Below are 72,089 nucleotides of genomic sequence, written 5' to 3' on the forward strand. Positions count from 1 at the left end.
CAGACTTATTTTTAACTGAAAAACAAATAAAGTCCGCCCAGATTTCTAGTTGTTTTATAGTATATTTCGAAACATAGCCGAACACATGTTAGTCTGTTTGAATTTATTACGCCCCTCAGAGACCTATTGCACTTCGGTTTAGGCCGGACAAGAAAAAAGTTGCCAAACGATGTTCGAAGGGGTTTCACTTTAACACGTTTTGTTCAGGTCGGACAGCGGGGAACCGTTTCGCTGTGTGTATCATTCAAGTTGTCAAAATACTGCAAACCGCGTTTTGTCAATTGTCCAGAATTTCCTGTTTAGTAAATTCTGAGTTAAATGCCAGACTTCCTAGCCACCTTTACTTTGTCACAAAAAGATTAACCACCCAAAAAAAAGGTAATTATGTAAGCTACATGATAGCAAGCAAAATCGTTAAAAATAGAAGTTGCATTCTGCTCATTTCGTGGAGTCGTACGTGCTTTAGATCGGAGTCAACATTATTAGTTTCAGTGCAAGTACTGATTTAGTGTTGTTTCATCAAAATTAATAATTTCTCTCATTGTTGATGATGTTGACTCCGAGAAATTTTAGTCTGCGAGCTCTTAATTTCCCTTAAATTTCCTTAAGGATCGCCACCCTTTACGTTTTACAGCAACAAACAAATGCTTTTAGTTGTCTGCTTTTCTGCATTGAAGTGCAGCTAATGTAGGCCTATACTCGTCACCCCTAAAACACTTTATCGAAGTGACGGGTCAGTGGTTCGCCATCCCTGTAGTAGACCAACCGGGGCAAAATCGTTTTGATCGAATATCTTAAATATAAAGACGCTTCTAACAGTGTCACAACGAAGTGAGTTCAACCAATTTGCGCAAATCTTTTACAAACTGTTTACTTTAAAAAAACGGTAATGTCTAGTAACTAAATTAAGTTTTTAGACGTTTAGCAAAATATCCAATAAAACAACACAGCGCAAGTAATGTCGCGTTTAGAGGTTAGTATAAAATTAACTCCGGGTGCAATATCTAAAATTAAAAAAAAAGATATGACGTACGTTACTGAGTGAAAATATAGTATTGCAATTAAGACCCCTTATCCTAACCAACTAACCATGTGTGGCACAATAGGCTAGGTACCTCCCTCATTATGTAGACTACGCATATTTTTTCGTGCATATATTTGCGCATATTGTGCAAAAAAGCTTGCATCCCATCTCCGCCGTGAGGTTCTAATGTACAACCTATGCCATACCAAACTACAAGCGTTGTACTATGATATAGGTATCGTTGACTAGTAAGACTTCTGAAAGGGCAGATTGTAGTTGAATAATCGTGTGTTCAAATGTGTATCCACGTGTACCTTTGTTGACAGGCAATAAAATAATATAAGCAGTTTTTACATTTAATGGAACTTATATAAGATGTTGTCCATCCTACATATGGCAGTCAAACCGAAACTTCTTCGAACTGAACCAAAAACGTAAAATGAATCGACTACTTGGTGAAGATTTGTGCCCAAAATATATAAAGCTCCATACGATGTATAAATAATTTAGTAAGGAGTAAAGTAACACACTTCAAGTCCTTTAGAGGTGCACTTCTAATAAAAATATCAAGGTTATGTTCAACTATAATTTCAACGATTCCTGCAAAATTAACGTAAGTGCCAACTTTAAAACAGATTGTGATAAGTATTCACATAAATAGAAAGTTGAAAAAAACAACCAGAAAAAAACACGAATAAAATAGAAACAATTCAAAACTTTTTACTATAAAGCGAATTGCACTATGAAAAAAGTCATTTGTATTTATCAAGTTCTTTCCGGAGAACGGTTTTCTTGGCCAAGGCAAGCTTCATCTGTTCCTTTAAAAATAGTTTTATTATTATTTAACAAAGTGGTTTATAGCTTTCTAATTTCTATTTCTATTTCAAACAAGTTATTTCGAATTCCAAATCAGTTGTCCAAAGTGGACAGAACCGTCTCTTGGGGGGATAGCGCGTTCAAACTTACGAGACATCATTATAAGTGGCTTGTGGTGCGATTAAGTGCGATTCGCGGTAAATTGCCACAAATTTGCCGTTTACTGTTTGTCTGAGATAAACATTTTTCATCTTGATAATAGCAAGCGAAAGACCCCTTTTACTGTTCTTTTTAATCTTTTGCGACGCGTGAACAAAACGACGTCGAGCCGGCTTACGAACGGAGCCAAATACAATTATGCATATGTGCACTATGCAGTGTAAATATATTTTACAAACAAGACAATTTGCAGCAAAATCGAAATATCAGTTTTCAAACAAAAGCTATTGAGTTTTGGTTCCGTTTAAATCTTTTTCAAAATTTAGCTCTAGATAAAGACATTACAATGAAATTAACAACAAACATACCGGCAACTAATTTTGAACGCACACGACTTGGTGTTTAAAAATGTTCTGGTTTTTAGTAAATTTAATTTGCTATTCTAGTTTGTTAAGCCCACTTTATGACAGTCTGTTCAGCACAAACCAGCCGTAAATAGTTTACGCACTATAGCTAGATGTTATGTGTTTGGCAGTTATAATTTTAGTGTTTGTAAACTGCACAAGAAAAGTTTACAGAAAGCGGCGATTGTTTCTAATGTAACTGGGTCACTCGTCTTGATCTAATCTAACGCAAAGCCACAAATCAGCCCAAAACTAAGTCAAACCTTCTTTCTTTTATCTCACTAAAAACATCGAGTTAGGCGCAGTGAATGTTCCTCGCAGTTCGCTCTCTGCGCTAATATCCGATGTTGGTGCAACAACGGCATTTTAACTGAAGACAGATTTTTTAAGGGTGACTGTCGAGCGCGTTTCAAAATCGTAATTTTTGAGTTATGATAGTTAACGCAAAACTATTCTATTTAAGCATATTCTAAGACCACGCGTTTAGTGTGCAATTGACACAACTGATTTTCCCTCAACCGCAGCTTGTATTTTATCTGACGTGCCACACAGCTCGGTGCAGATGTTGCGCTGATCTTGGCATAATAACACCGGGAATAATGTCTTCGTTTAGCATTGCAGGTGGCGAAAGGCGTGCTTGCAATTCAGCGCTAGACCCGTACGTGGAACTTCGGAAAGTGCGCTGCTGATAGTCGAAATATGATTCTACCAAAATCAATCGAACATATTTCACGGTCTTCGTTTATTTTTTTGGCCTGAAGTTAACGATTGCATACTAAGCGGTTTCGCAGTTGGCGCCTGGCAGGAATATCGACGATGCAAGTGTTCGCTTTGCGTCTGAAGGTTCGCTTTTGCTGGACGATATTTGGAATATTTCTGTTTAGTTTTTTATGACCAGTATTTTATGACGTCATTATTCATTAACGTCAAACGGAAAATAGGGGAATTCTCTCAGTTGAAAATTCAGGACCTCCATTTATTGATTTTCTGGATACGCTCTGATTACTGTAGATGTTATTCCATAAAATTTAGCAAATCAGTAGGAGGCGCCCACCAGAAGAAGGTATTTTGTCTAAATTTTCCAAATTTTATACTAACATTTCCAGATTACATAATACAAAGTTGCCACTAAATGTAATGAAAAAATTCAAGGCCAGCCAAAAGATTTTTCAAAGAAAATTTGTAGGTTTTTAAAGACCTAAAATTTCGCTCAACGTTTTTTAAATATAATTCTAAAACACAACAGTAGAAATGCTACAGTCAACAAAAGTAAAATTAAATTTTTTTTAATTGTTTTTGTACCACCACTTTCAAACAAATAAACCTGAACAAACTAATTCAAAGACTTTCGAAAAAATAGTACTTTTAAATACTTTACGTAAAAATAATTAACGATCCAATTACGTCAGGTGCACGCGAAAGCAGTCTGTTACCGGGGGTCCAACACAACTGTGTTGCTAAAAACTTGGTAACAAATAAAATCAATTTATAGAGTTTTGACTAACTGTGTTCGGTAAAACCTTTGTAACACCGAACATCATTCTCACCACATTGGGTAACTAGGTTAATGCAGTGCTATGAAAACACATCTGATTTTACATAAAGAAAAGCATTGTGATTTATAATATAAATGTCCCTATATTCCAATAACATATCGACGAGCAGCATTTTGACTATCCCGGATCTATTTTTAGGATTTTCCTGTGTTTGGGTAAGTTTTTACGGCTAAGGCTAGTTTTCTTGACCAAACTAATATGAAAATGATATTTTTTTTTCGAAAAACCTTTACCACACAAAGAATTCCTACAAACACTTAAAATAAAACTCTAAAATTGTAAAATAGTACCATTCATTGCATACAACACAACATCCCCTCCTGGCAAAGTATACAACGAGCGCATTCGTTAATATCGTCGCGTTTGTATGAATAAAATGTATAAAAAGAACTTTGAAGTCGACAAATGACAGTCGAGGGAAGAACTACATACCAACTATTACCTAATTAAAATAAATAGGTTTCAAAACACTGTTCTAAATTGATATATTTCGTTCCAATTAAAAGTATACATTACCAGTAGAATATATAAATTTAGAATACCATTTTTCCTTGTTTCTTGCACATTTGTGCTTCATTTGTAAGGTGTTCATATTGAGATCTCAAGCAGTTTGAATACTCTGAAAATTAAAGTGCTTTTTTGTAGGTTAGATAAAATATTTTAAGAAACGAAACTAACATTTTTGTGGTATTTAAAAACGCTACGATAGGAATGCAACAACAAAATCGATAAAAACATTTAATAACGTGCTTCAGAATGCTGTTAAATAAATGCAGGGTTTTCCACAATATTTTTCATCCCCTTTTGATTTACCATAAACTTACACGATCGACCTGTGTGGACTTACACAACAAAGAGATTCAATTAGTATATTAATAATCTAGGCCTGGGGTTCTTAACCTTTTTTGAATGTTTTACCCTTTTAATAAATATGAATATCAGATTTACCCCCAATATACAAAATGGTGCTCATCATTTAAAAAACGAAAGTAACAAATTACATTAGGTATAAATCAACCAAGTTTGGTCTAGTTTTTGTCTTAAAGACTGGCAATTTTGACCCAAAAAGGGACCAGTTTTTGTTTATCATAATTGAATGATCATTTGCTAGGTGTTGTTTTAAATTAGCAGGTTTCGTGGTACTGTTTGAAAATGTTTCCATACGCAAAACACACTGAGGAACTTGGAAGACCATTCTCAATAAGTTATGTAAATCCATAATTCAAATTTTTTTTCTGGTACTTTCTCTTCTTTTAGGACAAGCTATTTAAAAAAAATATCAACAATAAATTAACTCGGCAGTTAAGCTGTACCCAGTGACAAAAAATAGGCAATCACATGTATAACCAGCACTGAAATTCCAAAAGGTGTACTAAACCTTACCGTTATCGCTACTAATTAATAAAACAATTAAAACCCGATATCGCTAAGCTTTCTTGGCCGAAATTGCACAAAAAATAAACCTAAAACACAGTGTCTGCTCGCAGACATGTACCTAAATCTATGCCGTGACGTCCGAAGAAGCTCATGAATTCTAACAGAAAATGAAGTAACTGAGAGATAAGGATGTTGTCAATAACTAAAAAAATTATCAATTAGCGAAGCATAACGTTACCGACACTAGACGATAAAGAATCAATAGGCTACTAGGCAATGACGTGCGGTGAGGTTCCTAGATGGTGAGGCACTAATTTTTCAAAGTTACGTTTAGAATCATTTTTCTTTAACAATCACAAAGACGGTATCGTACTGATAAAAACTAAAAAGTTTTTTTTTGTCCAGTCGTCTGATGCTTTTAAAAAATCTGGAGCAGGTCTGCCTTAATTTATGACTTCAACTTTAGATTGAAAGTTTATTTTTTTTAAATCTCCCAGCTTTGATACTAAATTTTCCTCCATTTTAGGTAAATTAAAAAAAGCAATCCTTTATACTGCAAGAACGTACGTTTATACTGCAAGAACGTCCGTACTATGCGGGCATTTAAGCTGGATGAAGAAAGGTATTATGGTTGTGACGTCACAACTGGGGCATGCCTCAAATCATTATTTTACGAAACTATTTACAAACCTTTCTTTGCATGTTGTCCGCCTTCCAGAAATGTTTTCGTTTCTTGAAATTTAATCTTTAGTGAGCGGGAAATCTGTTCTAAATTCGTTGTTGCAGCACCACGCTGCTTATTTTTCGCTATTTTCCTTTCGTTCATCTTTAAATCAAACTGCAAAACGTCCAAACTGGATATGCTGTAAAACATATTTCAAGGGAGTTTTAGTTTAAAGGGCTGCGCAATATTTTACCCCATTTGACGTGCTGTGTAATCTTTTACCCCATTTTTTTTCTGTGAGACTCCGACTTTTTATAAAATATAATTTTTGCCTAACGTTTCGGTAATTCTGAGAAAATTTATGTGTTTAAAATATATGACGGTGTATCAAGAGTAACACATAGCAAATTTGGAAAAATAAACAGTCTAAATCCTAAAACTTAACACCATCCTTAACCAACTATAACCCCACTCAAAACCAAAACCCATCCCCAACGCTGACAAACAAAATACAGTATTAAACAGCGGCCGCGCCTTATCTTCTATGCCAAGGTTTTAGAATGTTAGTTAGGCGATTTCGATATTTTTCCGAAGGGTTTCCAAAGTCAATTTATAATCTACATTACGTCACAATAACTTAACTTAGCTATTTTTTGAAACCAAAACAATTTAATATAGGAAACCGTCTGTTCTCGTGCAAACTTGTGCGCAAATGTTTAACTAGATTTTAAGTCTAAGTGTTGTGAGGGACATTTATTCCACCGCTGGTGATACATTGCATTTATGTTAAAGAAGTAATACTTACTGTTAAGATTAACAGTGAGCTTGCTAAACCGCATTTTTATGTAAGTACTTTATGACCTATTTAATTGTGTGATCATTCTATGAATTGCGGTCAAAGGTCACTGAGCACATGGTGCCTTGACATTGTAGTTGTCCTTACGGCAGTTGGTGTTACTACCTTGTCGCGGTAGGAGCTCATGTTGTTAGTTACTTGTAAATGTTTGGCAATGATGTTTAACTTACTGATTCGGTTTCTGTTTTATTAACATTGTTTTGTATTATTCTATTTGAATAAGGAATCCACTTGTTTAGGCCTTCGCGTGTTTTAATAAATTCCTGTACGTGTACACTGATAAAGACTTCAGTATCGGATCGGATCCATTAGTTTTCATGGTAGCAGAGGATGGTTACAGGAAACCAGTTGTAAACACGAAAAATGGCAACAAGTGCAAAGAGATCTTGCCTTATTCTGCATGGAAAAACAAGGTACAAATGTGGCAGCTTGTCACGGGCGTCGTCAAGCAAGAACAAGCAATTATTGTTCTACTGGAGGGCCTAGAGGGCAACTCGAAAGCGGAAAAGGCTGTTTCGCAATTAACGCGCGAGGATCTACACGCAGAGAGTGGAATGTCCACGTTGATTGGAAAACTCGATGCAGCGTTCAAGACGGAATCTGTAGATGATGCGTACTCTGCATACACGAAGTTTACAAGGTTTAATAAAAGTACTGATATGACGATGATTGACTACATTCTAGAGTTTGAACATTTATCGCATAAGATGACGTTTCACGAGATGGAATTGCCAGATACAATTCTTTCTTTTGCAAGTGACCTTAGGTTTGAATCCATGAAGTCTGCTCTAAACCGCATATTTACTGAAAGCCCAATTTCTGATAAACTGTCACAATATATCGACGTCAAAGAAGAATCTTACGTAGCCAGTAATCCAAGACATCGAAAAGGTTTTGATAAAAGAAAGTTCAATCCTATCGATAAGTTTGGAAAAATATTTAGATGCGTCATATGTGATTCTAAAATGCATTGGGCGGCAAAATGTCCTCACAAAAGTTGTAATACGTCTATTTCTTCTAATGATGTTTCAGACGATGAAGTCAACATTGTGCTATTTTCAAGTGTTACCAACAGTTGCGTAGCTGAAACCTACAAGTCGGCAGTTATAGACACTGCTTGTTGGAAAACTGTCTGTGGTGAACGCTGCGAAATTATTTACGTAATTTACATTTTAAGTTTAAGCGTGACGTTAAAATCACTCCTTCGCGTACAGTTTTTAAATTTGGTGACTGAAAGAGAGTAATTTCCAAATCCCAAGCCCTAATTCCTGCTTGTGTTGGTGGAAAATTGTGCAGCATTGACGTTTCTGTCGTCAAGAACGACTTGCCCCTGTTGCTTAGCAGGTCGTCACTTCGGAAAGCAAGTGCTGTACTTGATCTTGCTCGTGGTCGAGCAACAATGTTCAACAAAGACGTTGAACTCTTTATGTCGTCTAGTGGTCACTACTGTGTTGATGTTTTTCCGAGGAGGCACAAACCTGGTGACAACCACTTCCATGGTCGGAAGAAATGGAAAAGCCCTGGCAATTTGGCCAGATCGTCGTGCCTAGTAAGAGTGGCTCCTAAGGTCAGCGAACCTAGTAAAGAGCACACTAAACGAGTTGTGCGTGTAATCAGTAAAATCACAGATGCAGCGCAGTACGAAGACTGTGGTGAATGTCCACATCTCGCCAATGATGAGCGGAATCGATATTACTTCAACGCGTGTAAAGAATGCAAGAAGGTAAAAGGAAATATATCCAATGGTTGGATGCTTCGCCCAGATGATAAGTACGGTGGTCGTCGAGCGGCAGATGAGTTCGTCAACATCAACTTGAATGGTTGCTGTGATGGTATACGAGGGAGCCAAGGTGCATTGCTGTACTGACGGCCCTAGTGTGCGTGTCACATCAACGCAGTAAATGAGTTGGGTGTTGGGACGGACTGTTATGTTTCTATTCTTGCGTTTGCTATACATTGCCGAGTGTTCGTTAATCTTTCTATTCGTTGCAATTCACTTTTTTAAGAAAAAAAATAACAGTGAGTTTGTTAAGATTAACAGTGAGCTTGCTAAACCGCATTTTTATGTAAGTACTTTATGACCTATTTAATTGTGTGATCATTCTATGACTTGCGGTCAAAGGTCACTGAGCACATGGTGCCTTGACATTGTAGTTGTCCTTACGGCAGTTGGTGTTGTTGTAAGTGTTTGGCAATGATGTTTAACTTACTGATTCTGTTTCTGTTTTATTAACATTGTTTTGTATTATTCTATTTGAATAAGGAATCCACTTGTTTAGGACTTCAGTATTTGATCGGATCCATTAGTTTTCACTTACAAGTTTACAACACAGTGAGTATTAGTACAAAAACGTTATAGATTCGTGTAAACGGTTTTTTTAAGTAGTCCTTTGTAAAAACACTTGTATAGGGTATGGGACGTTTGGACGCCGCCGTTTTAATACCTTCTGTTGTGGCATCGCCGCCTGTGCGCCGCTGTTTGAGGATCGGGGTTTATTATTTGGTTAGAGTTCAGGGTAGGTAATCGGTAAGGTTAGTGTTACAGTTCAGAAAAGGATATCAAGGTAAGGGGAAGTTTAATGTTGCGGTTAAGCCAACTTGTTTTTAACCTTATTTTATTATAAATATAATTTTACGACGTGCGGCGTTATTTCAATATTGGTATTATTTTGCTGAACTTAATAGTATTGAACCAGATCAACACGGAAAGATGGCGGATAGAAAAAAAAGTGCAATATTCCTGTTTAGGCCAAGTGGTCGGCAAACTGTGGACCACGGCCATAGTGCTCGGGTCATAAATCAACATGTTTTTTTGGATCTCTTGTAGCGGTGTTTGTAATTTTTTAAGTTTTTAAATCGAACAAAGTTTGCATTTCTTGGCATAGGTCATAGAGGTAATGGGTGTTAATGAAAAAAATATTTCAATAAAAATATATCATACCTAACGGTTTTGCTAACGCCAGCACTGGACTGTGGAGTTGCTAAATTTGAGGCGGGGATGACACTGTTGCTGCTAGATGGTAAAGAACGTGCAGGTTTGCTATGCTTAACATACAGCCATTTCTCTGAAGCAATGATTGATTCAGAACCGTTTAGTGGTGTGCGGAGTCGAACACAAACCTCTATTTTGCCAGTAGTCTGTCGCCCATCTTTAATCTAAAATAATCACACATTATAGGTGTCCTAAGATTTTTTTTCAAGAAGAAATTAGTTACATATTAACAACATGAAAGACAAATACAAAAATTAATATACACTTGAATAAAACTTTCAAATAAAAGAAACTACAAACGGTAAAAGTTCCACAATCGTGGCTTCTGTACCATGTTTTACAGTAGGGTGTCCTTAATTTGAGTTAATTAACTTCCTTTGTATTTTCGATAAATTTTCGATACTAACGATGCTACAAGAGTTAGAACACTTTAAAGCAGCTCGAATTATCCTAGCAAAAGAAAAAATAAACATAAAGAAATACCTCTTCAGCAGAAAGCAGCTCACATTTCTTTTCAAGAAGCATCAATTTTATTGATGCAGTTCCGACACTGGTGGTTCTTCGTAAAATACCACTGGAATATACACAAAATTAAACGTGTATTTATTAGGATAACTTACATAAATCAGTTATTCTGCTTATAATTCCTATATAAACAAGACAACTAAATAAAACGGGACCACACTAAAGATTGAATTTGATTTGCGGAAAACAACAGACCGGATCAATAATGTAAACCATTTATACAGGTGTAGGTTTTCTCTGGCTTCTGAGTTGCCATGATTAACTCCGAAGACTAGCTTCGCCACTATTTATTAGGGGCAGCGTAATGGTGCTTGTACGGCTGCACTAGTAAGTTCGGATCTCACTGCAGGCTATTTTCATGACCTGTGCTGGCGTATAAAAACCCTTGTTTGACTAATTTCTGTACACCTTCTGGCATCCTATGGTGAAAGTCTGCCGTTGTGCAACTGTAAGATTTAGATCTTGGGTTGTTTACTATAAAAGATGCTGATGGTTGGAAAAATGTCAGGTAGCATAAACGCACCCTTGTATGAAACAAACAGGACACGTGTTTTCGTTTTTATCGTGTATTAAAATCCTTTTAATTAAGCTTATTTACGAATCAATAGAACAATTAAAATGCTAAATACCTCACATCGATGGAACAAAGTCATACTACTATCTTATTAACATTCTCGTCCTTTAACACTATATAACTTAATAAATACAAAATTAAATAGCGTTTTACGACTTTAACTTTTGTTTTATAACAAACAACTTAAGTTTGACTAGATTTCTACTTATTGGGAAAAATTAATTATAACAATAAAATTAATAAGAACAATGTATTGTCACAGTTATTAAATTTTCCATAAGCTAAAAAACAAAAAAATGACTTTGGAATAATATAAAAAATGTGATTACTCAATACCATGGCAAAATGAATATGTAAAATTTGAAAATATTTCCTCGCCCTTACACGTAAATGACGACAATGACTTTAAATGGTAGCATACTATGTACTATGTGAGAATACACAGCAATTTTGGGGGCCTTTTAGGTCAAGATTATGTGCATCAAATAAGAGTGACACAAGTTTTTAATCATCAAAATGGGGAATTTTCATTATATGTTTAATAGCATGCTTTTGGTGAATTTGGAATAACTGAAGTTTCTAGAAAAACTTCAAACAAATTGAGGTTAACTTGTGTCAGTGGTCTCCAACTTTTTTAATAAGCGTAAACAAAGTGAAATCAGAATTTACATGGCAACCCAATTTTGTTTTCAGATAGGAATAAAACATATATAGAATAATTGTGTATTGTGTAACTAAGTAACCTGAGTGATAATGCGTAAATACACATTCCAAGATAACTGTGGCTACATACATGCACTAAAATGATTTATTTTAGAAAGTTTTATTCAAATTATGAATTGGAATTTGGCATATGAACGTGAAGTGAAGTATATATACGTCAAAAATGAGTAAGGTACGCAGAAATCACCAAAAAAAATGTGTTTAGGAAAAAAGGACCCAGGCCAAATTAAATTGCTTGGCGGGCTGGATCCTACACGCAGACTGTAGTCACCCAAATGCTAAGGTCTGATTTAGGGTAATTCAAGAATTTTTTTTTTCATGAAGTTAAATCTTTTGCGTTTAGAGGTTGTTTGACAACTACTCACTTTGTCAGCAACTAATTTCAATAAGGATTTTATTAAAAGAATAATGCCCGTATACATGTTTATTCACCAATTTGTTTGACAGGTTTTCAAAAATGGCTTTAAGAAGCCTAATTTTAAAACTGAATTCATGAAGTTTCCCAATGATTAACTTGTCTTCAACTGCTTTATGAACCACCTGAAAACTGCTTGACTTTGGTTGCCTGCTTGAAGGTAAAGTCTCCCAAAATTTTACTGTGGCAGAAATGTGTGTCCAAATTTAAATTGCTACATCTGCAACACTTTGGTTTTAAACACATTGTTTTGTTACTTTAAAAGCACCATGAACAATATGAAAGTTGCAATTACCAACATTAACAAATGTCAACTTGTTCTGACTGTGTTTTGCCAATAGTAGTTGAAAAGGCGCCTTTTTTGAAAAGACGCCCATTCATTGGTAACTGGACAAGCAATGGTTTTATTTGCTTCAAAGCCAATTTAATTTTTTTTTCAAAATTGCCAGCTGAACCAAAAAACCTGAGTCTAGATACTGTACAGTAACTAAATTATTTTGTCTGAAATCCTTTTTAGCATAATGGCTTTGGTTTACAACCCTAAAAACTAAGTTTACCACATGACTAAATTTAAAAGAGCACCTTTACTCTGTGTACTCGATGAAAGTGTAATTTCTACAAAATGGACAAGCTGTTTAGCCTGTATATTACTATCTAAATAATTTTTAGTAGGGCGATAATTGTTAACTTGGCAAAATGTACATCAAAAATGGCTAACAAAATGTACACAATTCGATTACAAAATTAACAATAAAATAGTCATTGAGTTTAAAGTTTCACAAAAAAATCCTCTTTGAATTTAATGGAAAGTTTTTTCATCAATACCCCCAAAGTCTTGTGTTGATTTGGCCTTTATATAGTTATTTGTATTTTTAATATGCCAAAAATATCAACAAAGCATTTAAAACCCAAAAATATAACTAATTTAATTTGCACTGTTTGCTTGTTAAGCATAAAAAACAAGTGACTGACGATGCCAAGACACAAATGCAATACTTCCAGTGACAAGTCTATGGAACCAGTTTTTTTCACACATAAAATTCCCAGGTAGTGGGACATTCAAACAAACCATTTCCCATTTTGAAACCCCTTAAGAGACTTAAATGAACCTCTTTAAAACTAAAAATAACAAAAATTTAATAAAACAAATAGAACTATTTGTAGGATTGATTTAACAAATAGATTACATTTTTTCTAAACAAAGCAAGATTTTATTGTAAGGTTGAAACCTTTTATAGAATACTTCCAATTTAAGCGATTTACTCTTCACTGCTCGGTGACTGGATTTTAACTTTCTATTGAATGGTACTCGAAACCGCTCATCAAATCGAATGACATGTAATCCAGAGATCTCCTCAGTTTTTCCTTTTAAAGGATTATCCTAGATAAAAAAAGTTTACATTATACATGTCAGCATGTGTTATCCAAAATAAAAAAACAATGAATTTCGTTTAGAGAGCTCATTTAAAAAAAGGAAACTAAAATATATTTAGAAACCTTTAATATTTAGAACATTTCTTGATAGGTATGTTTTTTAGTTTTAATTGGAACGAAATAACATTTGTACAAACTTGGTAAAATATATTTTTGGTTTGGTGACAATAAAATGCTGAATTACTATTTTGTAACAATTGCAAAACAAAGTTCAACACTTAATACCATACATGTGGAAATGGAAACTCCCATTCAACAAACAACTTTACATCTTTTCCTCCCAAGTTCAAGTCCATGCATTGAAGAATAACAAGCTCCATTTCATTGTTTTCGATATCAGGGATAAGTTTAGTGGTGTTAAATGTTCTGAAAAACATAACTCTGGATTTAAGTCAATTTCAATTTTCATGATCCCAACATAACTTTATTGAGTGGAAGGTTTATAGTCTTAACATACATCTGGAGCTTCGAGCTTAAAGATTTAAGAATTTATTGTTTTCTTACTTTTCTTCATAGTGAAAATGGGGAGGAGCATCTCCGTGTCGGCGACAACTTCGAACATAATCATAATCTGTTTGTGACATAACAGCAAGTCTATCACAACTGTCAGCTCCACTCAGATCACCACCTAGAGTCATCTGTTGAGCAAAACTTCGGGCGATCTGCATTGCAAAAAACAATTTATTGATTGATTTTATGAATAAAATTAGTTGATTAAAAAATACATGCTTAAATAACAGTGATGAAATGTATTAGAAAGGCAAGCAAGAGGGGTAAATCTTTACATTGACTTGAGAATGGAGAGACTTCAGCAAACGTGTATACAAAGCTTTATCTTCTTCGATGGTTGAACTTTTTGTTTCTTTTAACAAAATGTTTTGTTCTTCATCACCACCTAAATTTCCAGCTATTGGTGTTGTTTCCAAAGGGGGTTGAGGTACTTTACTAATATCAACCTAAAGCACAACGTAGAACAAAATTAGGGATTAAACAAACAGTATTATTTGTTAGCTTATGGCAACCAGATTTTTGATTAATATTTTTTAGACTATTGTAGTTGTGTTTCCTAATTTTAGGAAGAGGCAGTAATCGAGCAAAGTAGAATAATTTGTAAAATAACTTATATCAGATTAAACAAATTGCAAGTTGAGCTCTATTTACCGAGTCATCTCAAGTCAAGCTATTTGCATTTAAACACAATTTTACATTGTTCAATATGCTAAACTTATTTTATTGTAATCTGTTTTTGCAAAGCAAATTCCCTCAAAACTCTTCATGTTCACAAAGTTAGAAAATATGAAACATTTTCTTCAAAAAATAAATAAAACCATTCAAGTTATTTGCCTAATTGTGAACAAAAAACACCATGTTAAGCATTCAGCAGATTCATTTTGCATATGACACTGACCTTAAGCCCGTTTTTTGCTGCCTCAATAAGTGAATCAAAGCCTTTCATTTTGCGAAGAAAATTAACTGCTGCAGTTTTATCACCTTTGCGTTTAGCACTTAGTGCAGCACGTTTAAAAGCAGCTTGTCTGTTCTCTAGGAATGAAACTTGTTGCTCATAATGGTCTAAACAGAGTTAAGAAAATATTTATTGAAAAAACACAAACAACATATTAATAATAATAATAATTGAAATATGTTATATTCACTGAATCACTTTTATAAGTTGTTTTACGATTAAAAATGTCATTAAAAATGTTAAAAATAATTAATTTAGAATATTCAAACCAATTTCCAGAATAAAAACATATCCATACTTGGGGGCTTTGGAGTAGAGATTGGTTTAGCTACTGGAGAATGACTCCCACTTTTTCTCTCAGAAGGTGACTTACTGTTAGAACTCTGTCAACAATTTAAATTCAATCAATCAATCAATCAATCAATCAATCAATCAATCAATCAATCAATCAATCAATCAATCAATCAATCAATCAATCAATCAATCAATCAATCAATCAATCAATCAATCAATCAATCAATCAATCAATCAATCAATCAATCAATCAATCAATCAATCAATCAATCAATCAATCAATCAATCAATCAATCAATCAATCAATCAATCAATCAATCAATCAATCAATCAATCAATCAATCAATCAATCAATCAATCAATCAATCAATCAATCAATCAATCAATCAATCAATCAATCAATCAATCAATCAATCAATCAATCAATCAAGTGTATTTTATAATGCAAAATAGTAATTACCCAAAAAATGTTGCTTACAAAAACGTATTACTATATATGAACATAATTAACTTACAGTACTTACAGTAAAATCTAATAACTGTGATGTCATTTCCGAAGATGTCTCAGGTGGTAAAGCATCATCTTTATCATTAAGTATTGCGCCAATCTTTTCATTAAGGTTTAGTTGTTCAGATTTTATACCTAAGTGTTTACAATTTTATATTGCAGAGCCCTGATGTTTTTACATGAAAATGAAATAATATTCAAGTGAATCAATATAGAACAACCAGTAATTAAGTTAGGTTTAACCAAATCAACGCTAAAATTACCAAAAATATTGTGCAAGTTAACCACATTTTACGTAAGGGTAGAGAGATTGGTTAAGCATAACTGCACTATAGATATAAAGCATTTATTTAATATGCTTAAATAGGTTCTTTATGTGAATATAAATAATACACACCCGGTAAAGGAAGATATCCAGGAGGAACAGGAAGTTCAATAAAGTTAACAGATCTTCCAGCTTTGTGAGACTTAATTGCAGTTTGGTATTGCTTAACGATTCTTCCCATTCTTCTAGCTTTGCCCCCATTACCATCCTTTTGTGCTTCAGCTTCACTTACCTGATACTTCTGCAGACGCTGCTCCAATGCTTGCACAATTGTTAAAGGTTTTTCAGGTGCAGTAAAACCTGTTAAAAATAACATCAGTTTGGTTGCACACTGCTGGAGCTAGAAAAATGTTTACACACTGCTGGAGCTAGAAAAATGCAATAAAATACGTTCAGAAATGCAATACATACCTCCAGTGGCTTGCTGGTATTCTTCCTGTTTGACATTTGAAGGATTAGGCTGAACTTTGATTTTCTCTAATTTGTTGTCAACTGCAAAAAAACTTACGTATGGTAGCTTGCTCCACCATTGTATGTAATATGATTAACCCACTAACTTGCACAAAAACATTTAACTGTTGGTTACATAATAATATATGTTAAATATATTTTGTTTTACTTTTGCCAACATTTGGCATCTGATGAAGAGTAGGAGGAATTTTGGAAAGATCAGCTCTTCCTTCTTCAATAGCTTCAATTTGCTGCAAAAGTATTATCAAACATAAGCAATGGCAATGCTCTTTAGAAAAGATATAATAAGACCCTCAACGCAGGAGATTTTAAGGTTGGCTATCATTTTGCATCACATAGCAGGCAATAAGAAAATATGTTTTGCTTGACCATTGACCGCTGCACACTGTGATCATACTATGTCAACTAATCAGATGGAATCACAGAATACAGTGCTACAATGGGTGTTTCACCATTTTGGTAAGCCATACAGCAAGGGCGGGCAACTTCTCAAGTCGGCGGGCCTGATAATGGAAATGAAGTACTTGGTGGGCCGGATACCTAATCATTATATTAATTGTACTGCCATAGCCTACATGTTTTGTCGCACACGGCAACACTTTCATTGCACAGCAAATATAAAGCTTTCTTGCCTACTTGAGTGAAAAAGTACCGGTACTTGGGTACCCAAACCTTGTTAAATTTGCAACTTTACGTTTCTTGGCAAAATCATAAATTCTAAATCTAATTTGAGAACACACAATAAAAAGCAACAAAACCTAACGCAGAAAAATCAGTAATAGCACCCGATCCGTTAGAAATCAGTGCATTTCTAAGCAAAAAGGTCTACGACAATCAGGCCATCCAATGGCAGAAAAGTCTAGACTTTTAGACCTTGAGGTCCTGGCAATGCACTGATTTGGACCTTTAGGTAAACTCCCGGCGTAGATAAATTAAAAATATTCATTAAAAGTTCAGAAAAGATAACAAAAAATATAAGATAGGATTAATAACACTTGACCCACCTAAACCCTAACCCGAATCCTAACCCAAATAATGTGCGTTATTTTAATAATTCTTTAAATGCTGGGGGAAAAAATGCCCAAACTCGGATGGTCATAAGATGGTTTCTCGTCCATTGTATTTAAGATTATTACGTCACAAATTGAGGTATTGGGGCCTGAAGCGTTATAAGTATTAAATTATCTCGCACATTATTTGGGTTAGGGCGCTGGCCGCTGGTTAGCGTTTGGGTTTGGTTGGGTCAAGTATTGTTAAACTTAATCTTCTTATGCACATTTGTTAATGCAAATTAGTGCATTGTCCAAGACCTCAAAGTCTAAAAGTCGGACTTTTTGATCCTTTGAATGCACTGATTGTCGTAGACCTTTTTGCTTAGAACTGCACTGATTTCTGACGGATGGGGTGATAATAGTATAGTATTAACACCAACGACACAATAAAGGCAAATACGCAGTAATAGCCACGACAGAATAAGAACTTAATCATCTGAATAAGACATAAATCTATCGAAATAAGTCATAAATTCTTGGGAATATGGTCTAAATGGCCAAAATATCACCTGAAACTGTAGGAAGAGGGTATGGGATGATCGGGGCCATGGGTATGGCATCGGCCGTATTGATGTTGAATTTTGGGCGCCCTAGTTTAAGGACGCCGTTATGGCGCCACTGTTTTAACTTCTGATTTTCTGGCCCTGTTTGGGGTTATTGGTGGGTAAGAGTTGACATTGACATTATTAGAGAAGTTAGTGATGTACTTAGGGATGGGGTTTAGGGTTAGGTAAAATGTTTTATAGGCATGATTCTGGTCATTTAGGTCTTATTTGCGATGGGGCATCGGTCTGGCATTGACTGTTTTGGTGTGTTTCGGTGCACTAGTTTGAAGGGCGCCCTAAGGCTGCTAATCTTTTGATGCCAACAATACTTTATAATTCAATGGTTATTGTTTTTCAACTGAAACAAAATAGAACAGATGCAATTTTGAGACAAACAAATAATAAACAAAACAATGTTTTTCATGGTGTTCGGTGATGGCAAAGTTCAATCAAATGGTCGCAGAGTTTGAAAAAAAATAGTAATTTACTACTTCAAAAGATTTAGGGTTGCAACTCAAACAAGGCCTATTCTGTCCGCTGGTTATCGCTGGTTATGACTAAATAATTTTTAGCGATTCTAAATACCCAATATAAATCGCAGAAAAGTAGTTAAAATCCTCAGGATTTTATCCTATGGACTCCAAAAATGTTCGGTCAGCTAATTTGTCGGTGGAGATACTAACATTACTAATTATTTTCTTTACAAATTTTAACAATGCAAAAGCGAATGTATACCGGGCCTAAAAATGCCTTATAAATAGCTTTAAAAGGGCTATATGTATATAGAATAAATGAAAATTGTAAACTGTGTTTAGGTACACAACCCACTGTAGTTTTATTTAAAACATTTAAAAAACTTTTGTTGTAAGTGGTACCTTTAAAACCTTAAAATGTTGTAAAGCAGTCTGTTTATCACCATCGTGTTTTGCTTGTATAGCAGCTTGTTTATATTCTTGCTTTCTGTCATTCAAAAGTTGAAGAGTTTGACTATCAATTGACTGCCTGTTCTCTTCAATTGGCTTTACATCAGGTAGTGGCAATGAAGAATCTGAAAAAATAGTATGGGTAACACAACACATAAAATTTGTATCACTGCCAACAACTCCAAAAGTATGAAAGCATGGCTTTCAAATAACAGGAAAATACAAATAAGTTTTTATCCTGCAAACAACTCCATATGCATTTTTTATTTATTCATTTAATATCCAGTTTGCTAACAAAAATGCCTCTTGTTAAGGCATTTCAATATGAGCTTGTATCATCTTCAGTTAATGTGACACAAAAATCTAATACAAGCTCGTATTGAAGCGTCTTAATCAATTTGATGTTGATTTGCTCGACCTTATTAGCTTGGCAGTTCATTATCAAGCTACATTACAGATCAGTCAGTGAATAGTGTACCCAAGAATACATTTTTACACCTCTTTTTGCTGTGGCTGATAAACATTACACTTCTTTACTGTAGGGAACAAACATATTATTTTATGCCAATTAATTGATCTAACCATCTCAGCATTATTAATCTTGTTTAATTTTACCTCTATTTTGACCTGCATGTGCCACAATACTTACACACTACACAGTGTACAGTGTTGTCAGGATTGCACTAAGCTTTCCACAATTCATGTTTTTGCTTTTACTATAAAAAATGACGCAAAATGTACTAAACTGTAAATCAGTTCAAAAAATAATCTGATATACAGTTTAGTATGTTTTTTCCCCAAAGGCGCCATGCACAGAATGGCATATGACGCGCTTTGTGAAATTATGTAGTCTAGAATATCAACAAATTTTACTGAACAATCTAAAATTCCATACACCTTCATACAATTTGTAACTGTGACATAATAGAAACTGTTATGTGCTAAAGATGCGATCTTTATAATTACAATGGAAAACTAACGTTTAGCTAAAGAAAACCACAGACATTGAACAACTTTCCTACAATTTTCTAGTTTTACATCTATGCGCATCTTTGCTCTGTCTGTGCAATGTTGAAACTATTATTCTAATACCACTAACTGTTTAAGGCAGATCATTCTACACTTAATGTTATAATAAAAGCATATGGTCTTTGTGGCTACGTTTATCGATAAATATTCAAGGGGATCTCAAACCAAAAAGTTTAATATCCCCTGTTTATAGATACTAAACTTTTAAAATGCTAAGGCATTTATTTTGAAGCAGTACAAAATGCTGACTAATCACCAACAAAACATAACATCTCTTGGAAAACCAAATTTGTGCTTCCGCATATTGGTAGTTTAGCAGTTTTCGTTAGTTTTTTTTTACTCATGGCATTCATGTAGACTGGACAAGTGAAGCAGGAGCAAGTTGTTTTGTTTATCACTGTATTATACTTACATTGCAAATTTTTATTACATAGATGCCTCAACTTTAAATAACTGCATGCCCAATGAGATGAACTGAATGATAAGTATAAAATAAGGCCTTTAATATTCAGTTTTTTTTAATAATTTTCTTTGTGGCGCACCTGGCAAGCATCCATGAAACCCAAGTGCACTGCAAAGCATAGAATGTAGGCGTTGTTAAGCCTTGTCCAGTTAAAAAATAAGGGAAATGACTGCAACACTAAGGGCCGAATGCACCATCATGGATCAGATCAAACTAGGATCAGATCAAACTAAGATCAACTGATCCCAGTTTGATCTTTTGAGGCACTTGGTATGCACCAAACTACGATCAGTTGAGCCGCGCTTGATCCGATCAAAATCAATTATGGAAACGAGATTTCGGTACTTTCCCTGTTTAATTTTTGTTCTTACAGTCAGTAAATCATCAGTATAATACTGTTTTAATATTGTCTGCTAATAAAAAATAAAATATGCCCCGGTCAACCAATTTCACCGACTTTGAAAAGAATTTACTTGTCCAATTAATGGACAATTATAAAAATATTTTAGAGTGCAAAAAAACAGACTGCGTAACAGCCGCTGCAAAAAATAAGGCATGGGAAAAACTTTGCCAGGCATTTAATGCCGAATCCACAAATGCAACAAGAAATATAGGGCAGCTTCAAGTTCTGTGGAAGAACTTCAAATCAAGGGCCAAAAAAGAATCGGCTTATGTCAGAAGGGAGCGTTTTCAGACAGGTGGAGGCCCGCCACCTGCTGAAGATGCTCAGCTACAAAAAGTTGAAGGTATAAATGGTATTTTATATCAAAAAGTAACTTCAACAAAACACACTAATATACCATTTGTAGTGTTAAAATCAACTCTATGTTGTAATTTGTTATTTAAAACTAAGTAAACGCACTTGACGTCGTTTATTGTTAGTTAGTTCATGTATCTTTACAAAGAAATCTCAGTTTAAAAATTTATTAAGTAATAGCTACCGTTAGCTAACAATACCTTGCTTTTGCTGTGATAGGAATATAGTTTGACTACCATATTTGGAATATTGGCCAACAATGACTTAGAACTTATTTTATAAAGAAACTAACTATCAATTTGTTTTGTATATATGGCAGCAATGATATCAGGTCAAATAAGCCCATTGAAAAACCCATTTGATGATGATGGAATACTTGACCTAACAGCATCTGACACTGGAGAACCAGTAACTATTCTTTACGTAGATCAAGGTATAAACTACATTACAAATTTAGTTAGTTATATTATAGCTAGAAGTCTTAAATACAGATTTTAGTTAGTTGTCAAGTTTTACTTATAATGAACAATAATCAACTTTGTTTTGGAATAGATTTACAGCAAAGCAGTTCTACGTCAGTTCAAGACAGTCCGCCAGTCAAAAGAATGAAGCAATGTAAAAATAATGTCACCCAGAATGACATAAATGTATTAAAAAAGGCATTTCTAGAAACAGTTCTCAAACAAAAACAGGAAAGGCATAGTATCAAGATGAAAATTTTACAGCTTAAACTTGAAAAAGAACTCAGAAATCAAGCAGATGAGAATACAGATCACTAGGAATTGACAGCTATGATGAACATCGAAATTAGTTAACAGTTAAATTAACATTTTTAGGGTTGTTTTGTTATGTCAACTTGAGAAAAGTGATTATTGCTAGCAATTTTGGTTATATGTAAAATATTTATGGTATTCTTGTTTGTAAGGTGTAACCACTTACCCCAATATAATATTCATTATTCACACAATACAGGGCAATGACATAAATTGTGGCCATGGCTAACAGTTAATGTGAATGATTTACTCACTGATTTCATTTGTTATCTATGGCCACAATTTACAGTTATGTTCTGACCCTGTATTGTTTTATCATTTTGTGGTCACAGCTTACAAATAAGAATACCATAAATATTTTACATAACAGAAATATTAATACTGTCTAATTGCATGCTGCAGTTTACTGCCTTTTTTAATAATCATCATGTTTTCAATATGTTTTCAGTTACTATTAAACAATTAAAAACAATTATCAATTATTTGTTGTCGAACAATATTTCCTGATGCACTTGAGGCTTCATCAGTAAAGTCATTGTTGGGCAGATCATAGATTTCATCGTCAGGCAGGCTTACATCCCCTCTTCTACGACAATAATTATGCAGACAAGCTGTTGCGATAATTATTGGTAAAGAATTCTCTAATTTTGTGCGAACTGGTATTGTTAAACAACGAAATCGTTGCTTCCACACTCCAAACATCCTTTCAACTATGTTTCTGGTTTTTATGTGTGCTTTATTATATAGTTTCTCTTTAATACTAACAGGATTGCGCAACGGGGTCATCATGTAAGCGCGGCAAGGATAACCACCATCACCAAGCAAAAGTCCTTTAAATATATTATGTTCGAGTTGATAACAGATTGAGCTGTTGTCAAAAATTCTGCTGTCATGTGTGGAGCCTGGCCATCTACATACAATGTTAGTAAACAACATATTCGGATCACAAATAGCTTGGAGATTTATAGAAAAATAACCCTTTCGATTTCTGTAAACTTCTGCATTTTCTCCTCCAGGTGAAACAATAGGAATATGTGTGCAATCTATACAACCAATTACTCCTGGAAATCCTGCAACTTCCTTAAAACTACATTTTACTTGGTTTAAGCTCTCTAGTTCAAGTGAAATAAAGTTCCTTTTTCTGGAAGCTAAAGCAATTGACACCCTGTGTATGATACGGCATGTGGTAGACTGGTGAATTCCTACAAGATCGCCATCACACCTCTGAAAGTGTCCAGTAGCATAATATCTTAAAGTGACAAGTAGCTGCAACATAGGGGGAATAAAACTGTTTCTTTTTGAATGATGCTCAAGGTCTAACGATATCATAGCCAATAGGTCAACCACGGATTCTTTACTCAGCCGGTACCTATTGTAAAACTGAATACTGTCATATTCTTCAAATGGATTGGACCTGTCAAGTATAACACGTTGCAATGGTCTTTCTATTTCCTCTATAACATCAATTGCATTCATATTAAGTATTTTCTAAAGCAAATATATCTGTAAATAAATAAACCAGATCACGTTTTAGGTCTGGATTCGTGTTTTATTTTGAGGTTTTGTGATTTTTTTAAAGGTTGGTGTGTTTTCAAAGTTACTTACATATTTTACTAGGTCCGCAATTCAAATGATTTAGGTGTCTAATGTCGATGAATAAAAAACGTAAAAATCATTTTATATGTTTCATAAATGACAGTTTAGTGTTAGTTTACTGTTTAAAAGTTTAGTACTTGTGATTAGATTTCAAAAATACATTATTAGTCAATGTTAAGTCATTTGATCCTGCACTTAAACGTGCACCACCGAAGGTTTAACTTTCGGATCAAATATGCGTGTTTGATCGTGGTTTGATCGGCGATCAGGTTTGGTGCATACCAAAATAAAGATGATCCTAGTTTGATCGCCGACTCAGCAATATTTGATCTGATCGGGCTTTGATCCGGGTTGGTGCATTCGGCCCTAACTGTTACTAAACTTATTTTTATCTTAATGGAATATCTACAATTTTTTAGTATGCGTGGCATTAAAAAGCTAGTGCTTTATTGCATTTCTTATGATATTGAGCAGCTGAACATACCAGCGTATTTTACCATTAGAAATTGTTACGCTACCTGAACAATGTGTATAATACTGTTTCAAAGCTGGGAAAACATATTGGAGTCAAACCATATCAAATCAACACACCCATATGACATGACCTCCTTCAATTTTATTTAAATTTAACATGAATAAAGTAGTTGTCAGTAAAGTGGGATTTACCAAATTTCAGCCTGATCGGTCGAGAAATGTAGGAGTAATGATAGAGGAAAATGTTTGCATAAATTCCACACGATGGCATACTTTTAGTATTGTTTTGTTAATAACTTTTGACTGCAAAATGACAAAAGCTTTTGTAATATATCAAAAGAAAGGTGAGAATGTATAGCATGCTACTGATTTGGTTATTAAGATTGCTTTAGACCAGAAAAAATATTATAGGTGATTTTGTACTTGAAGTTTCAGGGGGTAATCCGACGACTTCTTACATAAAAATAATATTTTTTTTTTCAGAAAAATTATTTTAATACTTCTTTTTCATAAAACATGAACATTTTAGTGGGGTTTTGTCCAATATATTTATAAAAAATATGTTATGTATCTGTAGTAGTAAAAATCTGAAAGTTGCATTTGCAAAGAAAAAAACAGTTGTAAAGATTAAGGAAAAAGGGTTAAAAGGAAAAAGAAAATATTAAGTAATAAATAAATAAGTTATTAAGTAATAAATAAATAAGGTATCATTTATAAGCTGTGCTGGCAGGCAGCTCAACAGCAAACTAGTGACAATATTTACTTATAATAGCTTGCAGACTTGAAGGCAAAAAACAATAACATATTATATGTAAATATATATCTGTATATATATACATATTTTTTTTTTAATCTGAAAAATGAACTGTGATATTGGATTATTGTTAAATGAAGATTGTGATTTCGCAAAAGAGACAATTTCTGAGTTAACAGCTGAGGAGCTTGAAATTATAAGAAGAAGGTGTAGACTCACAGATAATCTTACAACCCTGTGTGTTGTCATACAACAAAAATTTACAACATTATGCATATCATAACAAAGCTTGCTGTGACCTATTCAGCAAGCACATAAAAAATAATCAAAAATGTTAGAAAATTTTATCTTCAGTTTCTGTTTGGAACATCAATCTTTTAATCTGGTGCCAGAAAAAAAAAATCTGTCATCATTATCTGTTTCTGAAGGTTTGTTAAAGTACAAAATCACAAAGTTCATCAATCTGTAGTGCTTAAACTTTTTTAAAATAAAATTCCAATTGTTAAAAAAGTAGTGTACTTTATAGATGGTGCTGCTGGACAATAAATAAAAATCAAAACCACTTGCCTCGTATGAATTTTGATAGATAGACACCTAAAACCGTTGTATTCAAAGTTTAAGCTCATTTGAACATATTGTATTGGTGTGAGGAAATCGAGTTCTTTTGCCAAAAATCGCAAAATCGGGTAAAAATGCGAAATTTTAGTTTATGTTTAATCTATGTTTTTCTAGTAAAATTCATTTGCTGTGACCATATTCTTCTTTTTCAGACAGTTATGGAATGACTGAACCAAGTTAGATCTGCAGAGATTGCATCTTTGCCGAAAATCGCAAAATTTTATAAAAAGGCAAAATTTCGGATTGCCTTCAATTTGTAGTTTTCAAGTCAAACCTGACTTTAAATTAATGTTCATGGAAGATACAGACTTACTCCAGATGGATATAGCGGCAGGAGACTGCGTTTTAATACTAATTGCGCCAGTATTAAAATTTTTTGCCGAAAATGTCAAAAACAGTAAAATTTAAAGTTTTAAGTATTTCCTGTCACTGCAAATGTAATAAATTCAGATAATGCATGGAGTTTTGGGGAGTTTGACTTGGAAAGAATCATTTCACCTCTTTTTTTAATTCATAAACGGTTTCGCTTTCTTCTGTAACAACTCTCATAGCCCTTTGTTACTAAATTTGTTCTGTTGGATATTCCTAGTTTGTCATTTCGTTATATTATATTTAGTGTTGGTGTAGTGAACTGTCTCACACTGTCATCTTCAAATTGATTTTGGCGACGTATTTTTTTATATTATGGACCGCTTTTCCTCGTATTATTGGATCATTGCTATAAAAAGGTTCTCGCTGCTGGTACTGTAGGGCGTAGGTATTTCTTTCAAGAAAGAATATTTATACGATATCACACACACCATACAAAAGGGCAAATTTTACCACATAATAAATCAAAAATAGGACCTCTAAATCATGGCTTACACTTGCATCCAGGGTTTGTCGTCTGCATATAAGTGAACATAATTTGAGTAAAAAAATCTAATAAAAATCTTCTACACTTGGTTAACTTCATTGGAAAAAATGTGTTCCATTGTGGTTTAGGATCAAATTTCAACCACTCTACAAATATCCCCTGTGCCATATATTTGAATCACTGCAAGTTAAACTGCTTTTCGAAAAAATCAGAATATTTTTTTAAATGTGAAACGTTCTCACGAAGAAATGCATACATTGGTAACAGCAAGAACCTTCTTATAGCATTGATCGCTGACAATGATCCAATAATTTGAGGTTATATAAGTTCATAGGCGCTGAACGTGGGTGTGCAGAGCGTTTTGGTTTTCGTCAAAAACGCCCTGGAATTCGCTTAAGTTTCGTGTGCAATTATTGTGCAACTCCATCTCTGGTAACACTATATTACAGCTAGCGCAATGTACGCCGCAGGTAGCACAATCGTGTTTCACTCTAACAGTATGCTCAACTTTCCTGAATTACATGGGTACAATCTGTGAAAGTGTTCCTTTGCACCCAATAATAAACCGAAGCCGCGCTGAAAATATGAAATACCAAGTCGCGCTAACAGAGGTTAAACTAAACCTGATAAGAGATTGTGTTCAGTGAAAAATTTTCTGTGATAAAAGATGCGTCAAGCCAATTACTGAGGCTGAAATAGACAAGTGTTAACCTAGTCCCTAACTTTTAAACGTCGTATAACACAGTGCTTCGTCTGGCGTCACAATTCATAATGTTAAATATGCTGAGACGTTTGGTCAATCAAATCGATAAATAAACGTAATATTTCGAGCATAAGCGTTTCGCCAAACACATATAAAAACCTTGTTCAATAATGCCGACTCCTCTCGCACAAGTCTCTTTAATTTTTAATATCGTTATAAGCGCAAAAAATTTGCCCTCGCTTCACTCGCTCCTTCTGCACGTGTCGTATATGCTATGGCGGATAATAAGTTACGAACACTGCTCAAAGTAGATTGGTACTAACCTTCGTCCTTCATCATTTTAATACAGGACAAAGCACGCATTAGCTACAATAAATTCACATGAGACATAATGGTTGTTTTAAACCTAGTATACGGAATCGCAAAATCGGTTAGCGAGACCCGCTACGTTTTGTTGGTAATGAGCGGTGGCGTATTAAGGGCCGTTTGGGGGTTCGGGGTGGCGAAAGACGTGCTTGTAATTTAGCGTGGTCCCGTACATGAAACTGCGCTGCTGATAATCGAAACATGATTCTACCAAAATCAATCACACACATTCTCCGTCTTGGTTCAGTTTTTCGCCTGAAATTAACGATTGCACACTAAGCTGTTTCAACGGCGCCTATGTATAAGTTATATTATGAAGCGGTTCATAATATAAAAAAGATCAAAAACTTGGAGATGACAGTGTGAGACAGTTCAATATACCAACACTAGATTTAAAGCGGAGGATTATACCAAAATAACAAACCGAAATATCCAACAGAACCAGTTTAATAACAGATGACCACAGCAGTTCAAAAAATCGAAAAGGTTATAAAATACTTACATTACTGTTTGACAAAATTGCAAATCATACCCAGTCAATTGAAAGGGTTATTAGAATTGTTACAGAAGCAAGCGAAACCGTTTGAGCAGAATTTTATGTCATTTGCAGACAGGCAACTCTTGGCACTCTAAATTATACTGTTTTCAACATTTTTTGTCAAAAATTCTATTTTTTATACCGGCGCAATTAGTATTAAAACGCAGTGTCCTGCCGCTATATCCATCTGCAGTGAGTCTTTATCTTCCATAAACATTAGTTTAAAGTCAGGTTTGACTTGAAAACTACAGATTGAAGGCTTTCCAAAAATTTGCCTTTTTATAAAATTTTGCGATTTTCAACAAAAATTCAATTTTCAATATTACTGCAAATAAATATTAAAATGCAATCTCTGCAGATCTAACTTGGTTCAGTCATTCCATCTGTCTGAAAAAGAAGAATATGGTCACAGCAAACGAATTTCACTAGAAAAATATGGATTAAACATAACCTACAATTTCGCATTTTTACCCGATTTTGCGATTTTCGGCAAAAATTCAACTCGATTTCCTCACACCAATATATGTTCAAATGAGCTTAAACTTTGTATACTACGGTTCAAAATCCATATGAGGCAAGTGGTTTTGAAAAAAAAGTGTTTTCGCGAACCGCCCTAATGTACATGGTTAAGAAGAGATTTAAATTGGCTATTACAATTTGTGGAACCCAAAAGTACTACTGCTTTATTCGAGAGGAATCTTGCCAGACTTACATCAAGGTGTCTGAATTTTTGGCATGTTTAGATTAATAAAAGGTCTGTATTTGACATTCCTTAAAACAGTTCCATTACACTGGGATGAGCAAGGGGGGTTACTTGCAAATACAACAACCAATGGTGGCTTTCCTGCATTTTAGTCCCATTAAAGAAATCAGATGAAGTGATGGTTACCTTTCTACATCCAGACTTTCAGATCTTTGAAGTATCGAACAAACAAAGATGAACTTGTGGTTCTCAAATAATTTAATTAATGACCAGCAAAGAACAACAAAATGCATAACGTCTTAAATATGTAAAGCAAGAAATGTGGAGTGGAATTTTGTTTTGTACTTGCAATTTAATTAGGTCCACTGAAAAAATGGCTCAGAACGTGGCAATGTATGTTATAGATAAATTTCCATAATTCAATAAAAGCAAAGAACACCATACCAATTTTCCTGTTAGTTACCAAAAAAATGTAACTCTTTACCCTAAAGAAAAAAAATTGAAAAAAAAAAGTATCAGAAGTGCTTGTTTTAACGGTTACATTTTTTTTAATGTTTACCATGTAGGGGTTATATCAGATAATTATGCTACAAAGATCATTTTTAGGCCTTTAAGGCACAAAATTCCCTTTCAAAGGATACATCACATGTTAATCTAGCTTTTGTATATCCAAAGATATGGCTGTTTTTATGCAGAAACAGCGCCCTCGAGTGGAAAACATGCATATTTTTAAAACCTAAATAACTTTGCAAATACACAACAGACTAGAATAAAAACTTTTCGACTAGAATATAAAAGGCACACATCTTCAAATAAAGGTCGTTTACATATATTTCAATTTTTGTTAGATTCTGAGAAGGTCATGTCAAAAAAGTAACTTTTTTTTTGTTGATTTGACATGGTTTGACTTTACATTTTGTATATTTATCGCTCAGCTAATTAAATGAATGACACGCTAAGCAAACAAAATCATGACCAAATGTTTTGAAAAATTTGTTAATCTTATTTTTAAGGGCCAAACCATGGCAAAAACTTTGATTAGCTAAACTCTTTATTATTTTTTTTTTTATCTGAATAACCCTACTATATTCGCAAAAAGGCTTTGGTAAAATCTGGGATATCTATCATTTTCTATGTTTTTGCTTTGTTTTTATGTAGTTATGCATAACCATCCGAACCGCCTTTAGAAGCAGTTGCATAGAATGTTAACCATTTGTCAGTTTATTGTTTTAATACAAAAATATATGCAAAGAGAGCGAACAAATTTGGTGTTTTGGCACAGGGTATACAAAGATTAATCCCTTCGAAAAATAGAAGTTTAAGTAGACAAAATACCTTGCGTTGCCCAGCTTAAATAGAGTATGTACCAGTTCAACTTCAACTGAGAAAGAATTACTAGCAATTTCTCCGCGCTGTTCATTAAGTACCGCCACCACATCTCAATAATTTGCACATTATATCTAAAGTTCGCTACTGCATTGTGACATGTAAATTTGTTAGCCTCACGTTATTGCCAATGATTATAAAAAAACATAGTGGCCATTATTAAATACCCAAAAATTATTGTCACGGATAGCAAAACAACTTTGTCAGATGAACAGAAAAACTCAAATGAAGTACTAACAATTAAAACCTTACTGATTACTTTGCCAAAAATGCCTATATGAGCTCGAGCCAATATTAGGAATTATTACGAATTGTTAAATAGGTTTTAGGAGGGCGATTTTTCAAAAGTGTTTTTGTATTCCAAAATCGCTTTAGTTATTGCAATCGTTTTTTTTGTCACATAGCTTCTTTTTGTGAAGTAATTTTCCTTTTGTGGTTAGCGTGCAAAGGAAATTTATTATTCTTTGTGCTGGTCAATCGTTCACAGAAGGTGGACGCCAGAAGGCGGGCGCTGGTCGTGTTGATTTAGAACAGACCTGGGCAACATACTGCCTTTTTGCGCTTTGATCGAATTTATTCTGTCTTTAAATTTGAACAAAATATTGGCCGTTTTCTAAACTGTGAAACATACCAATCCACATTTTTTCAAATAATTTTGGTTAACACTATGTTTGTGCGATTTATACGGTCTTTGTTATATGTCCATTGTAGCGCAAGTAACACATCGGCAGCTTAAAGCCTCAAAGGCAAAATATAAAAAAATAACAATAAATAAATAAACGCCAATATATCAAGCAATGTACATTTTTTATCTGTGCTTAATGCGTCACTCCCCCTCTAAATATAAATTAATGTTTGTATTTTAAAACAAATATAAATTCGACTTGAATTGCACATTTGCACACATTTGCACCAACTTCTAACATAATAACAAGTTCGTTAGCTTATTTGTTTTAAAGCGTCAAAGTTTAACGTCACATTGCCTGTAATTGAGAATCTATTTTTGACCCGGCCTGCCACAATATTTTAAGTTTCTCATGCAGCCCGCGGTTAAAAATAATTGCCCACCCCTTATTTGGAAGTAATTTTCTTTCTGTCTTTTGTTTGGATAGCACGCGCTGGTCAATAATGGCGATGCTGTAAAACAGAGTTTGACTTTGCTGTAAAAGCAGGGGTTTAAGAAAGCTGTGAATATATAGTCAGCTTGGCGTGCTAGGGCATTGCAAAAACATGTTGATTTCATGCTATAAATTGAGTGCAACTTTGTTCTGTGAATGCCAGTTTTTGGTGGCCTTGAATCATCATGTTATGATTTGATATTAACATTATATAACACAGTATATTCTGAAGTAGTAAATTTGTGGTGATTGACTTTCTTAAGGCTAGAATAAGATTTATGGTAACCAGAATATAGAACTCACAGCGTCTGTAGCGTATTTTTTAGCATTTTTTAGCGCTACATTGGTAAATGAAAATCAGTTAACAAAACCGCCCATTTCTCACGCCATTTAAAAACATTGTAAAGCGCCGGGCGGGAGTCAAGCAACATGAACACTTCTAAACTCCGCCAGCAACGCATAATTTGTATACATACGCGCGACTCCGAGTGGCTTGGCCCAAAGGCCAATCGCACCTAAAAATCCTATATCTTGTTTAAGGTGTGGGGCATACAACTACTCAACTTCAAAGAGTCTATACTGTACCGCACTGTTTTGTTGTCTGCAAGTTTATTCACTAACACGTTTGGTTAGCTGTAAAATATACTAATTAGTAATACAGTTTTATATTATGTTATAAATAATTAGACAGAACTTTAGCTGAGCAGAACATTAACGTCAGAACTCATGTCAATCTATATAACTCTTAATAATGCAAAATTAATGATATTACAAAGACGTCATAGCGGCTTTAGTTACAAGAACATACTAATTAAGTAGGATATTAAAATAATTGACCAATATAACTAACAAGTCGTTACAAGTGTAAAACCAACAATTAATCGATTGGTGTGCACCATGTTCGGTTTGAAAAAAATATGAAGGTTTTGTCATAAAACTTGTTTATTTTTGGGGGGGAATATGTAGAGAAACATAAAATGCTGTAGAAAGCGGTTTGACATCAAATACATTGTTTTGACAAGCTTACAATGGGAGTTGTGTACAAATGTGCAACTCAAACACAAAACATTTAGAGGAGGCGCATTAAACACTGAAAACAGATATGAATATTGTTCGATATATAGGCTTTTATTAAGTTGTGGAGGCCGTTTACCAAACTTGAAAAGCTGCAACAAAAACATGTAAAACTTTGCACGAAGCACAAAAACCCCTTGATTTTTGATTATTTAGGTTTTTAGTTGCAGACTTGTTACTTACCATATTTACCATATTGCAAAGATGGTATAATTTTGGCAAAAGCTGAACAAAATGACATTAACTAAATTAGGTTTGCAAAACTTTCAGTTAAAAAAGAGCCACAGCACACAGTCACAAGGAGCCTTTTTGTCTATAAAGATGCTTTAAAAACTGCATGAAACACACTCAAAACAGATGAGATTCATGCAAAGAGCGAAAACCATTCAAAAAGGTAAAACAGAAGAAAAGTATAGTTTAAGGCAAAATGCCTGGATCCGCTTGTCCTAGGATTTTGGTTGGTATATATATAAATATGTTTAGCGACATGGATGCGTTTTCAATTATCTTATTGTACACATTTTTGTCTGCAGTACACATTTGTTACTTTATTGCAGGCCACATTCTTGCTTTAGTAGACCAAATTAGTATGATACCATTAAAATAGAAACAGTTGTCAGTGATCTGTTACGTTTAAACAAAACCTTGGAACTTTAGCACAGGGCTAGGCAACCTACGGCTCGCGGGCCGGATCTGGCCGGCTGATGTAATTCATCCGGCACGTCGCCGCTTTGACCAATTAGCCACAAGTACATTTAAAATACTTATTGACAATTTTACCTACGTTAGTGCAAAAAATTTCTGCGCTTCGCACAAATTATTCTTCTACGTCCGGTTAGTTTACGTTTTGATGCTGCGTTTTCAACTAGACCAGCGCTTTGCGTCGTTGAAGGCCACCAAGTGCATCGCGGAAAAACGGAAAACGTATTAAAAAATGATGGACATATATTTTTTAACATTTTTTTTATTTTCGGCAAAGTAATAAAAACTTGTTGTAAGTAATGTAAAATAAATGCCGGTATACCAAAAAAAATCGCGCTTGCTACGCTGGCCAGGTGTGCCTTGACTTAAAAGGGTTAACAAACACTGAGCTAGATTAACTATTAATGTCATTGCGTATCCTCAAAGTAGTTTTATTACACTTTTTATTAGTAGTATATATGGATGATGACGTGTAAACTCGAACTTTAAACCAAACAAACGCCTTTTTTCGCGCTTTGCGCAAACACTTTACAGCCTCCTTAAACGTAATCAAATACGCTTTTAAGTGCAAAAATGACCCAAGGCCCGGCTGATTCACAGTTGTTCCAACATGTCAATAACAGAATTCTTAGTTACTATTTTGTGCGGCCCTTTCGGAATTTGGTTTTGGCCCCCGTCTAAAAAAAGGTTGCTGACCCCTGGTTTAGCACATGTCCAGAAAATTATTAGTCATTGCAAGGACAACTGTTATGGCCGTACGCTTTTTGCTGTTTAACAAGATTATCTTAAACTGCAGAAAATCCATATAACATATGAATAGAGAAAACACTCATAAAACCTTGGTATGCATAGACGGTAGTAGTTTCACTCCAAAATCCATTATGGTCCTAATACTTTAAACTTTAAAAAATGCCTTATTACATCATTTCAATTTTATAATAACATAAAAATAATACAGTTAATGTTTACTTATTATTATCACTATTGAAAACCAAGTCTGGCTAAATGCTATTACTGGTTTGGAAAATCTTACCACTTTGCTGTTGGCTAAAGGATGAACTTGAACCAGAAACCTCAGGTGGAATGTCTTCATCTCTAATAGTTTTTCCTTTATTCACTTGCTTAACAAGATCATTTAATGTTTTTACACCTCTTTGCAATCTCCTGATCTATAAATAATTTTTTTTTTAATTTTTTTTAAATTATTTCACTATATTCAGATGACAGCAATAAAACAAGCGTAAACTGAAATTAATTTCATTTATGGATAGGAGGGCAAAAAATTTTTTTTGAGATGCTGTTGAAAATAACTTAATTGAACATTAGAAACAATTGATTGCCTGGCTGTGCAATTTAAACTTTTATGAATTGTATTATTGTAACATATGTAGAGAGATAGAAAAATAAGTCGAAAAATTGGATATTTAACAGAACTACTGTGCAAGCAAGCTGATAGAATTATCTTTAAATTGTCCTTCTAAATCTATTTTAAAGACATGCACTATGATTCCTAAAAAAACAATAAGTTTTAGTGTTGTTCATGACCCTTCAGCTCTCAATGTAGTTTTACATGAAACCAGTCTGGATTGTGTTGAGGTAGTGTATAAACACATATACAGGTCAAATACTATTATACCTTGCATGTCTTATAAGTGTTTGGATAGTTCCATGCGTTAATTGAAGGCTATTATGGATGTCTTAATTAAAAAAAATTAGAATTAAAAAATATTATATTATTGATGTGTTGATTGCCAATGGAAATTGTTGATACCACAACTAAGTGTAATATTGGCTTAGTGTAATTTGACACTGAATCCATATAAATGTAAGGACTTCAAGCATATTTAGGGAACTTCTTGCCAATGTTTTCATTATTAAGATTAATAAAGGGATAACTAGCAACTTGTTTTTCTTTTTGAAGCTTTTGTATTTTTGCTGAGGCGAAAAACACTTGTAGTGCTTGTGTCATGTGCGGCTTTAGTATTTTTTTGTGGGGGGGGGGCGCCCAAATACTTCTGAGGTTACGCAATATGGGTGCTGCAATCATAGGCGCTGAACGTGGGTGTGCAGAGCTTTTTTTGTTTTGATGCCCTGCAAGAAAATCTAGGGCATCAAAACACCCTGGAATTCGACAAAGTTTTGTGTGCAACTCCACTTCTGAGAACACTATATTAAAGCCACCGCAAGTAGCACACAATCGTGGTTCACTAACAGTATGCGCGACTTTCCTGAATTACATGGGGAGAAGTACCATCTGCGAAAGTGTTCGTTCGCACCTATTAATAAAACCGAAGCGGCGCTGAAAAATCGAAATACCAGGTCGCGCTAATGTAGGTCAAGCTTAAGCTGGGTTTAAAAAAATCTTTCTGTGATAAAACATGGGTCAAGCCAATTAGTGAGTCTAAAATAGACAAGTATTAACCTATTTCCAAACTTTTAAACGCTTTATAACACAGTGCTTCGTCTAGCGTCCCAATTCCTAATTTTTAATATGCTGAGACGTTTGGTCACTCAAATCGATATAAATAAACTTAATATCCGAGCATGAGCTTTTAAACGCCAAACACATAAAAATCCTCGTTCAATAACGCCGACTCCTCTTGCACAAGTCTCTTCAATATTTAATATCGGTATAACCCAAAAAATCCCCTCTCGCTTTGCTCGATCCTTCTGCACGTAGTTACGAATACTGCTCAAAGTAGATTATCACTAACCTTCGTCCTTCATAATTTTAATGCAGAACAAAGCACGCATTAGATTTCAGTACAATTAATTCTGACAAAATTACAGGAGACATACCTCTTGTTTTAAACATAATATAAGAAGTTGGAAAATCCGTTTGCGAGACCTGCTACGTTTTGTTGGTAATGAGCACGCAGTGGTGTATCTAGGGCCGGTTTCGGCTAAAAACGTAGAGTTAGACTACTGTTTCTCGCTGTTCGCTGTCCGCGCTAGTACGATGTTGGTGTAACAACAGAATTTTTGTAAAAAACGCAGAACCTCTTCAAAGGTGGTCTAACTGTGACTGTTTAAAGTCGCCCTTTTTATGTTATGATAGTCAGCGCATAATTATTTTCATGTCCAAAGACAACGTGTTTAGTGTGTAATTGACACAACTTATTTTCCCTCAACCGCAGTTTGTACTTTACTGCTCGGCACAGATGTTGCGCTAATCGCATAATAACACCTGGGAAAAACAATCTTTGTTTAGTTTTGCAGGTGGAGAAAGGCGTGATTGCAATTAAGCATAGTCCCGTACATAAAACTTGGGAAACTGCGCTGCTGATAGTCAAAACATGATTCTATCAAAATCAATCACACATACTTCACCGTGTCATTATTCATTAAAGTCGGACACAAAACAGGGGAATTCCCTAAGTTGAAATTCCGGCAACCCCCTTTTTAAGGACTGGTTGGAAAAACGCCCTGAGATTTTGAAAGTTCGGCGCCTATGGCTGCATTACTGCCAATTGGTTAGTTTGTATCCTTTTCTAGAATAATAGGTTTTTAATTTAAAATAATAGCTAAATGTTACAAAAACAGTTGAAAAAGTCTTATTAATACAAACTTTATTAAAAACGATAATAGTGAGCACATAAGGTGGTGATACAATGAGGGTTTGTGTAAATTAATCAGGTTAGGTTACTAATAAAAAGTTTAAAAAATAGTACATACTTTTGATGACTGTCCTGCTTTTTGAGCATTATCAATGGCAGATTTATACATTGTTGTCCTTTTTTGCAGCAGAGAAAGAACATCACTAGGTTCAACAGATCGGGGACTTGGTGAGCGACAAGCAATATCTTCCTTAGGACTAAGTTGACTAGGAAAATCTTCCTCCACAATATCAGTAAGTTCCGACTATAACATATACATTATCAAATTAACAATTAAAAAAGTTTACAATCTGTGCACATGCTTTACAGCAAGGTGTGCAAAATATTATGAGGGTCCCCGTTTCCTAGACTAACCAATACAGCTTCCCTAGGTGCACTTTTTTAAATAGGGGCCCCTGTTAATTAGCTAATAAATCTGACAAAGCTGATAATTGACAATATAAAGTTCATCTGTGAATAAACGCCTTAGGATAACTCTTAAACAACTTTATTTTTCGCAATGCATGTTGTGTATAGAGATGTCTGATAATTAATTAATTGACATTTTATCCAATTTTAGAGTATAAAGGAAAAATGTAATGTAGATGTAAAAGGTTTGCACTTTCCATGGGCATGTGGTAAATCGTAGTTTGTATAGATCGGCTTAACATGGACACTTTAGTGTACAAGAGTTGACTTTGCTGGTGGACATCAGCAACTGCAGTTGTTCCTTTTGTGGGTGCAAAATAGAAAAATGTTGTTGATGTATCGCAAATATCTATAGCCTTGGTCTCTTTTAACTGTTAATAAAGAGTCTTCCAGTTATGCAATCAAAAAATTGGCATACTGTGAAGACATTTTAGTACCCATAGCCAGACATTTAAACTGTTAATAGTGTTGGTTACCAAACATGAAATTGTTATGTTTCCAAGAAAAAAAATGAAAGCATTGGTGTAGGGTAAACTGGGCAGCAGTTTGACGATTGCCAGTTGTTATGAAGGTGTGCGATAGTGGACAGCACATCAACATCCTTTGAGCATGAGACACATGTATCGTCCACATACCTTTTCCAAACGCTGGGAGGATGAGCGAAGGTAGAAAGCGCCTGCTCTTCAATAGTATCCATAACTAGGTTGGTGACCAATACCGACACCGGTGAACCCATTGCTGTACCCGTACACCTGTTGGTAATAATCACCTCGGAAGGTAAGGTGTGTCGCTTCCAGACAAAGCTTTTATCCTGTCATAAGGTCCTCATGCTACCACTGCGATCTATCTTAGAGACTGTAGTCATTTTTCAGCCTAGTGGATGCCACCTCCATTGCCAAATTAATGGGGACGTTGGTGAATAATGACACCAGTGTGTCATCGAACAACATTTTAACATTGGTGATAGCTTCTACAAACTCGGTGGAGTTCCGAATGTTCTGTCCGTGTTGCTGACCAGTGGTGAAATAATCCCAGCCAAGTATTTGGCAAAATGGTACGTTGGGCTGCCAACAAATGACACAATGGGTTGTAGTGGTATACCATCCTTGTGTATTTTCGGTAACCCGTAGATTCGAGGTGCAGTGCCGTCCATGCTGTTCAATAAATGGAAATGTGCATCGGATACGCATCGTCTCGTCTTATGAAGAATATGTACAAAATTGTTGAGCAACCGTTCAAGTTTAAGCGTGGGGTTGCGTTTTAACTTGTGATACGTTTTGGTGTTGATGACCCAATTCTTTGTTGTTTCCTTCCCACTGGTGACTTATGCCGGGGGGTAATCGCAAGCAATTGCTTCGCGCAGTGCTCTTTTAATCGTTTTGTACATACATTCACGCCAGCGTCAACGTATCGTTTTAAGCGGTCGAGGTGAGACAAAGCTAAGCAATGTGTGCAACATTTTGGTATCCAGTAGGCTCAATGAGGAAAAATCTCTGTTTGTGACAGACCTTGTGGAAAAAGTTGATATGAACTGTTTTTGCACATAAACACAAATCACAGCATCAAAGAACCAAATTGACAAAACAGCTGGAAAAAAGTCGTCTCTGCAGGGGCGTATCCAGAAATCCAAAAAAGGGAGGGGGTGTCCATTAACATCCAGCAAAAAGCAAAACTACTGTCCATTAATGTCCAGCAAAAGTCAAACTTTAAACGAAAACCGAACAGGTACGTCGTCGACAATCTTGCCAGGCGCCAGCTGCAAAACCGCTTCGAATGCAAACGTTAACTTTAAGCGAGATACTAAACCAAGACTGTGAAAAGCTATTTTTAGTGAGCCGCGAGTTACTTTTGAATAGCTTAGTGGTCTAATGTAGTTGTTGGCATAGTCGTACAATCATGCACTTTATTTTAAAAGTTGGTGTGGCATAGAAATTTTAAATTGGCTCAGCTTGGAAAGGCCCACGTGCCAAATGTAGTCCTGGAAGTATGTCAAACTATATTTTTTGCCAACTTGAACTGTATTAAATTTAAAAAAAAATCGCGCTTCACATGTATGTTCTTCGTTTTATAGTATGTTTTACATTATGATATGGCAGTGTTTTGGGCACCAAGGCGCCGTGTTATATTTCACCTTAAAATCAAATATTCTGATTCCCCAACTTTTTGTAGTGGTTTTACCTAGTGGGCCTTCAATAGCTCTGAAAAGAGTACTTTTGGCCGTGACGAATAAAGTTTGCCAACCACTGATCTAAGGTATTTGCATAGCAGGCAAGTTTTTAAAAGCTAAGTTTTGGATGTCAGCAGCACGAGTTCTATTGTTAGTGAAGTGCCAACATTACTTTTTATTCCGCACTTAGGGAAGTAAAAGCGATTTCAAAATTTAAACTTGAGTGGTTAAAATTGACCTGTGCCAACTCAGGCAAATAGTTTGTTCATGTTGTCATCTATGAATAATATTACAAATGTTCACAGGTTTTTTCTAGGAACGTTTGCACTAGCACCATTCTTTTTATTAAACCTACATGAAACAATTTGGCATCATGATTGTCTATTTGTTTTGAATATTACACCAGGTGGTTACATGCCACTTCCACACAGGCCTTATTCTTATAATGAATTGCTCTTTTTGTGTTAAAGTATTTAGTTAAACTGTTAAAAGACACAATCAGCAGCAGACAGCATAGGGATGACATGACATGTATTTGGTCTATTTATATGTATATACCATGAATTCATTTTCATCCTCTTCGGTAACACTGTCATCAGAATCATTTCCAACTTCTTTCATTGATGACTCTACTTGTGCATTAATAATAGACCAATCCAACACTACAAGAAAAATAAATTAATTGCTTTTGCCAAAATAAAATATCGTTAAGAATAATTTTTGAAGAATAAGCCACCTTTAAGTACACTGTCTACAAGTAAACATTGGTATTTTAAAACATGAGTATTATGATGCTCTCCATGACTTTTGCAGGTAAGTGCATTCTGTTCATCCATCCTTCATGCATTGTCATTATACTTCTACATTAGGGGTGTTTGTACATTTTTTTTCATTGTTTTTGATTTATTTTCCATCACATGTGACAAAAAATCAGTTTCATGATTTTGTATAGTCGGGCAGTAACCTGGTTTACCCACTATAATGTAACATTGCAGGGCACTGATTTAAATAAGTAAACCTAATCAATGTTTTGCTGTTACAATGGTTTTAAAGAGCACAGTTGGTTAAAACGTGTTATTACTCATCGTTTATGAGCATGATGTGAAAAACAAAAAACAGCATCCGAGTATTTCTGCACCTCATCTCACATTAATCCACTCTGGTCTTTTTAAACTACTAAAATAAAATGTGATTCACAAGCTTGCCCACCCAACGTACTAGTATATCACTGAACTATTATACATCGACAGTCATCACACAACTATTATACAGAACATTGTGAACAATGCACATTGTTGTTTTCACCCATTATTACAGCAAGTATGCATGATCACTAGACATGGTCAAAGTAGAACTTCAGGGTATTCTATAACAGTGCTCCTCAACCAGTGTGCTGCGAGACCATACCAGGTGTGCTGCGATATTACCGAATGCGATTTACTTGTGTTTTGTCAAGAGTACATCTTAATAGTTAGTAGAAATGACACAAAAAGCTACATTAAAGTTGGCATTTTAGAGGTATGTAATAATCCATGTGCAACTTTAAGGACTTTTCTCAATATTTAAAAATTTTTATTTTTTTAACAATTTTCAGAAATTCAACTGGTTTACCTATAAGAATGGACTGTATAAACAGTGGCTAACCAGGTGAGGTTTCAGACCTCCTTTGATATTACCGATTTTGCCAGGGTTTAACAATCTCTCTGAAGCAGCAATGCTTTTAATGTAATGTCTCTTTGTTTAGTCGACCATAAATTCAGGATATTTTATGTTTCGTTATATGTTCAGGTTGGCTGGTTAGCAAGTGTGTATTTGACAATTGACAACACAAAGTCTAACCTTCTGTTTTTCTCGCCAAAATGTTGAGTTAGGCATAGCTAAATTCCTTGCTGTTCGCTGTCATATTCTAAGACCATATGTTTAGTGTGCAATTGACACAACTTATTTTTCCTTCTCCGCAGCTTCTATTTTAGCTTAATTGGCACACAGCTTGGGGCAGATGTTGCGCTAATCAGGGCATAATACCACCCTGAAAATATCTTTGTTTAGTATTGCAGCATGGTAAAAGGCGTGCTGGTAATTTAGCACTGGTCTTGTACAAAGAACTTGGGAAACTGAGCTGCTGATTTTTTTAAGAACATTAGACGGAAAATAGGGGAATTACGAAAAAATATGTAAAAATTGCCCCCCGCCCTCCTGATTTTCTGGATACGCCCCCGGTAATATGTCAAATTTTTGGCCCTCGGCAACACTTATTTTGCTTTGGGTTGCCTTGCTTAGATAGCCATGTGGAAAATTATATTATCAATTGACATATATTTCTGAGGTGTGCTGCCAAAATATTTTAACTCTTTTGATGGCCACAAGTAAAAAAGTGTTTTACGGTTGCTTTGCTGTGTATGCAACTTTTTATTGTTAACTAGTGTATAGTTTATCCCAATAGTCAACAGACTTTTGTAATAAATAACTGGATAACTGTAAGGGTTAATCTGTTAGAAATATGGCAAGGCAGATATAATTTGTTTTTGCTTTCACAGAGTAAGTTGCGGTAAACTACTTTGTGTTGTACAGTACATGCCCAATGTCTCCGCTATTTAAGGGTTGGCTATGAATTAAAATTTGTACTTGCCAGTCTTACTAGCATGCCTTACTCTTAAGCGCGTATACACTACACATAGTTCTTGAACAACACATAAAGAGGCACAAATGGAATGTAGTTATGTGCGTTTGCTTTTCAAATCGTCACGCCCAAAACGCACAAGTTGACTATAATTTAAACTGTTGACCTATACTTGCAATTTACCTTTTGATTTATAGTCATTAACACTGTCCTGGACAAAGCAATGAAAAAAATTTTTTTTTTCTGTAACAGTTTGATTTATAAAGCTGCTGTTATAGCATAAACACTTTAAAAGGGCAACTTTTAAATCGTTTTTAAAGAGTCGTTAAGTAATTTGCTCTAAAAACAAGCATTGTTGCCTATAAATACATGCAGCAAGCAAATCATACTCAGATTTTCAAAATGAAAAGGGATAAAAACGGACACATAAATAGAGCCTTCTTTCCAACATAAGCCGGTCATATAGATGGAGAGTGTGATATTGGCATGTTGCGGGTAGTATTTTATCCACTTTTAATTAGTATGAACCACCATTATTTATGGGTTTTTGTTTAAAAAAAATGAATTCAGTAAAGGAGGGACATGAAGTCAGAGCAAATGAGAGAGCACAGTAAAAAGTATGTTGCTGAAAGCCTAGGAATGCCAAGAAGCTCCGCAATTAAGATGTGCAAAAACTTGAATGCCAATGTTTCAGAGCATGAAAGCATGTAAAATGCTCAAATTTAAAGGCAAAAAGGGCACAATTTTAAAGATGCAGACAAAAGACGAGCATCTCGCTTAATGGTTTTGAATTGCTAAAGACAAAAAAACACTATGTGTCTCACAAAATGGTGTGACTTATTTAACAATCGCTATGTAGGCTACAGTAGAACTTGCATACAATGGACACATATATACTGCCTAATTGGCGTGTCAGCTTTTTTGGTGTTATTCTGCCCGGGCAAATGTAATCTTAAATGTAATCTTTTGTGAGTGTTTACCATTCGAGTAGGACTCTTGTTAACTAATTTGCAAAATTTGAATTACTGTAATACAGATATAGTCTCTGCCCCCGAAAAAGTAAGACAACACTTAGTTTTGTAAATAACCTTACTGTCTCTGAGTTACAGAAGCCAGAGAACAGAGATAAAAGAGCTGCATGTAACTATGAAATAGCTTGTTGAGAAATGTAGTTATATATGTAATAAATTTATTGCCGAGGTTCATTTTTAATGTTAAGTACTTACATTCTGTCTTGGGCTTTTTTTTTACAGTTGTATCTTGTCCAAGTAGTGCTGCCAGTTGTTGCTCCATGTCATCATCATCATCATCCACAGCTTCATCATAACCCATCTAAATACATCAAAATTATTACATGTCATTCCTTATCAGAAATACCTGGTCAGCAGCCGCCAGTCCGCGAGGAGTTTGTTACCGGCCCGTAGCAGGGTTGCCAAATTAAAATTTTGGTTTAAACCCTAACTGTACGTAAACTAGTATTTTTTGTCATGTATGCCTGGATGGGGCTGTAGGCTTTGTTCCGTCTGTCTGGCTTGACATTTCGGATAAAAGAGGTCGCATCACTCATTGTATCATTCACAAAATGTTGGCTGGCCAAAAATTATCAACATAGCTCCTAGTGTATTCGATGATATAGTAAAAATGATCAACCTCATCAAGGCACTGCACTTAACACCCCACTGTTTGAGCAGCTATGTGTGGACATAGATGCTCCACACAAAAACCGTTTTTGCACACAGAAGTAAGTTGGCTCTCACAAGGAAAATCGTTAAACAGACTGTTCAAATTGCATAAACCACTGCAAAGATTTCTAATTTAGAAACCTTCAGATCTTGCTAACAAATTTATAGCTGAAAATGTGTTCTAGAACTTGCCTACTTGTGTGACATATTCAATCTGCTTAATGAACTAAATCTTTCACTTATGAGAAAAATGATAACTAGGTATTCAAGTTGGCAGATAAAGTGGCTCCATTTAAAGAACAACTTAAATTATGAGAGAAACGCATTTACAAAGGGGCATTTCAAATGCTTCAAACTTTAGGATGATCAAGCGTTCTCTGATTTTGAAAGCAGTCAATAACGTGTTATATTACTAGAGTTCAAGCGCTAAAGGACTGCAAATAAGTGGAACCGTATTCCATTTATTTTCGAAACGTAAATGGCCCCGAACTGTGCGACAAGATGACCCAGTGCTAGACATTGCAAATAGTGATTGCCTAAAATGGACTTTTCATGAAACTATACTCTACTAATGTGTTGGATGGATGTATTGCCAGAATACCCTGACCTTCCACAAAAGGCAAACATTTACTGCCTTTTTTTCCGACATCTTAGTTATGCGAGTATGAATTTTTTGTGATGTAGCAATGATGACGAAACTGAGAAAAAGACTGATAGTTCGGAACACATTGCATTTTTTATTACGTACAATAATTCCAAGGTGGAAGCATCTTGTTGCGGCAAAACAAGCTCAGTTTTCATTGGAATAAAGCAGTAATAAATTTCCTTTGCTTAACGTTTGTTTTTTAAAAGCGTGCTAAAATCTTGGTTTTTAACAAAAAAGGTTGTCGACCCCTGATCTAAATAACTCATCAATTGAAGTTACTAAATAAGTCAGTAATACGGTTTGCCATTACTTATGTGGACAAATTACTTCAAGCCTTACAAAATATATAGGGCTAGATAACTTAAACTAAACATTTACATATTTTTTTGTTATTTGAAATAGAAAAAAAATTATAACAAAAGTAAGTTAATTAAAAAAAATAGCCGCAGGTTTGTGTTTTAAATCCCACACAAAATTCACAAAATGCAATCTGGCACAATAAATAAATCTTACCATCTTCAAAACATTCTGGTGTCCTCTTTGGTTCAAACCCTTTCCTTTTTTGTTAGACATGTGTATTTTAAGATTTTGAGGAATGTATTAACATTCTGTAAAATAAATTAATATAATGGAAATGTTCTGATTTCAGATTTTTTTTTTTAAAGATTCATTGTCAAAAATTCTCGAGAATAGAAAACAAATCACAAAATCAAAAAATAAATATAAGAGACAAAATTTTATTACTTACAATTCCAAGACAAAAATTTGAAACAAATTGCAAGATAGAAAAAAATAATATTAGAAACAAACCTTTAAATCTTACAATTTTTAGTTGCTAAATTAGCAGCATTAACTAGCACAAAAGTAATGAGATAGTTGAACATCTTTATGTGTAGTTTGGTGTTGCCATTAGTAAGCGCCAGTGGCAGATGCAAAGGAAGGGTAAAATATTTTAGGGCTCTTTCAATTTGGCACGTAAAAAAAGCAAAAAAAAGGTACTTTCTACAAATTATGCTTTACGCACTATATTTGGGTTAGGGTTAGCGTTTGGGTGTGGGTGGGTCAAGCATTATTATTATCAAAATGCTTACCCACACCATAACCCAAATAATGTGCGTTGCGGTACGAAACGGGTCTAGAACCATACACAAGGCATCACAATAACAGTAATTTGAAAAGTACACAACCAGCAATCACTCAACTGAAGCTACACCAAATGCTAGTCAGCAAAAAGTTTCTAGCAGATTATTTTACGCCAAAACAAACATATTTATGTATTTTTTTTCCTAAAAAAATTTTACCACCGTCTTAACACTGATCAAGATTTTTCAAATTTAAAAAAAAAGTTAACATCTTAAAAAATATTAATATTTGCCATGAAACCCAAATTAAAAATTATGTCATCCCGGATTGATACTAGATGTTTTAGATAGCAAAGGAAAAAGCCTTACAAATGATGCCTCGCTTGGTATAAATTTGTTGGGAAGTAAGGGTTTAGTTCTGCCAAAACAGATATTATTACTCATAACATGTCTCGATACCAGTGTTCCCGCTAAGCGCACATTTTTTGCATTTGCGCAAAATTTTGGGCACTTGTGCACTTGTTTTCACGGAAGTGCGCAAGCAAAAAACAATTAAAAGTTGTTTTTTTAATTAAATTCGACCTCCAGTTGTCTTCTGAAGCCCACATTATCACTATTTTGCTAAGATTATTACATATAATACCTTATGTACCCCACTTTTGCTTCATGAAAGTTTCGAAAAAGTGCCCAAATTAGTTTTATTCGAGATACGTACGGACAGAAAAGTGCCCAAATTAGTTTTATCCGAGCTACATACGGACAGAAAAGTGCCCAAATTAGTTTTATCCGAGCTACGTACGGACAAAAAAGTGCCCAAATTAGTTTTATTTAAGCTACGTATGGACAAAAAAGTGCCCAAATTAATTTTATTTGAGCTACGTACGAAACAAAAAGTGCCCAAATCAGCTTTATTTAAGCTAGGAATGAACAAAAAAGTGCCCAAATTAGTTTACTCCGAGCTATGTACAGACAAAAAAGTGCCCAAATTAGTTTTATTTAAGTTACATACGGACAAAAAAGTGCCCAAATTAGTTTTATCCGAGCTACGTACGGATAAAAAAGTGCCCAAATTAGTTTTATTTAAGCTACGTATACGGACAAAAAAGTGCCCAAATTAGTTTTATTTAAGCTACGTACGGACAAAAAAATGCCCAAATTAGTTTTATTTAAGCTACGTACGGACAAAAAAATGCCCAAATTAGTTCTATTTAAGCTACGTACGGACAAAAAAGTGCCCAAATTAGTTTATTTAAGCTACGTACGAAAAAAAAAGTGCCCACATTAGTTTTGTTTGAGCTTTGTACGACCAAAAAAGTGCCCAAATTAGTTTTTGTTTTAGCTATGTACGACCAAAAAAGTGCCCAAATTAGTATTTTTTGAGTTAGGTACAGAACAAAAAGGGCCTAAATTAGTTTGCTTTGAGATATACATGCGAAAAAAGTGGTTCTTAACTAGGAAAGGCGCTTACACCCAAATAAAGCGCCGGCAAATTCTCAGGGCGTCGCAAGTTCTGCTATAAATATTTTATATTTTGTGTAGTAATTTTTATGGTTACATGTTACGCCTGGTATGATTTCTGCCTATATCCGGTGTCTTATGTTTTACTTTGAAATTACACGCTTGTGTAATTTCAGCCGATCTGTCAGAAATTAGCCGATCTGTTCAGAAATTAAAAAGGTCTACGACAATTAGGGCATCCAAATAGGAGAGTCTGACTTTTAGACCTTGAGGTAGCGGCAATTTGCACTAATTGGATCTTTAGGTAAACTTCCGGCAGATATAAATAAAAAATATTGGCTAAAAACTTACAAAAAACTATGAGATAGATTTAATAATACTTGACCCACTCGAACTCAAACGATAAGCAGTTCCCTAACTCAAATAATGTGGGTTAATTTAATCATTATTTAAATGCTAGAAAAAAGCCCAAACTCGGGTGGGCATAACATAATTTCTAGTCCAGGTTATATAGGATTGTTACATCACACATTGATGTATTCGGACTGAAAGTGTTTATATTAATACTAAATCAATGCACATTATTTGGGTTAGGGTGCTTGTTAGCGTTTGGGCTCGGCTGGCAGGTATTATTAAAATTAATCTTCTTAAGCATATAGTCATAAAAGTCAGACTTTTCCTTCCTTTGGATGCCCTAATTGCTGTATACCTTTTGCTTAAAACTGCACTAATTCCTAACAGATCGGGTGGTAGTTTAGTAACTGTAAAATTTGGTATGTGGTTTTGTGATTGGCAAGTTTTGTACTACTAATTTTGATTGGTTTCTCATATTTAAATCTTTTACGACAGATTTGGGTTTACTTTGTCTAAACAAGGTAGTGCAGTTGACTGGAATCTAAGTTTTGCATAGAGGTTAGAGTAGACACCAGGCCATGGTTCTCAGTAACTGGAATTTTTTTGCGATACGTGCGAATCTTTCGTTTTACCACTTTATTTTATTCCTAATTTGGAGATATTTTTAGCTCAAGGTATCTGTTTGCACTGTATGTTTTGTCTTATAGGAAAGTACTTGCTTTATATAAAAAACCTCGCGTCGGAATAGCTTATGCTTTTATTTGCAAAAATGAACTTTTCATGCTGTTTCTTAATTCCTAAAAAGTTGGGACTTCCTGAAGATAAAACTTTTGGGCTCATTTTTTTTGGTAAAACAGTGTACAATGCAAATTACAATATACCCCGAAAAAGCAAAGTTGCGTGTTGTGTCAACTAAAGGAGTAGGTTAAATTTATGTCAATATGAACAGGAAAGACGTGAAGGCTAAATTTGATTCTAATCAAAGTTATCACTTTAAAAAAATGTGTAACCCGTTTAAAAGTTAAAAATACTACTGCTAAAACCGCTGTACTACGTGCGATAATTACCTCGACCATTAGGCGTTTATACCGCGCTACGCTTGACTAAGAACAAGCGAAATCACGTCTCAAGCGAGCGCAATTCTCCAAATAAAGAGACTCATTTTTATGTCTGGGAGAAATTGAGATTATTGCGACGCCTCTCGTGCTCTCCCGCGCATATTGCTCCTCTCCACTGCAACGAAAGCATCCGTTCGACAAAGCTAGCAAAAAATAATTACAGATTATAGAACTACCGAACTAATTATTATTAAGGACCCGGTAAATTGGCAACTTCGCGGATATTAACAGACTGAAAATAGTGAAGACCAAAAAAAAAAGGTCTCCCCCGCTCCCGCGTATCCAATTTGGGCACTTTTTGTTGAAAATTTTGGGCACTTTGCGCACTTATTTTCGGCTTGTGCGCAAAATTTTGGGCACCTGAGCACATGGTAAAAAATTAGCGGGAACACTGCTCGATATTGTAATACAGGGTTTCCCATACTTTTTTGGACCACGGACCACTATTTGTAAATATGTTTTTTCGCGGACCGCAACACAAACAAAAACTAAATAAAACCAAACTTTATATATTTACAAAACTGACAACATCAATGGCATGGATGGGATTGCTTCTCTCTGCTTAAATCCTCAATCTATCATAAATTTAATGCGCAACAAGTAAGATTTACCATACTGGATAGCAAAAGCTTTCGAAATCAAAAAGTTGTGAATAACTGCGGCAATTTAATTATCATTGAAAGAGTACACATACTGTACAACCGGGGTCGGCAACCTTTTTCTAGTCGCGGGCTAAAACCAAACTCAGAAAGGTCTCTGCTGGCCTGAAAGAAATTATGTTTTTAAAATGTTAGAACAACTGTAAATCTGGTGGGCTTCGGATATGTTTTTCCACTTAAAAACGTGTTTAGCTACTTTTAAGGAGGCAATAAAGTGTTGGCGGAAAGCGGGACAAAAAGCGTTTGTTTGGTTTAAAATTCGAGTCCACACGTCGTTATTCATATTGAAAAGTGTAATAAAACCATTTTGAGAAAATGCGATAACCTTAATGGTTAATCTTTGTCAGTGTTTGTCAACCTATTTAAGTCCGGGCGCACCTGGCGAGCGAAGCTACCGGCATTTCTTTCAAATTTCTTGAAAGTTTTATTACAAAAATTAAAAATGTATGTCCAATATTTTTGAAAACGTTTTCCGTTTGTTCGCGACACACTTTGGCACTTGGCAGTCAGTCTTTCACAGCCCAAGAAGCGCTAATCTAGTTTAAATAAAAGCATCATAACGTAAACAAACCTGATGTATGAAGATTGTCAACGCAAAGCGCGAAAAGTCGGATTAATTACAGTCGTGGGCCGTAGGTTGTCGACCCCTGCAGTACAACGTATATGTGTAACTTTTTAATTTCATGTCATATCGCCACGGACCACCTGTGCAGTCGTCACCAATGGTCCGTTGACCACAGTTTTGGTAACCCTGCTGTAATAAGTCCCTAGTATGCTCATCATTTATTCAGAATCAAACAAAACTTTCACACGTTGATTTTGAAAGGCTTAGTTTGTCAAAGAATAAAAAAATAAAAAAATCTAAAAGTTTGTATAACTACATATTTATCTACTAATAGTCGAGATATTGAAATTTTTTAACCCAAAAACAACCAACCAAATTTGTGACAAATAAATTTTATCCCATTTTATCCCAAGATGAAACCAAAAACATTGCATACGCATCAATCTCACCTTTTTAACAATGTCTTGCTTGGTATAAATATGCCGATATTATTATTCATAACATATTGCAATCATTTTTTTTCAAGTCTCTACTATTGCTTATTATAAATGGCAACATTTGTCTACCGGACGGCCGATTGTTGTGATATGTTCGCCCAATCGGTCACTGGCAGAGCAACGTAATCGTCCCCTAAGAAAACGAGCGGCGATGTCAAACCGCTCTCGCTTCTCCACTAGCGCGCGCACTTTATCGTAAAACTCTTAACATAAACGTGCAAAAACTTTTTTTAAGCGCAATTACCTGAGTGGTGGACATAAAAATCAAATTCAAATTAAGTGTATTGCTTCAATAAAAACAAACTTTATTGTTTTCAAACTATTACTTTCATGTTTAAGAACTTTTGATGTCTGTTGTTGCGCAAAATTTAGGTAAAGTTTGCAAAATTTTGCATTTAATGCAGCAGTTTTAATAACCAATTTTCAGTTTCAAAGAGATATTACTTACGTGGGCGCAATATGGTACCGGGATTACGTATTTATGTTTGTGAATGGTTTTAAAAAAGAATGGCAGATCTGGACAAAGGTGCAAAAGCATTAATAGTAAAAGTTGACGAATATATCTAACTTTATCATGGAAACCTTTTCACTTGGTAAATGCATGCGTTACTTCAATGCACTACTAAGAGCCCTAATTAGTTAAAGCTGCCTAAAACACTAGCAAAACATGTCACAGCCACCTCAACCAAATTTCTCGTGATTGATTTTTTGAGTGTGACAACCTAAAATCGTGAACTATCTTAAACAACTAGTCTTTGAATCAGGAAATGGAATACGACACAAATTACAAACATCTATTGACAGGACGGTATGATGACTTAAAAAAGCAATATTCACACACTTGTATTTGCGATAAAAATGGGGTAAACTTAATAGTTAAACTGGTCAAAACGTTGCGAACAGCCTTAGTGACTGAATTATCACCCAATCCGTTAAAAATTAGTGCAGTTCTAACTTCTAAGCAAAAAGGTCTGCAATAATTAGAGAATCCAAGGGAAGAAAAGTCTGACTTTTAGACCTTTAGGTAAACTCCGGTATAAATAAATTGAGAATATTCCCGGAAAATTCATAAAACATAACAAAAATATGAGATAGAACACTTGACCTACCCAAACTCAAACGCTAACCCGAATCAAAACCAAATAATGATGTGTGTCCATTTAGTAATTATTTGAACGCTGGGAAAAAGCCCAAACTCGGATGTGCTTAAGATAATTTCTCGAGCTTATAGGATATGTTCTCGTCCCAGATTGTTACGTCACAAATTAATGTATTGGTCCTAAAGCGTTTATGTAATTGTTAAATCAATACACAATATTTGAGTTAGGGTGTTGGTTAGCGTTTGGGTGTGGGTGGGTCAAGTAATATTAAACTTAATCTTCTTATGCAGATTTGTTAAATGTCGTAGACCTTTTGCTAAGAACTGCACTAATAATGACTAATTTCTGACGGATGGGTGGGCAAATTCTACTGTATGTCAGAGATCCACTAAAGACTTTAGTTTCATCAGTTACCCATATTAATATTCTGTCAAGATGATTTGTACGGTACTGCTGAAATATATTTTGCTAACGGTGGACTGGGTGAGAGTCTGAGACCAAAGATCGGTGACAGTGTGTCACGGAATCCGTGACTGGGTGTCACCAAATCGGTGACAGGGTGTCACGGATCAGTGTCAGGGTGTCACGGATCGGTGACAGGGTGTCACGGAATCGGTGACAGGGGGTGTCAATAGACAGTCACGACCCCTCCTCCAGTGTCATCAAATCGCTGACAGGGTGTCAGTAAATCGGTGACAGGGAGTCACCAAATCGGTAAAAGGGTGTCAATAAATCGGTGACACGTGACAGTGATTTGGTGACACTGACTGTGTGTCAATAAAAAGTCGCGTAACCTCCTTCAAAAAAGTGACAAGATTCTAAAAGAGCGCCTAATTTACAAATTATAACATGCTGATCACGTGGAGGAGTCCTGGCCAGTTACAACATTTTTCGTTCATGTTAAGAAATAAATGATTTAAAGCTGCTGATTGCTAATTAAGAAATGAAACAGTTGGGCGCTTGTCTAGAATCCTACCACATTTTTATCGGGGGGTTTATATTGCCAACATTGTTTCGGTTAGGGTGCGTCAAGTATTATAATTAATACTATATACTTGCCTCTGTTGTGGCCAGATATTTTGAATGGAAGAGCAGGATTTATCTTTGGCAGATTTACGTTGAAGAAGCCATTAAAATCACTGAGATATTCAAAGTTGGCAAAACTTTAATGGCTGTTGGCTGTATAGTTTTATGGTACGGATTGCGCAGAGAGGCATGAATAAGATTCGCACAAAGCACAAAAATTAAATGTAAGTTCTTAAAATACCTAAAAAATATACAGGAAAGGTCTTATGGACAGCTTGTAAAAATGTTGCAGGCTGGATGTTTAACATTTGCGGGTCGTTTTTTTGCAAATTCTGCATTTCAGTTCATATATCTGTGAAAACTGTCCCACATAGGGATGTTCCATCTAGAATATTGAATACTTGGATTTAAATCTAACTGGGATCCAATTTTGCTGCTTATTTCGTGTGATTGGAACCAATATATATGATTTCATTTTACCCCATGTGGTTGCGCTTAATTACTCATATGTGAGTGGCAAGTTAAAATAAAGGCCTGTAGTGATGAAAGAACTACTGTGTTTTAAATGTAGCGATGTATTCAGCGTTTTTCCCGCAGCAGTTTTTTGCATGTTGCGATAACCATCATCTAATAATTAGGTATCAATCAAGCATTATTCGGCGAGCGACTAACGTGTAATACCAGGTGCAGAATTCGCAATTTTGTTAATTGCGTTTAGGTGCAAAAGCAACATTTCATCGTAAAACATGCTGGCCTTGGACAAAAAGCGCTACGGGGTGACTCAAGGTCAACCTAGCAAGGTTGGGAACAGCACAATTGTCAAGTATTGGATACGAATTACTGGCAATAGTAACTTTTTATTCTTTGCAGTGTATTATTTGACCACATAACAGATCAGGTAAATGTTTTTATATCAGACTGAATTGCTGAAGACTTTTTATGTTGCTTTGCACTCACTATATGGGCAAATATAAGTTTTGCCAATAACCTGGTGTTTCGTTTATGTTTTGTTTTTGACATATTTATGCATTGTAGTTTATACAACTTCTTAAAATAGTAGCTGTTTAGAATGTTAAACATTTGAAAGTATTTTTAATTAATTATAAACAAATGGTAAGCAATTGTTGTGCGATTTATTGTTGTCACTGTGGGATTTTTTATGAATAAATCCCTCCCCCTAGTTATTTATTTAATGCAGCATACAATAAAATGTTTAATTACTGTACCGTTTACTATTTTGATTATAAATCGATGAAATACTAATTGTATAATATCTTGTACTAACTTTGTCTTATATACTCAGAAATAGTGTCTTAGGTTTCATTTGTGTTTGTAGCTACTTTATTCACCAAATTATGCCCAAAAAAGCAACAAAATCGTCTATCCAATATAATCCTGGTGACCTTATATTTGCCAAGATGAAAGGTTATCCTCATTGGCCTGCTCGTATTGATGATCTTCCTGAAGGAGCTGTAAAACCACCATCAAAGAAATATCCTATATTCTTTTTTGGCACTCATGAAACTGGTTTCTTGTCTGCAAATGAAATTTATCCATATGAAGAATTTAAAGAAAAATTTGGTCACCCACGCCCAAGACCTTTCTACAATGCTGGTTTGTGGGAAGTTGAAAATGATCCCACTGTAATGTTTCGAGGTCGTGGATCAAAGCTCCAAGAACAAGAAATGGATGGTGAGGTTTTGGAAAAAAATGAAGAAAAGGGGTCAGAATCTGGTAGTAGCCCTGCGGAAGTTGATTTTGATGAGGAAAGCTCTTCTGATGAAAACGTCACAAGTGAAGATAAAGACTTTGAGGCCAAGAAAGTTAAGAATAAAAAACCTGAAAATTCTAATTCGGATTCTGAAAGCAATGATAGTGAGCCTCCAAAAAAAAAACTAAAAAATACCAACACACAAAATTTAAAATTGAAGCAAACAAAGAAAAGCACACTTAAAAAAAAAGTAAAACCACAAGTTGTTGATGATATTACTGATAGCAGTAGTTCTGATAGCGATAAAGATGACATTGTTTCTAACTGGAAAAAAAAAGATGCTGAAAGAAAGCAAAAACAAAAACTAAAAAACATGGAACGAATTGAAGAAGAGACTAAAAAGATGATGGCACTAGAAGAAGAAGTTGAACGACAGAAAAATGAAAATCCAACCAAATTAAAAACAGACAAGCATAAAACAAATCGTAAAGGAAACAACGAGAAAAAAAACAAAACAAATCGAAAACCAGGCCCAATACAAAAGAAAAATCAACATTTAAAATCCAGAAAGAAGAGTGTTGAAGAAAGTGACAGTGATGGGAAAGAACTCCCAAAGGAGATGTCTTCGCCGACAAAGAAAACTCTACATTTAGCTCAGGCTTACCCCAATACAAACCTACTTCCTCAGCAGGAATTGGAGATGTATGAAAAAGTACTTAAATCAGCTTTAACAAAAGACAACCCAGATGTTGATAAAGCTATATCTGTACTGGATCTTATAGATCAAGTACAAATAACTGCAGATTTATTAAAAAAATGCCAGTCTGTTGTAACAACCGTAAAAAAAATTAGAAGGTATAAAGCTAGTCAAAAAGTAATGGACAAATCTGAGAAGGTTTACAATAGATTTAAAGTTGTTTTCACTGGTCTGGAAAATGGTGCTGCTGTAACAGCAATATCCGTCACGAAATCAAACAAGGATAAAGAGCATGTGGACAATATGTAAATATTGCAATGTTCAATATTTTTGGTGTATATGTTATGTTTTAAACAGTTTGTAATTCCTTATAAGAAACTAGAAAAGAAAAGTGAAAACAAGAATCATCGTTTATTACCAAAGTCTTTAAATAACGTTTGCAGTCAATTCACACTCCAAATCGTTGTAAATGTTACCTTTTATATTGTTTGTATGATTTCATTTTATTTGTGTACATTTTTAACAAAAAGCTAATTATTGGCTATTACAAAAGAGCTTACAAACATGTTAGTTTTATATGTAGTATCCATTTTTTGTGTCATGATGCATTTCTTCATCAACATGGGTTTTAATGATACCAATATTTCATTTTAAATCTGCAGTCAGTTTAAAATCCGAACATGCGTAAAAACGTTTAGGCAAAAAAATAACGTTCCTGTTACTAAACCATAGGTCAGGGATGGCGAACCACTGTCCCGCGGGTCACAAAGTGACCCACGACGCATTTTCAGTGACCCACTTCTCTGTCTAGAAATACCAAAATGTTATCAATGATTTTCAGGAAAGGATAAATGTAAAAAAACAAATCTTGGTTAAATAGCACTATACTGTTTAAATCAGGGCTGCCTAATATGCGGGTCGTGCAAAAGTGTCTTAGGGCTGATGAGTAGGCCTATATTAACTGCACTTCCACAAATGCGTGCAGAAAAGCAGACAACTATCATTTTCGCTGTAAAACGTAAAGGGTGGCGAGCCCAGGCAATAACACTTAAAACCACGCAGCAGCAAAGCTACGCGTAAAATTACCATAGTTAAATATATGACCCACTTGTGCATTTTGTAAGGATTAAAGTCGTATTTGTGACCCGCGCAATCAAAAGGTTCGCCATCCCTGCCATAGGTCATGCATTTTATATATGTTTTAAACAAGGCAATTGCAGCAAAATCAAAATATTGGTGTTTTATAAGCTTATTAAAATATGATTTCCAATTGAATGGTTTCGTAAACTATTTTGAAAACAAACATCAGTCCACTCGTGGGCAAACTTTTTTGACGCAACCCAAATTACTCTTTTGTGAGTTATTAGAGGCCCACTACGTAAAACACTAGCATAATTATAGAAGCGATTTCAGGATTTTTGTTTGGATTTGGAATGACATTTTCAGAAGGACCTCACAAAATATGTCGAAACGGAATGCCGCAAAGCATTGGGCTTAATATCTATTCTCGTGTAAACTCGTGAGCAAATATGCATCTAAAATCTAGTCTCAATGCTTTTAATTGGAACAATTTTAGTTAAATAGAAAGAAAATAACTCATGAGGTACATACGAGAGATTTGCATTTTGCTTAAAGCAAACAATGCATAAGAATGAAGCAAATATAGGTTCGAATTTAATTAATATGAGTCCCTTGTTCAAATTTCACCCGCAATTTTGTTAAATATTGGAGCAATCTTTTTTAGAACCAATCTTAATAGAAGAACATAAAATCTAACACGTGAACTTCGTCGGTAACTAAATCAATTCAAACAGGGACCAAACTTTAAGTCGCAACCATGGGAAGAGAAACACTGTTCTGAGCCAAACATTTTGCCAACTAAAAACAGAATAGAAGCAATTTTTTTCGCGCTTTGCCAGATGAACTTGGCTTAAGGTGCATTGCAAACCAGTTAGTTCGAAAACAGCACGTTTGGTAAGAATCAAATGATAACGGCACGTTATGCCGTAACATTTGACGTCATATAAGATTTTTATGTCCACCGAAAACTAAAATCTTGGGTCCTCCCTTGCAACATTGGCCTGTCATATAAAACGAATAGTTTATGAGTAAGCACGGCACCACATGCCTTAGTATGCAGAGCGCCTTTGGGCTGAATAGAGCAGAGCGAAAATGTTTTGTTATAACATAGTTAAACTTGGTTAAATATGTAGTTTGGGGGAAGGTAATGGTATTTTGCCTTATGATGCAACAAATAATAACTTTTAATACAGTACGATAATTGTGCGGTACAGCTATTACGCCACCCACATCTAAAGGATACAAAGAACCTTAAATAAGAAAGACCTCTCGAACAACTAAAAAATGCCACAAGGTCCACATTTGGCCGCGGCCTGCAGTTTGCCGGCCACTGCATTTGGCAATAAACAACTAGTACCGGTAGCCTACAAGTATATAAACCAAATTTCACAGTAACTTTACACTCGCACGTCTTGCTGTTTGTTTACAAATTAACCGTGACTGAATGTCCTATTATAGGGAAATTGCAAGAAACTGACATCGATTTTTTGTTAGGGAAAGGTTGCCGTGATGGGACACTTTTTTCAAATGAGAATTATAACAATTAAATAATATGCCTACTTAATACCTCTCTAATAAACGTCTAAATCAGTGTTTCCCAACCTTTTTTCCACTAGTGCCCCCTTGGGCTCAATATTATTTCATATCGCCCCCCTCATCTTGCTTTACAGTAAAGTGTTATAATACTAATCGTTGTCTAACATCATATTCTCTGCACTTAAGTTTCGATAAGCTGTCAGTCATATTTTAGGTTGTTTAACATACATTCACTATTGTAATTTATAAATACATTGTTTCACAAGGTTATATCATTACCAGAAAAATTCAACTATTTGCACCAAGACTTTAAATCAGGGGTCGGCAACCTTTTCTAGTCGCGGGCACCAATCAAACTCAGAAAGGTCTCTGCGGGCCGCGCAAAATGTTAGAACAACTGTAACCCAAGCGGGCCACGGATTTTTCATTCATACTACCAATGAAAAGTGTAATAAAGCTACTTTGAGGACACGCAGTAACCTCAATAGTACTGCAAATCAGTGTTTGTTAATATTTTCAAGTCCGGGCGCACCTGGCGAGCGAAGCGAGCGCGTTTTTGGGGGGCTATACCGGCATTTTTTTTTAATTTCCTGCTAGTTTTTATCACATTGCCGTAAAAAAAACATTATAAAATGTTAAAAAATATATGCACAATGTTTCTGAATACGTTTTTTTTATTTTTGAATACGCAGCCTTCCACGGCGCAACGGTATAGAAGCGCTGATCTAGTCCAAAGACAGCATCAAAACATAAACAAACTGAACGTTGAAAGGTCATTCGCGCGAATCGCGAAAATTTTTTGCCCGCACCAAGTTAGAATAGTCAAAAAGTATTTGAAATGGACTCGTGTCTATATAGTTGCCATAGAGGCGGCGGGCCGTAGGTTGGCGACTCCTGCTTAAAATATGCAAACATTTTGCCGCGTATAAAGCGTTGAAACGTAACAACAACCAACAACTTTACATAAGAAAGCCAATTATTACGTAACAATGGTCGGGAAACTACTACAAGTTCGCAGTACGGAAGTTGCCATTTAAGGTTAAAAGTTACCTACAGTGCTGTTTGTTACTATTTTTATGTGAACTTGTTATAAAATTTTGCCATAAGTACTTTCATATAACCCCCCGTATGTGCGTTCAGCGCCCCCCAAATGAGAAGAAGGCCCTAAACGCCCCCTTGTAACTCGCCAACGCCCACAAGGGGGCGGTACCGCCCACGTTGGGAACCTCTGGTCTAAATAAACTCATAACTTTGTCTCTAGCGTTTTAACTTATTAAAATTTAGAATAAACGTTGTTGTGTCGTCTTTAGAAACCAGAGTTTTAAATGATGGGGCCGCGTGACTCGCAAGATGAGACAGGAAGAATCCTTTATTTTAGATTAATTAATTTGTACCACAACGATTAAAAACAACGTTATAGCTCCACCTGCTACACTTAGGCCTACATAAGTTTAAAATTAACCTGTTTAAAACAATTTCACAGAATCTTGCAACAAATTTGCTATGGGAAGCGAAAATAAATATGTTTAAATTAACAGGACAAGTGCGTGGTAAGCGTGACTGTCTTGGCACATTTGTTGTGTTATGTCTGTTTGTTCCATTCAATACATTATACCCAATATTCTGCCTGTTAATAGGTCTTTACACACACGACGTAGGCCAAATCTTGTCTGTTTGCTCTTTTTGAACATTTAATTAATTTCGTTTTAATTTGAATAGTGTTTTTTTGTTTAGTAAAGTTTTAACTGCATTTTATATATTTCTTACAAACATGTTGATAAGGTGACCTTTTAACCAGGTGTATTTCTGAACGTATTTTATGGTTAGGGAAAACGTATAAAAGGCTTTACGTCATAGGCCTACAAATTTGTAAATTGAAAACTTTTTAACTATAACAAAAAATGGTAGCTTTTCGTAAATAACACTGCTAAAAAGAGTAACATAACTTATTAAATAACTAGCCTAGGTACCTCTCGTCACAATAAACCAAAATGAAGGTTACAACAAATATTTTCTTAGATGGGGACAACTTACGTAAGGTAGCCTGCATTAGCATATAAAGAATATTTACTGGCTGTTTAAAGGTATAGGCTAAGATAATATAAAAACTTACTTGTATAAGTAAGCCTGTTAAATGAATATACTGTTGCTGCCAGGCATTATATCAATTATAAAGAGGGTTCTTCCGACAATTATTTATTCTGTGCCGACGTTTCGATAACCTATCCAGGTTATCTTCTTCAGGGCATAAGCCTGTTAAATTACCCATATATCAGAAAAAATAAATTTATACCACTTCAACTGCGAAATAACATAAATATAAAATAATAAAACTAAAAAGAAAACACCTATTTTCTTGAGATTCTTATGTTGAAAAAAAAGTCGACAGCCTACTAAAATGATTGCTACCATGGGGTACTTTAAAGAATAAATAAGAATTGGCGCTACCTAATGGCACTTCGACGTGATCGCGATGTCCTAACTTTGGCAACGTCCCATCTATAGGCCTAGGGTAGGGGTCGGCAACCTTTCGTACGCAGTGTGCCAGTTTATGAATAATGTCAAAATATTAACAACTCGCGTGCCAAACATTTTTCTATGTTTGATTTCGCACTGGCAATCAGGGCTGCGGCGTTGGTTAAAAACAACCCGAGTCCGACTCCGGCCAAATATCAGATTTCATCACTTCCCGAGTCCGACTCAGCCTCTGTATTTCACCAATTTACGTAACTAAATTAAGGTGGATATTCCGCAATCCACTCTAGGGTCATGGAAAATATGCCACGAGCATATGCTATTCCACCTTAACAATTTACAGTTTGCTGCCTTATCAGTTTCGAAATTTGGTACTGCGCATGCCGCACACGTCGGACTCGGGTATTTTACCTGGTCTTACTCGACTCTCGAGTCCGACTCAGCAGCCCTGCTGTGATCTGACATCTAATTTACGTATCTTTTTTGAAATATACTTCGTTGCTTTTAAGCCGATACCTAGAAGTGTTAACTATCAGTTTCGCTTTTTGTTGGTTTCTCAGTCGCATAAAAACACACGTGCTTACTTTTAATGTAGAACAGTGGTTCTCAACCTTTTTAGCTGACATACCGGTAAAATTTTGAAACAATTTTTGCGAACCGGTGGACCTTTAAAAATTAAAATCAAACCAAAATGATGACAAAATTATGCAACTTAAAAGCAAATAACGAAAACTTTAATGTAATGAGAAATTTGCTGCTTTCTTTTTGATATCATACGTGTTATACGTGGTTCTATTGAAGTTTTTCACGTACAATTGGTCTTAAAGTTTAGGATTTAAACGAGTTGTAGCCTACTTTTAAATAGTTGGGCACAACACTTGCAGCACTGTGACGTAAGATGAAGTCCAAAGTAGACCGTTAACTCTATGTTACGTCACAATGCTGCAAATTAAGGAACTGGCTAAGTTCTAAATTTGATGGACAAGCCGCCTTCAACATCTTGCTTTTTGCAATTGAGATATAAATTTGTAACATATATTTGGCGGACCAGCAGGAAAGTTGACGCGGACCGGCGGTTGAGAACCACTGATGTAGAATGCCCTGCTTTAACGTAGTAAACGTTACGCTAAATTTGGGGCATTGTGACGTAATACAAACGGTTAGTGGTAAACAAGTACGCCCACAAAAAATAATATTAAATACTAAATACAACACAGTTAAGACTCTTATTTGTGACACGAACTGGCAATGTGTGCAACCTTTTAGTTGGCGCTAGTGTTAGTAGTGTGATAGTAATGTTAATGATGTGGTAGTGATGTAATGGTTGCACTTTTTTAAGGTGATATAACGTGCGCGTTAAATCAATTGGCGTGCCATGCAAAATCATCTTGCGTGCAAGGGGATGCCGACCCCTGGCCTAGGGCAACGGTGTCCAACCTGCGGCCGTCGATGAAAAATTGTGCGGCCGTTAACACGTATTTTAATAAGCATGTTTTGGCGGCCGTGACCGTGCTGGCATGCGTTAATGGTTAATATGCCAAATGCAGATTAGATTTTTTACGACTTAAGGGACTGCAGTTAAATCAGTGAGCTAGGCTCTTTTGCTACATTCTCAGTGAACAGAATTCTTCCGCAATGCGTTTAAACGAGCACACACTTATGCCTGAAACGTTTAGGTGGCGTTACACATTCGGTGAGGCTAAATAAAAGTCAAATTCTGTCGCTTCTGTTGCATCGTTGCCTTTTTGTTTTTTTCTGTTTGTTTGTACCTCTTTTTTGTTTTGTTTTACTACAAAGGTTGTTCACTGTTATAGTAGCCACTAATGTGACACAAATTAAGTTGTTTCTTTGTAGCGTGGAGAGTTCGTGGGGAGGTGTAAGAGGGCTGCTGACTCTGTAGACAAGAGCCGACGGCTGCCTAGTCCCTTACAAGTTCTTAATCCGACTCCAAAGGAGCACGCCGCTAGAATACCTGTCCTTAACTTCTTGTACTCTAGGCAAAGACAATCCACTCAGTAGATAATTGCTCTTTGAGTATATTCACAAATCTCAGAAACACAGCGATAAACGGAGCGGTGATTCAAGCCGCTAATCAGTAAGACGTTTTCAGAACGAAAAATATAGTAGAATCCATTGTGAAACGCGGAAAAGCCATTGGCTAGGCGCTGCGGTCACACGTCAGTGGACAGCGATCACGTGTATAGTGACGTAAAAGTAGGCTAACTGCTACAGAATCCCCCTTCCAATGAACAAGTCAGACGTAGGAAGGGTTGTTCATTAATTTGAAAAGAGATCTGGAAGATTGATATTTGGATATGGCTTGGGTGCGTGTCAAAAACTCGTGGGACACAAAGAGACATAGCATGCGAAAAATTGCGAACGAAACACATGTGGCGTTATCAGAAAACAATATATTTACTACTCAACAGAGCAAAGTTTTTTATGGGTGTTCTTATAAATTTTATGAGGGTTTTTTATAATTTTTTTGGGGTGCGAATTTGTAAACATTTTTCTCTGCGGTTAATGTGTACACAAACGACTTAAAAATACAATACAGGAAGCAATAAATTATCGGTTGTGGATTCTATGACCACAGAAACTTAAATGGACAGCTAAGGCTGTCTGTTTTGTAAATAATGAATTCTTGGTTTCTCGAACCCTTTATGACATGAATAAATGTCTGACGTACATTGATGAAAATGCGATACATCGAATAATAGATACATATATAGCGATAAATTTCATGCACGATTCGGCAAGCTTAGCATTTGGCTTTAAAGGTATTTAGCAAACATATAATTTGGGCCCCTATATGTCGGTATGTCAGCGGCATTGCTGCGGACCGTGGTGTGTTAGAAGGGTGTTTGGTAGGGGTTTGGATTCGTTAGATAGGGCTGTCTCACGTAGCTTGAGATTTCTTCAGTAAATCGGCGTGATTCTTCAATAGAATTGACTTTACTGAAGCTGGTTGAACGGAAGCAAGACGTGGCAACACGTATTCTTGTGCTGTGAAGTTCAACGCAGTGTTTGATGAAGTGCGTTCAGAATTGCACTTAAGATTGAGATCATATTCGATCACAATGATCGGTCGGAAAGCTGTTCTCGTGACAAGCTGGTTCCGATGCGTGGTTGACCTGTGAGGACGCCTGGAATCTTTTGAAGTGGGAGAGCATGTCGATGTAAAGAAACCTTCGATATTGCAGAAGGACCTCCATATGTCTTGCCACCAAACAGCATATGTTTATATGACAATGGTAGTTGTGGGTTCACAAAGGGTACGGTGAAAAGGTAAAGGGTTAAGTTTGTACGGTGCGGCCGAGATTCGAACTCGGTTTGCGAACAATAAGCCAACTGTATAAATACAGCTCCAATGTCCCACAGCACACAATGTTATAAAAGCATGAGAACAGGAAATGACTACTTAGTGGCGCTGAGGGCGAAGTTTAAAATGCACTGTGTGAAACAACGCGAAATCGGGACACGATATAAAAAAAACTTTTTACAACACAATTTAGTACTTCGTACTATTTTGCACATAATATATTAAATATTACATCATGAGAACACAAAACTATCTCTAATGGTATCAGAACAGTTTAAAACGATTTGTGGATTTGCTATAGCATTAGCCGCGAAATTTACACGGTTAAACATTGTCTTTAAAGCGTCAAACGACTTAAATGTTATACTGGGGTGTTGGGTTGTCGTGAAGAAATCCTAGTCGGTCCGTTCCATTCGCATAAAGCTAACTTGCTTTATTCCATGTAAGCGTTCGCTCCTGTGTCCCTAGTCGAGACCTCTGGAAAGCGAGGACATCTTTGGTGCGCAATAATCCATCCAAGCACTTTGGGTGCGGCGAACACCTTTGAGGTGCGAGATTGCTGAGGAACGCTGAGAGGGCTAAGCATCTTCGGGGCTGTTCTTGCAAAATATTCGATCCTGTAGTTGATAGGAGAGCGATCTCTTCGGAGAGAAACGATTGGCTGTCGGTTCTCTAATTTATTGTGGGTCAACTTGCCCATGGAATTTTCTTCTGTCATCTTAGAGATTGTTACCGTACATCGCAAATCTCAGTACACAAGCGCGATAACGACGCGGTGATTCAAGCCGCTAATCAGTAAGACGTTTTCAGTGCGAAGAGTATAGTAGAATCCATTGTGAAACGCGGAAAAGCTATTGGCTAGGCGCTGCGGTCACACGTCAGTGGACAGCGGTCACGTGTATAGTGAGGTAAAATTAGGCTAACTGCTACATTCTTTGTATTTAAATTTGTTCTCTAATGATTTAATTTGTCGTATACCTGCCCATGTATTGGGATGATGTTGCGGTCAGGGAGCGGCTGACTTTGATGACCTAACGGTCTTTCGCTGCTCCCTGGGGATTTACAGTGAACACTGTTTTTATAAAATACAAATACTATATGTAACTAAAAAGCAATGTTGTGTGCTATATCTGTAATAGATCGACCAAATGAGCCTCATGATTTTGTTATTATAGACAGGGATGCGGAGTTGGTTAAAAACAACCGGAGTCCGACTTCCACCAATTTGCTGATTCCGGCTCTACAGCATGTATTCCGCCCATTTAAATAACTCAAAGAGTTTGATATATAAACTCTACTCAAATGGGTTATATATTATTATAAAGACTTAGGTATAATTTTGCTATTCTCTCAAAAAGGCAAACCATAACCCCTTAAGTATTTTGTGTTAATTTATTTTTCTATCCTCACGAATTGTTGCCTTAACCCAGTGGTTCTCAAACTTTTTCTAAAAAATTACGCAACGGTCCCCTAGCAATTTTTTCAATTGCTCGCGGTCCCCTTAAAAATGCACACAAATAAACATAAAATAACAAGTTTTGATGGGACGGGTGCACTTACAGTCTTAGGTAGGCTTGTTAATTGATGCCGTATTTAGGATTGTAACGCTAACAAAATCGCTTTATTTGAGTGAAGCAATCACGATAAGTTTTAAAACCGCGACCGTACAACCCACAATGGCAGCACAGCAAGCTGTAAAAACGTAATTCTTATTAGCACAACGCATCATTATGACGTCACAATGCACAATTCAGCTCAAAGCATGCAATCACGTGAATGAACAACTAATCGTAGATTTTGATGACAAGCGCAAACACGTTAAAATTAAAATGTTCTCCTTCAGGAGGTCTAGTTGATTGTTGTTAGTGCTTCGCGGTCCCACAAAATTGTCTCGCGGACCCCAGTTTGAGAACCACTGCCTTAACCCCTGTTTAGTCACTATCTCAGAAAAAACTCCTTCAAACGCCAATTTATTTGAAATTTCGCAACCGTAATAAATTACCCCTTTCCATTCAACCACACCTAATAATTCTAACTGTTTTAACCCACAAAAACCTTTTTTTTTTATTTTAGAATCTCTCAATGGAATCAAACCTAACCCCAAGAAAACCCCACCAAAAGTTTTTCAACTTGCGTTACCAAGCTATAAAACTCAAAATCAAACTACTCTTTATTGGAAACCTAATAATAACAGCTTAATATTTTAAAAGTCAATTTACAGTCATCTCTAGGTAAAATTTCTGGAATCCAAAGCTAATCTAAAATTCCAGCTTTATTTTGTGAACATCTGGACTTTTCATGCATATGCCGTGTCTTTGCAACATATAACACCAAATTCTGAGTAACTTGTAAATGTTCTAATTATATAAAAAAATACAAAACATGCGCATAATTACAGTGACGTCATAAAACAAATATCGAAAGAGGTTTGTAAATTGTGCCAAAGAATGGCGTTTAAAAAAAACACATAAATTCCATGTGAAACACATATTACTCAATCTCGATAATAAGTTTGCATCATCTATTCTAAGGGTGGTATTCATAAAGTCGGATCACGGATCGGTCACACCTATTCGTAGCCGAAAGGAATATTCGGTAATACAAAATTACGCGTACATGAGAGCGCCACGATAAAATGCATGAAGCAAGACACGATCAATTAAAAAATCACAAATGCAACAATGAGAAAAAAACGTATGTGTGAAAATGTAGTATTATTGGTTGCTGAAGAGGTAGTAGACTTTTCAAGCATAAAAGGTGTCGTAGAAATTTTTTTAATTTTTATTTCAGGCTTTTTCAACACCGCGATCGCCTACATTCCTATAATGCAGGGGTGTCCAACAAGCGGCACGCGTGCCAAATACTTAATTTGTTATTCAGCCAATTGCCAAAAAACACCTAATTTTTATACAGTAAATTGCCATTGTTTATTCACAATATAAAACAATCGCGGCAATCACGACAACTAACAATTACTTCTGATATTATAGCATTATAGTGTAGGGGAGGCTAGCATTCACATAACTATAAAGTTTGGTGTGAAGAAACGAGAAGTAAAAGTCAGCTCACCGACGGACACTTAGATGCAGACTGGGCACTGCAACAACACGTTTCTATTATTTGTAAAAAAAAACGCTTTTATTATTAAAAAGAATTAGTTACTAAACTTTGGCACGGGAAGAAGTTATAAAATAAAAATTGGCACGCCGGCATGTTTGAGTTGGACACCCCATGTCTACTACTGAAAGAAAAGAATACCAACACGCTTTTAAACAAGTAACGATTTGGCTTTTTTTTTTTGTTTAATCCAATTTTTAATTACATCTTTTTTTTCAATCATCATTTTTTTGAATTCTTTTCCCTCGTACACCGATCTTATCAAAGCATTTTTCTGTAAATAAAACCAACATTTTTTTAAGAGCTATATGAACACCTGTTGTATCGTTTGCATGTAACTAATTTCATATTATATTTATTTTTTCGCTGAGATTCAATTAATAAATACCGTACTGTATATTTTCCCAAACTAACATATTGTCATATGCGTTCTTTTAATAAGCAGTGTTGAGTTACTAATTACGAGGCATAATTAGTACTTTGCTTAACGGAGAATTAAAACGAATAATACCATACCAAAAATTTGTTTTCAATGTCTTGAGTGCGTGCTTTCATTTTAAACCACCAGTTCCATTCCAATAATGCATTGTTTGAGGACTCATCGATAAGGCTACTTTTAACAACGTAACATCCAGGTTGACGTAATAAACTTTCTGGTAAACGAACTTTTATAAGCGTTGAGCTGGAAGTTCGCTCAACTTGAAAAACTTCCGACTTCGAGAGTGTAACCAGACGAGTTTTAGCTAAATAAATATATTTTTATGTTCGTTGATGAATACGAGATACGTGTATATGCTATACAAATATTGTTTCAAAAAAGTTCGTGACGTATTACATTCTATGTGCTTGTCATTACTATTTCCGCGGTACCACATAAAACGGTTTTGATAGAAAAATGCTATAAGTAGTTGCCGCATTTGACTTCAAATTATAATATAATTCAGTTCCATCTGATCCGCCGTTTAAAATGAACAGCCTCGGCTCTAAAAACAAATACTGGTTATAACTGTTTAGGTTAAATGTTGTGAGTGAGTTTAGCAGCACAGTTAAATCACTCGTTTTTAATCGTTATTAGAAGTATTTGGTATTCATACACGAAGACCGGGATCCCCGTTATCTGATACGATACACAACTGCCGAGAATGGATACATAACTGCCGAGAATGGATTTCTTTCTATAATTTTGCCACTTTAATCCGGGACGCCCGCTAGCCATATTCAAAATAAAAAATCTTCGAAACAAACGCCGAGGTTGTCTAACTTACTGAATGTAAATTGAGTAAGAAAAGGGCTGTGGTCCAATCGACTGGACACATTTACATCCATTTGTAGACTAGTCGCGATGACTATAGCACAAAAATCATAGGGAGTTCTGGTAAGTACCAATCGTCCATCAGCGTCAACAGAGAAAAACAGGCCTTTAAAATCACTATTACATTATGTTCTACCATAGGGCCAGGTAAATATTTTTTACCGCCGGCCGCATGAGAAACATAAAATATCGTGGCGGGCCAGGTCAAAAATAGGATCTAAAATTCACGCAATATAACGTCATACTATGACGCAATGAAAAAAAGTAAGCTAAAGAACCTGTTATTACATTTGGAGTTGTGCGCGAATGTTCAACTGAAGTCGATTTGAAGAACAATGGCATCGTGCGAAGCGCGAAAAGGTAGCGGCTATTTGATTTAATCTACGAACTTTAATTTAGATTAAGAGGGGGACGTGACGCATTCATCACAGATTATGTAGATCGTACATATGTAGGCCTACATTTCTTGATATGCTGGGCTGGCATTAATTAGGTGGGGGCGTTAGACAGCTCAAGGTTAAAATACGCGAAAAAATTGCACAGAACGACTTACAATACCCTTATTTGCATTTTGCTTTAAAGTTGCCAATATTTCTTGCGGCACATGGACATATTGCAATAACAGTATAAATCGGGAGAATACAAATGTGGCTATAAGCAAATTAGGCTGACAAAATGAGAATCGGTATGTTTTAGAATATTTAGATTCTAATAGACTCTTCACACTGTTTACAGTATCAATTCTTACAGTTAGGCTAAATACGCTTTTTATTACATTAACTTTTTTTTTACTTTTACTTCCTAAGGGGCCACTTTTAGGAACCACTGTTTCAGAGCGGGCCATAGATCCGTCCCTGGAAGGAGTGTAAATATATGTTACAACGAAACAAAAGGCGCCCTGGTTTCTTTTTAAGAAAAATGAACTGCAGACCGGATTAAATTGCTTGGCGGGCCGGACCTCAAACCCTTACAGGTTGCTACCCGCGGGCCGTATTTTGCCCAGGTCTGTTCTACCATATAGGCTAGGGGTAGCAACCTTTTAAACGACCGGCCAAAAAGTGTAGACAGATGATAAAACTATACTCATTAGAGTGTTTTTTTTGGCTTAGATGGGCAGCAGGTTGCACACTCTAGGCCAGGGGTTCTTAAACTTTTTTTACCGCGGACCCGTAAACTTTTTTTTGCTTTGCATGGACCCCAGTAGACAAGAAATGCTTCAAAATGACGTCATCAATTGACGTCACAATACAAAACTAAGTACGGTTTTACGTTTCTAAAATATCCAAAAGCCGGTCATAGTGCTGGAAATCGTGCTCCTTTACGACAGCCGAACAGTGGATCCATTCAGGGTGACAAACGTACTTTGTACATTATTGCTTAATTTATTTTTGATAAAGCGGCCAAGATTAATTTTTTTAAATGCAAACCGAGGCGATAAATAAGGACAAAACATTCATTTTTTCATTTTACAATAGGTTTCGAGCGTAGGGACCATTTCGCTTTGGTATAACGCTTGAACACCATTATTGTACATTTTTAACGTGTTAATTGCCTATGGTTGTCAAGATTGTTATGAAACTATTTTCAAAATATGACTTAGGCGATGAACGACGTTCCATGGGCTTATAAACATTTTAAATAATATAAGGTAACACCTGATGTTTATTGCATATGGCCAAAATGCCAGTCTATGCGGTATCTTTGTAGTAAGTAGAAACCGCCAGGAAAACCGCGGTACATTTGGCATGGTCTCACGACAGCCCGGTTGCGGAGCACTGCCATACACTGGTAAAACAACCCAAACTACATTGAGCTTTCTATAAACAAGATAAAAATTGTGAAAGAAAAAAAATTAGCGTGGCAGCTATGGGCCACCCCACTGTACTGTAGCTAAGCGAATTGACGGATTGCTGGCAAAATATTATAATGTGACGATAAATAGTTACGCTTGATAGATGGTTAAGTTTGTAATTTATTGCGAGCCACATCGAGAAGCCTGGCTTACTCCAAGTAGTTAAAATAAAATTATTTAATCCAGGAATCTCAAAAGAACAATCAACTATAAAAAAGCCTTATTTTTTAAAACCCTTTGTGCCAGTAGGGTCGGTCACCTAAGAAGCAATTTAGTAGGGAAACCAGGGGCAATTTGTATTTATTATTATTTAAAAAAGTTGATCAATCACATTTCCTGGCAGGCAAGACTGTATATTATACATATGGCCAGCCAGCACATGATCCACTGTTATTTACCTTATTATAAATTCCTAAGTTCGATGTTTTAGAAACCTTCTTGTCTTATATACCCTTGTCTCAAAAATGCCAATATTCCTGCAATTATGTTGTGTTGGATTCGTGGTATATTGATGTAGTACAGAAATTTTCATTATGCCTGGGTTGTTGTTTTTCGCGTTCCAATGACTTTGCTCAAAGTGCACTTACGTCACTGCCTTAAAATGACTTGATTTGAGTGTTTCAGACCAAAAGACTTGACTAAACGCAAGCCTATTTAACAAATGGTTGAAATTGGACTTAAATACCTTGACCTAAACTAAGAGTCTTTAATTGAATACGAGGTAGTTAAGCCAATGTAAACTGGGCATTTGTTTCGTTTTTGGTGTTTGCTATTCGAAATATCGCTTAAAATGTAACGCGTTCAACAACGTCTATGTTTAATATTTATTTATGATGCCAATGCTGTAACAAATTGACTAGTTTAGAAATGACCTGAACTGGGACATGAATCGGCACACATACGATACTAGGGTGGTATCGGTGCAAATCCGATAGCAAATTAATAAAGCGATATTAGCCATAATTTTTGATACAACGCAGCGGTTTTTACCGTGAAAGATAAGTTTGTCAAAAAATATTAGGTTAATAAGTGGTAGTAACTAAAGTTTTTACCCGAAAATATCGGTTAACTCTCGCACATTCCAACGCCATAAGTGGCACGAGAACTGGTCGCAGAACACTGGTCTATTGTATTTTGCAGCAAACTTTGTACCGCTGAAAGTTGTGAAAGTATTACCCTTAGGCATGTAGGTAAGCATGCGAACTTATAATACAATCTACCTTTTAGATCACCATTTGATACCTGCATACCGGCAAATAACAAAAATCTTTCTACAGATCGGTAACAATCGATTCTTTAGTGAGACAACTAGGGATAGTGATAAATAAGCAACACTAATTAAGGTGTTTAGCATTATACAGGGATACTAGGTAACAGCGTTGTGATGACTTAAGGTAATGACTTGACTTAAGTGCACTTAAAAAACTGTTGAAATGACTGTATTTTATTTTATATCAATATTGACTTGAAGTTGACCTACTCTAATAAAAATTAATAGTGACTAGGGACTTGACTCGGCCTTGGACTTGACTTGACTCGGCCTTCAGACTTCACTTTTTTAAGACTAGACTTAAAGCGCAGGTATTTTGCAAATAACTTGACTGAGACTTGTTATTTTTAAAATGACTTATTTGTAACACTGCTAGGTAATGTGAATATGCTAGTATGAATTTCGGACATTTTAGGACAAGTTATTATTTTAGTATAATCGTCCCGCCAATGTAACTCATCCGGCCCGCTGCCTCTTTGACAAACAAGACACGAGTCTATTTCAAATACTTCTTGACTATTTTAACTACATAAGTGCAAAAATTTTCGAATATTTTAACATTTAAAATAGGGTTCCGGAGTCGGAGTCGTACTTTGGACTCGAGTAAGACCACTTAAAACACCCCGAGTCCGACGTGGGTATGTGCACTGCGCAGTCCCAAATTTTGAAACTGATATGGCCACCAACTGTAAATTGTAAAGGCGGAACAGCATATGGTGGATATTTGCCAACTGTGTATTGTAAGTGGATGAGTTATATGACAGTGACACCCCTACAAGTTGATTACTGAATAACACCCAATTGGCGGAATAAAGGCTCTAAAGTCGGAGCCGTACTCGGGAGTTGGACTCAGGTCATTTTTAAACGAGAAAAAAAAATGATTTGTTTATAAATTATAAATATTTTTTTTAAAAACCTACCATACTGAATTTTTGACATAGAATCCCACCATGGTCGATATAACATTTTCATTTTTATTTTTTCTTCCATTATTGCTCTATGACTTGTCATTATTTGAGATTGATAAGTGAATGTAGCATTTGACTTTTGAAAAAGTCTGATATAAAAATCAACATGAAAGTGAGTCAAAGGACCTGAAAGAAAGACCTAATAACTATAAAACATATTTTAATTTGAGTATAACAATCCTTTATATCCTGGCATCATCAGATCGTCGTGACGATGCCAGTATAGGCGAAGTATATAATCCTTGGAAAAAATGATGAATCTGGTTTTACTCGGGTTTTTTAACTTTTAAGTTTTATATTTTATATACACTTTAGCGGAACAGTGATGGACAAGCGGAAACCTGCTGCCAATGGTTTGGAATTCCACAAAGATATCCCTGTTTAAATACAATATAGTATGTTTGGTCGAAGCAGATGCCATATGCACCGTCCTGGGAAAGCTAACACTATTTTCATATATAAAAAAGTTAGCGTTCATATATATATATAAAAGTTAACGTTTATACATATCTGAAAAAAAATTACATGGTATGTATTATCAGGGGCGTATCCAGAAATCCAAAAAGGAGGGGTCCCGAATTTCATCTTAGGAAATTTTCCCATTCTCTGTCTGACGTTCATCATTTATGACATTATAAAATAGTTACAAGTACAACGTCATAAAATAGTGACGGGCATGATGTCATAAATGAGATAACCTGATAGAAACAGCCAATTAAAGTCCTGCGAAAGCGACCC

General features: G+C 35.4%; 3 protein-coding genes across 4 annotated transcripts in view; 1 reads left to right on the top strand and 2 right to left on the bottom strand.

Annotated features, from left to right (window-relative positions):
- Positions 1-375: 375 nt before the first annotated feature.
- LOC146164338 (coiled-coil and C2 domain-containing protein 1-like) lies at positions 376-44,880 on the bottom strand. 2 transcript variants are annotated; one of them, XM_083381319.1, is made up of 21 exons: positions 44,666-44,880; positions 43,051-43,156; positions 39,763-39,866; positions 36,688-36,873; positions 34,046-34,181; positions 19,055-19,227; positions 16,731-16,812; positions 16,523-16,603; positions 16,184-16,411; positions 15,803-15,921; positions 15,283-15,367; positions 14,928-15,091; positions 14,305-14,475; positions 14,024-14,181; positions 13,750-13,885; positions 13,315-13,466; positions 10,332-10,422; positions 9,798-10,012; positions 6,027-6,199; positions 4,502-4,578; positions 376-1,842 (listed from the first exon to the last, which is right to left on the bottom strand). In XM_083381319.1, exons 1-21 carry the CDS (start codon positions 44,723-44,725, stop codon positions 1,777-1,779), a joined length of 2,763 nt encoding a protein of 920 aa, XP_083237445.1. In that variant the 5' UTR covers positions 44,726-44,880; the 3' UTR covers positions 376-1,776. The 2 variants fall into 2 exon arrangements, with proteins under 2 accessions (XP_083237445.1, XP_083237446.1); XM_083381320.1 differs by having other exon boundaries at positions 4,476-4,578.
- Positions 44,881-53,318: 8,438 nt separating this feature from the next.
- LOC146164339 (uncharacterized) lies at positions 53,319-55,556 on the top strand. Its single transcript, XM_083381691.1, has one exon. The coding sequence runs from the start codon at positions 53,367-53,369 to the stop codon at positions 54,726-54,728; it is 1,362 nt and encodes a 453-aa protein (XP_083237817.1). The 5' UTR covers positions 53,319-53,366; the 3' UTR covers positions 54,729-55,556.
- A 9,623-nt stretch (positions 55,557-65,179) lies between these two features.
- LOC146164340 (uncharacterized) overlaps positions 65,180-72,089 on the bottom strand; it is a 21,109-nt gene continuing 14,199 nt past the window's right edge. The window contains exons 10-12 of the mRNA XM_083381591.1: positions 71,304-71,477; positions 66,466-66,692; positions 65,180-66,223 (exon numbers count right to left, since the gene is read on the bottom strand). Coding sequence (XP_083237717.1) covers positions 66,101-66,223; positions 66,466-66,692; positions 71,304-71,477 — 524 coding nt within the window. The 3' untranslated portion in view covers positions 65,180-66,100. The remainder of the gene's footprint in view (positions 66,224-66,465; positions 66,693-71,303; positions 71,478-72,089) is intronic.

Source organism: Ascidiella aspersa, chromosome 2, assembly GCF_963924565.1.
Source record: "Ascidiella aspersa chromosome 2, kaAscAspe10.2, whole genome shotgun sequence".
NCBI classification, from domain to species: Eukaryota; Metazoa; Chordata; class Ascidiacea; order Phlebobranchia; family Ascidiidae; genus Ascidiella; species Ascidiella aspersa.

Excerpts from the sequence above, each read along its gene's own strand:
- LOC146164339 (XM_083381691.1), top strand. The coding sequence starts at position 53,367 with ATGCCCAAAAAAGCAACAAAATCGTCTATCCAATATAATCCTGGTGAC.
- LOC146164338 (XM_083381319.1), bottom strand. The coding sequence starts at position 44,725 with ATGTCTAACAAAAAAGGAAAGGGTTTGAACCAAAGAGGACACCAGAAT. Across the intron at positions 36,874-39,762 it reads AGGATGAAAATGAATTCATG|TCGGAACTTACTGATATTGT; the intron begins GTATATACATAT and ends TATATGTTATAG. Across the intron at positions 13,467-13,749 it reads GGGAGTTTCCATTTCCACAT|GATAATCCTTTAAAAGGAAA; the intron begins GTATGGTATTAA and ends TTTTTTATCTAG.